Here is a 62,992-nt window from a genome sequence, read left to right on the forward strand (position 1 = left end):
AATGAGAACAACATTTTTATTTTATTCATAAAGCTTATCAAACTCATAAACTAGAATACAGGAAGAAATTATTCCCTATCTATTGGTTTAGAGAAACTATAGTTATTACTTACTGTCCACTCTACATGCTAAGTATTATTTTAACATAAACAGTTAACGGCTTCTTGGAAATGTCACAAAGTTATTCTTTCTCTCTAGTTTCAGAGAAGGTACTAAGGAGACTGCAGAGAAAGTAGATACCATCTGAAGTGAATGAACGGCTGCATATATGCTCTCCTTTAAGGTATTATTAGAGAGATTAATTTCATCAGGCACTTTAGGGAATTAAAAGGACACTTTTGAGCACCTAGTGATATTAATGTTTGAGCTTTACATTGGTAGAGAAACTTATTACGCATAGATGATATAACTGTGCATGGTACATTAAGCAAAGAACTTGAAATATCAGCAGCTAAATTGTCAAGGAAAACAATCTACCAGAAGCAATGACTTTGAGCTACATCCACCCAACACACATTGCACTGTATGTGACTCAGGAGCAGGTGGACTCTGCTGCCACTGATAAATATAACATTTTAAACACAGGATAAATACTTTCTGCACCTTTCTAAAGCAAAAGAATTCTTCTCAGAAGCCAGCACTCTCTCAGATCATTACTGGCTCCTGGTGAGCAGTCCAGAGCATTTATACTCCAAGGGACTCCCACAGTCCCACAGAAGGCATGAACAGCTGGCTCAAGATTCTGGACAGCCTTCAAAATAAACCCTGAGTACAGTTCTTAGCCAGCAACAGTAAACAAGTGTAGGGGGAAGGGGTCAGAGAGGCAGCTTGGCGTGTGTACAGATCACTGCACAAGCCCAGGCACAATAAGCACCATTCATACCAAAACTCATAACACAACTCAACACAAGTTGATCTTCTGACACTGTTGTTTCCTCTGCCTTACTCATTCTTTTAATGCAAAACCAGACTTTAATAAGTTAGGTAGGGCTTTTTGGTGGTTTTTGCAATCATTTTGTATCACCAAGATAAACTACTCATTATTTTAAAGAGAAAGTTGTTTGAGACTATGGATGATGTGCATTGAAAACCCTTCTATTACCTCTTCAGCCATCTTCAACATTTCTACTTCAATATGCTGAAGATCAATAGAGAAAAAGCACCAGCGTGTGGAGAACACAAGAGCAGGCAAGTGTGGTGTCAGGGATACTCAATTTTCTCGTACCCACTGGTGATAACATGCTGGCTCCAAAACCTAATTGCGTGTGAGATCCAATAATCATTATATACAACAGTCTGAATTTATGGAACTATATTATTTACATCATTTTTAAAAATCTGAAATTATTTACCTGTCTTTTAGAATTATCTACACTTCAGGAAAATTCATACAAGCCAGTGGAAAAGAATTCCATCATGTACATCACAAATCAATAAGCTGAAGCATTGCTTGGCTGACTATGTGGCTGCTTTTAAGCTGCTGTAGTAGCTTATGAACAAGAATAGAGAATGGAATTTTGCTTGGTTTTTTTCCTTACTATGAGATATTGATGCATTTTTATGCCACTTGCATTGTCTTTGTGGGCTGTTCTTTCTGCTAGAGGTCTAATGGAAAAAAAACATTAAAATGAAGAGCTGCTAGCAATGAGCATATAACAGAATTCTATATCTAGTAATATAATTGAAATGTGGTATTATGAAGAAAAGGCTTAATAAAAAAATCTGTTTAGATCAATGTTTTGCAGTCGTGAATAAAAATTAGTTAAAAAAAAAGATGTATATATAGAATCGATGAAAAAAATTGCAGTTTAGAAATTACTATATGTAATCAATAACCTGTTCTTAAATCACCTTTAAATGTTCCTTGACCCTCTTAGAAAGTATGATGCAATAACTTCACAAGAAAGACACCTAAGTCCATGCGGTCCAACTGACTTCCATCCAGACTTCTAATGGAACATCAGGAACAGCTGCTTGATCAGTGAAAGCTCTTTCAAATTCAAAAGCCTTCTCTTGTGTCTGCTGTAGCCTAACACAGTTGCTGCCAGCTGTAGTTGATGGGGCAAGAAAACAACCAGTGAAAGACGGAGCTGCAAAGTCCTCCAGAAAAATGTGTGGAAGGAAGGAAAATGTGTCCCATGATGATGGAGCAACATTTAGATTTGCTTTTCACTCTGTGAGATTCAAGCACATTCATGTAAATGGTTGCAGAGCTTGGTCATAGAAATGTTTAGTCTGAAAAGAACTTCTGAAGCATCTCTCATGAATGTTACCCAGACTTCAGTTTTGTATCCTTTATTACACCAGGCATAAAAAAAAAGTAAAAGAATATTATGTACTACTCTTTATTCCATGTCTCCAGGAGAGGGATTAAACTGAATCTAATAACAATTTATTCATATGGCTCTCATCTGTTATATAATGTAAAAACATTTTATATAAATATGTGATCAATGTGTCCACCAAACAGGAAAGGACAGGAGGGTGAGTACATGAAGCAGGCATTCATATCACCAAAGCTGTCAGACAAGATAAGCAGAACAATCTCCTTACTACACATGAAGGATGACCAGCAAAGCCAAAACCGAGAAGTACTGTGACAACCCTTTGGGAAGGGAGAGGGCATTAGCATAAAAACATCACACACAGTCAAGGAAAATCAGAGAAGGAAGAAATGATCACCTTGGTCTCAGATACTAAGAACCACAAAGGATTTAATCAATAGTCCCAACTATATAGCATCATCTCTGTAGTATTGTATCCTCGGGATAATGTGTTATAAACCTACAGCTTTGTATAATTAGTAAAGTATAAGGATTAATCTTTGCCAAGAAATGTGTTGTTGATGAATTATTTTGGTAAGGGTAATCTTCTAAATACTCATTACAGCAATCTATAATTCCTTTTCCTTTATCCATATGTTCACCATCAACAGCATTACAATAAAGATGCATTAGGTGACCTATAGAATGCATTGGCTGGTCTCCTGCAAACCACTTCAGTGCACAACAAGCTGTCAGCATGTCTAGTCCCGCTAAATGCAACACAATCACTTATTTTAACAGGTGTAGCATTAAGAAGGTTTGATTATCATGGGAAGTTTTGACATCAGATCTTTAATCCTTAAATTTTTTTTTTTTAATAATCAGAAAAAAAAAATCACTAGGACCACAGAATTACAGTAGTGACATAGTAAACTCCCAAGATAGACCCACCTTCTCACAATAAAGACAAATTAACTCTGGCCAGTAGAGAAAGCAACTACAGGATATATTAATTTTTTTATTATGGATATCGCAAGTTACCATGATCTGTGAGATTATACTCCAATGCCTCTGAAGTCTCATACTGTAGAAGATTTATTCAAAAAGACAAGATAAGAATTAAGGAACACATTCCCAAAATTTATTAGCATGCTTTCTGCACAATCCCTTGGGAATACTTTTTCATCTTATATTATCTCTTGAAACTTAACTTTTGGAACAGTGTCTTTTTCTAAGTTGGGCCTATATTACAAAACTGATTTGAAGTCAAAGCAGGCCATGAACAGGCAAGAGCAAAAGTTAGGGTTGCAGCAGAGAGAAAACCACCAAGCCCTATACAAACCAGTCCACACAGATCACAGTCCTCCACAGAACCGGGAAGGAAAGTAAGCAGACTCCAGCTTGATGCACATATTTCATTTCTCACTTTTCAGACCTGCTGTCCGGGTGAGCTCAATGTAGGCACTCAAAGAGCTGGAGGACAGTGGCCAATAAGGCAGGAACAGAGAGAGTCATTAACTACAGGCTCAAATATTTTCAGTCTACAGTAGCTGCAAAATATCAAAATCATAACATTGTTATTTTGCCAGAGAGGTAAAACAGTAGTTGTGTTCTAAGAATTTAGGGCATAGAAAATTAAAGACATCATTTTTATTTCTATTTCTTGCTGCTTTGCTTTTTTTTGGAAATTCTGCCAGGACATTTCGGGTTGGTCTCTTTATACTACCTCAACTGGTCTATGTGGATTTCCAAAATCCAAGCTACAAATGAAGATGTATATTTTATTATCACATCTAACACTGGGAACTATGAATTAAGGAAAACGTGATGTGTTTATATTAGTCAGAATCACGTAATTCACAGGGGCAGACACAGTAGCCCAGGAGGACCAAAAAAAACTATATTCTCTGTAGACAGAACATGATAAAAATGTTGAACATTTCTCACATCCTTTCATAGCATTAGGCAGGGGTCTGACTATAATTTGAAAACTAAGCAGCAAACTCAATAAAAACTCCACTCATTCCTTCGTATTCCCCTGATACTGTAGTCAAACAGAGAGCCCTAACCCTGTAAGAAATCATATGGAATCATCAAACTTACTGTTGGCTGGCCATGAGAAACTGTTCCAATGATTGGATTTTAAATCCCTGATTCAGTGATTGTAAGTAATTTGTTTCACTGAAATGCTGAAGTTTACCAGTTTTCTGTTTCTGGGAAAATGGGATAAAAGGCACTCTAGGGTTCAGAAGCAAAGGTACTTTTACAGGATATTTTTCATCTGTCATCTTGACCATTTATTTAATTCCTTATCTGTCAGTGTCTGTTATTTTTTCTCTTACCTGTAGATTAAACTTACTAACACAGGACCAATGATGTGAAGTTTATGCTCCCCTGTATGGCACAATGCATGCAGGGCCCAAGAGCCAAGTTCCTAAACACTGCAATAACACCATGAAATACCACTGACAGTCATCAGTTGAGCTGTATCTCCCTGATGAACACACTGTATCAATGTAGCTTAGAATGAATGACAGAACAAGGTCAAACTGAAGATTACAGCCCACTTTCGATGTAATACTTTGTGCCTTGACTTAAAAGCAGTGTTGGGTTCTAGTATTTTAATGAAGCACAGCAACTACATACAATTTTTACTGAAAATTCATTCACAGCCAGAATACCCATACTGTAATTACATAGTTCTCCATCAAGAAAAGCATCTAGCCAGAATTACAAACATGCATCAAATATCCTACAGTCGGAAGAGGAGGGAGGAAAAAGAGAGCCCTTTCCTTTCTCTGTCGGCATATTAAAATGTAAAGCCTTTAGAGCCAGCTCAGTCTTTTCAATATGCATTTGGACAGTGCCCAGCACAAAGAGCTCAAGTTTCCAATTAAAGTGTCTATTCTCCCTCACAACAGGAATGAATAAGTATTGAATATATTCAACACACATTAATTCACCAAATAGCTTAGGGTGATACTTCCGTTTCCTAAAAGAAGAGGAGAGCTCGAAAGGAAGTCACTTGGGCTGTAAACAGAAGTTTATCATATTCCACTTCCTTCTGTGATGATTTTTCTTTTTATGGCTACCTGATTTATATAGCACCATACAAAGCTCAGCTGCCAAGCAGAAGGGAATCCGAGCAGCAGCAGAGGCTCCTCTCCCAGATTTTAACTCCATTCTCACTCTGGCCCGCAGTGTCCACGCCGCACATGTTTGCAGCAAGCAAACCGGCTTATAGATGAAATAAAGATAATCACAGCACTCAAGTTGGCACTCAGAAGACACTGGTTTCCCACATTCTGAGGGTGTGCCTTCCCAAAGAAACAGGAACAAACCACAGAAGCAGCACCTCTAATCCTTTTCTCACTCAAATTCTATGGTAGGAAGGAAGATACAGTTTATGCCAGTGTATCTAACATCTGAACTTTAAACTCACACCGGCACTAAGGCACCTCTAGCCTGGTCATCTGTATTTCTGTCAGATAATAAGAACAGATGGTGATATTTGATACAAACTAATCAGCTAACTTAGCAAAGAGTTGGGTATACATTTTCATAACAAGGCATCTGATGAGGCTTGATAAATAAAATTTCCCATGGGAACAGAATACTGGAAATACCATCCTTATAATAGAAAAATATAACTAATTCAATAAAGAGCAAGCAAAGGTAACCTTAATTATAGAAACCTCAGTGCTTACAATCTTTATTCTACTGGAATTACATTTTCAAAGTATAATTGCCAAAAGGTGACTTTCCCACAGCTAATAAATTCCAGCAGACAAATCAGTTGTGAATGTCCTGTTCTTTTCCTAGAGAATCCTTTTGCAGTAATACAATCATTATCAAATAAAGTAACTGGAACTAAAGCTGGTCAGGAAATTTTTATTAAGTGCTGTTCTTCAGAAAATACTAATTTTTATTATCATTAACATTGAGGGTTTTGGCAGAGAAGATTTGATTGATTTTCTTTCCCCCCAAAAAATCCCCAAGCTTGAAGTGTCCAATTTCTGTGACATTTTTCACAGAGAAGATTAAACCTTTCTTTTTTCATTATTTTGGCTGTCAGAATAGTGATCTAAAAATCTTCAGGTTAATAATAGAGAGCTTTGCTTGCGATTTTTCTTTTTTCATTTTAGAACTAAAATGTATTTCAGAGATTATTTTTACCCTTCCTTCTGAATGGATTTTTACTTAGAAAAATATTGGAGCTATTATAATGGCATCTCAGCTCTGCTGAGAATGAGCAAAAAAGTTTATTTAGCAGAACAGGATACAATAAAACTTGCTTTGTTTTGTCTGATGTCTTGCATATGAGACAATATCCATTACTGACCAAGAGTCAACAATGAGTTCAGCTATAAACTAAGTTAGCAGCTAACTCTGCACATCTCAGAAAGCTTAGCCTTTTTCTGTGCACTCTTTGAATGGGCTTTCTCAAATACACATTCTTGACTGTGCAATTCATATTTTAAGTGCCATTCATATTGTATTCCAGAGCAGCTTAGATTGTTCTTCCCACAGGATATTCAAGATCACAGGGTAAAATTGCTTTGGTGTCAATGCAAATTCATGGATTCTGGTGTTCCAGAGCTGAACACTTGTGCCACTGTCACTCTATTTGGTTCATTGCTCAGACTGTAGATGGATTTCACCTGAGAAAAACAGGATTTCACAATGCAAGAGCTCTTCCTCTCTGCAGACCACAAAAAGGCAACATGAAAACAATAACTGCACAACAGGAGCAACAGTTGATAGGCTCATTTGGTGTTTTGTCAGGTTTCCCTCTCTAGGATAAATGATTACTCATATCATGGAGTAACTGTCACCAGTATAGAATAAAAAAGTCATTCAGGCTGGAAGGAATTTATGGCTGTTTTTTAGGCCAATCTCCCACCCAAAGCAAGGGCAACAGAAATAACTGTGTCAGCAAAATATACATTTGTCTTAAAAGATACACAAACCTTGTAGGTTTCCCTGTTAACTTTTACCCTTTGAGGTTCTTTAAAACTTGGTATCTTTATTATTGATGACAATAAATGAACTAACCGCATCAGCAGAAAGGTCTTCCAAACAAAATTCTATTCTGTTTGGTAGTGTAGTGTGACACCTGTTTCTTTGGGCTCATGTACTAATTTCTCAGCAGGAAGGCAAGAAGCAGAGGTATGTTTATTTGAACAGCTGAAGAGCAATGCAAAGAGTTTATGCTGGGAAGACCATGACCTACAAGAATCCTCTCTATTGCCAGCTGTTTTTAAAACCTGTATCAATTTGAAACTCTATCACATATAACAAAGAACTAGGAATTTCTTACTTAGTGAAGTGAAAGATACAAAGTCTCTACCTGATGCTTCAAAGAGAAAGTATGAACAAAAGTTTCAAAAATATATTTTTCTTTTTGTCCCCGTGGATCTTATTCTTATCATCAATAAGCCCCACCAAAAAACCCCAGGTTTTTTAGCCTTCTTGACATCTTTCAGCTAGGGACCAAAGTCAGCACAAACAACAAGCTAGGAGGAGGTAAATGGGGTGTGGTCTCCAATTCACGGTGGACAGCCAGTGCCTACCCTTACATTTTGAATTCTTGGTCACAATGAAGTAGTGCTGAAGAAAAATCTTCATGTCCAGACTCTGTTTAAATAAAAAACACTCTTGGAAAAAGAAAAAAAAAAATTAGAAAATTCTACCATGGAGAATTGATGGCAAATTAAAGAAAGAACATTTATGAGTTGAAAAGGAGGAAAGAGTCCTCACTTTTCTGACAGAAGCATGGCAGAATTAATGACAGTATCTCATAAAACTCCTGTTATTAATATTATGTGTCACATTTCAAATATGAAACAACACAATGGACATAAGCAAGCACTAGATAGATTCCTTCAGTTGTGGGAAAAAGAAAAGTGTGGGAAAATACAGATGGGAGGGGTGATGAAACCAGTGCTGACCTCTGTTCAAAGTTCCCAAGAGTAAATACAAAGCAAACTGTAGCTTGCATTGTGGCAACCTTTTATGGTGCCCTACATTTGATTTGTGAACTCCGCTGTACTCAATAACAACAGCAGAAAAGAGTGAGGATATAATCCCTCTTCAATTCTTCAGTAACTCTAAGACAAAACCCACTTAAGTGTGAGCTATTTTATTTACCAGTGCAATGCCCAAGAGATTTTTTTCTGTTATTCTTTTTTTTCTCTCTTTTTTTTTTTCTTTCTTCTTTTTTTTTTTTTTCTTTCTCTTTTTTTCCTTCTTTGGTTGCTATTTTCAACAGAATATCAAAATGAACTAAACAAAGCTGAAAAAGAAAAGTTGTGTTCTTTTTCAGGAACAAAAAATGGGCCTCCATTATGCTGTTCCTCACAAGAGATGCATACAGTCTTCTGCCTATATGCTTTTTAATGTGTTAACAGTGTTTAAAAATTATTCTTCCTCATTTTGCATTCATTAGTGTTTCTCAAAGTACATATGCTGCTACCTTGGAAACCATTTCTCTCCTAAAAATAGTGCATTTTTTGTATTCTATTATTTTAGTTCTAAGAAAACTCACACAATAAACATTCTCAAACACTGAAAACATTAAGGCATCAAATTAAAAACCCATAGGCCCCGCCCTGCAAAGCCTGTCAGCTGTGTACAGAGACCTTCCAGGAGCATTGTTGGTGTTTTAAAACACTTGAATTGCTGCCAGGTGTGAAATCAATTTATTGCTGCAGGGTGAGATTTTCTAGAGAAAGGTCCAGCCCTCATGATGTTTACAGGCATTTAACACAACACAATACAAACTTAGAATGTGGCTAATGTAGATATGAGTAAGAAAGTTTTTCTAAGAATTCAGGGCATATAAACATGTATTTCAAAGAGAAATTACTACGTTCTTCCTAGAATTAGAAAAACAAGAAAATTCAGATTTCCTCACAGGCAGAAACAGGACTTCTACATTACCTTTCTTGAATCATAATAATTCACTACTGATCAAAACAAAGAGTTTGCAATCATTTACCACTTTAGACAGGTTTTTTTCTCCTCTAAAGCTGGAGAATAGACCCTTCCAAACCTTTTATTCATTAGATGTGAAAGACAACGCCTCCTCAGTCCCATCATCCTATTCCATTATGAAAAGTGGGGACTCAGCCATTCTCCTAGCACTGTCTGTGTGTTATGAGATACACTCCTCCTTCCGGGTCTGCATGCTAAAAGGTGAATGAATGAGCCAAGGATTTATAGAATCCACTAATCTTTCAGATTCTTCAGAGATTATCCACTAAATAAAACTGGATCTAGAGTTCTACTACTACTTTTTCCAAAACCTGCTCACAGTTAGCATTCCAAAATAGGGCAGTGATATTTGTCACTCCATTACAAAGCAAGGACAGAGCCTTTAAAAAGGATGCTGGCATCCTAAAAATACCAGTAAAACCAGGGATATTGTCTCAAGTGGACAAAGCATTGTTATTTCATTTCCTTTATCTTGGATAGATCATGGCTTAGATTTACCTCATGATGGTTCCCTAAAGAAATAAAGTTTCTCACAGAGATTTTTTCACAGCTCCTATTCTATGAGTTTCACTGCCAGACAATATGACCATTCCCAAGAATCTTTTTTACATCATTATTTTTGCATGTATTTGTGATCAAGGTACAAAACAAAAACCAGAATAGAACAATTGATTTCTTACCAGTGCCTTTTTTTATTTAAGCTTTTCAATAATTTTTGAGTCTACTCTTGACAAACAGTACAGTCCAACAAATCCCATATAAGAAGGACTTCCTTTATCGTCACAAAAAATAAGATCAACCAACCAACCAGAACACGCTTAGTTAAAACAGATCAGATTTAGACATTGCAAAGAACTCCAGCCCCCTCTTGTGACAAACGATCAGATGACAAACACAGATTCATAGTGTGATAATGCACAGTTTGAAGCTGTTTCCATCCCAAAAAAAATTCCTTTCGAAAGATGGTGAGGCTGGAAGGAAATAACTTGGCTTCCTGTAGTCACAATCCTCTCTGTCTTAATTTAGGTAAAAAAGTAACATTCAGATAAAATTGCATCAAGTAAGAACAAGAAGACTTTTTTTACCAATCAGCATGAATTCCTTCCGCCTCTGTCATGTAAGGGCTGTTAAGACTACTGGATATAAAAACGTAGTTTTGGCGTAACATCTTGTTCCATTGGTGCATAATGAACACAGCTTTCAGGATCACCATAACATTAGCATATGCCCTTTAATCAGAGCACTTTTAGTATAAATTCTTCATGAATATGATTTGCAAAAGTTCAAAGGACTAAGAAAGGCATAACATGTGGCAAAATGCCCAATAATTTTTGACCTGGTCTGACATATCTCTGTATATGCATCTGTCTAGATACATGTTCATAAAATTACTCGTAGACTTTGTATCTCAGAAATTACAGTTCAACAGTGAAGAGAATACCAGCCTGCACTACACTGACTGGCTCTACAAATGGAGCAATTCAGCACTGGTGTATTGGGAAACCAGAGAAGCCATTTTCACTGCTGTTAAAGGAAATTTGTCAGAGACCTATTTAGGGTATGAAAAAGCTAATAACTTTCAGGACTCAGGCAGGATCCCAAACACAGGGTAAATTATCATGGTTCAAAAGGATTAGGATGAACCTTCTGGTATATCATTTCTAATCCAGGATTTTACCCACAGGTAGGGAAAATACATTGTAGATGTTCTGCACATGTAGAAGAGGTTTGTCCCTGCTATGCAGACTTGAAGAAACTTTTGGGGTCCTGAACATGACCAGTGTTCAGAGCTGTGATAAGCTGACAACTCTGTATGGACATACTGGTCCAAGCTAAACCTTCTACTGAGCATAACTGGGAGAGTCCATTGCATCCAACATGCATAGCAACACTCAAAGTGCTAACCACTTTCTAACAATTTTCCAAATACAAATGGTCTGAACCACCCCCTCAAACATTGATGGTATTCCAAAATTATCAATATAACCCTTCATAATAAAGACACATCCATTAAGACAGAAAAGCCCTCTTAGTTACTTCCAAAATGTATAGTCAGGAAAGCGCAGTCATCAGATGTGTTTGAAAACCTTTTTCAGTTCAGAGCCTCTCAGTAGCTCCAGCTTGCATGTACATACAGTGCAGTTTCACTGGAGGCTACAGAGATCTGTATTAAGCAGCACAAAGCTTTGAAGAAAATTGCTAAGAATCAGTCTTCTAGAATATCAGAACTGGAATTGTTTAATGTCATTTCTATTTCCTTCAGATAGACAAGGATCAAAAGCTTCAGATTAATCAAGATGATCAGTTGTACATACAAACAGGCTACCTACTCACCTCAGACCTTATCAAAACTGAAGTACCAGATCTCAATAGTTCAACTCAAATTAGTCCATTGAGTGGCTTTGCTCAAAGATGGAGCAAATAGAAAAATTCAAAGATGGCAGAAGAAAAATAATATCAATCATATTTCTTGTAGAACCACAAGCATAATCCTCCAAGTACCTCTTCTGTGAGTGAGCCATCTGCTCTGAATAGGCAGTTTAAATGCCAATTCACTAAAATGTTTCCCTCAGCCTCATCTCTTGTTTCTCTAGTTTCACCATCTGTTTAATTCTGGTCATTTCCTCAGTGACACCTTTTATTTTTTACTCTATCAGCAAGCACAGGTTTTTCAGCACTTGGATTTTAGCTAACATGAAAGGATGCCAAGTACAACTTACAAATTGCTGCAGTGATGGATAACTCAGTTTGAAATCATCTAAAAATGTATTGTTTTAAGCCAAGTTTAAAGCAGATGTGTAATGACATGGCATACTCTCAGCTAAAACTCTAAGTGCCATTTAATTTTTCATTCAATACCCTTTCTTCAGTTCTGTAGCCTGCCCTTGCTTCTGCCTATAGCCATGCTTGTCACTAGTACAGGTACATACCTACTCATTATGCCTACACAGCCTTGAGCTCTGTAATGTCATGTGGTCACACATCTCTTTTCCAGCTGGCAGATATTTTATCTATTAATAAGCCACTTCCTCTCCCACTTCTTTTCCCCCAGCAAAATCCTGACAAACCTTTCTGATGTGTGTAAACCCAGACATTTATACATACACAAAGCCTGCAGTACTCATACAGACCTTATTATAAAATAATATGAAATCATTCAAGCACTTTCACTTTAAAGTAAAACAGAAGAGACAGGATTATAGCAGGATGTGAGTTTATATTCAGCCAGTCTATATTCACAGCAGCAACTCTATAGTAGAGCAGCAAGAGTTACTTGCCATGATGGTCTATTTTGGGATTGAAAGCTCAAGTACTATTGTTACCCTTATTCTCCACCTCAGAGCAGTGACTGAAAGTAGTGCTTAATGCCAGCAGTCTTTAGGGACAACCTCCGAGCCCAGCTGCTGCATCCCTTGTGTGAGATGAAAAGCTTTACCAGCAGTCTCTGAGTTTCTGTTGCTGTGAATACACCATTTCTTGCTCTTGGTGCCCCGTGCTAGATATACAGGCAGCTCAGGAATGTAGAAATTTGTGTTTGAGTCGTAACATGATCCTATTTACTCATCTATCAACACCTCCTCACCAGACTTTCACAGCTGCTTGCTGTTTCTATCCACACAGCACTCCAAAGTGGCAGGACACAGGCACTGGATGCGGGATCTATACTTCTGGTTTCTCATTTAAAGTAATCTAGTGATCTCAATAGAGGAGGCAAACCATTTTAAGGCCCTTCTGAAAGTATATTAAGCTCTTGGCATAGCCACTGGTTGTGTGAAAACAAAGATACAACAAGTAGAGAGATGGGACAAACTGCAGTAAGGCAGTGCTGCACTCACTGGCAGACCAAGTCATCAGACCAAAGACCCCATTCCTGATTCCCCTGAAGGCATGGACAAGCAGTCAACATAACTCTACTTCTGCAGTACTCTATTCCCACAGATATCTGTGTATGTTATTTATGGTGTGGCCTAGAAATTCCAGGTAGAGGCAGTACATCATAGCAGAGCTTGAAGTGGTCCTTAGAGACAGAAGCTGGAACTCAGTGTGCTGACCTGATTTGTTCTGTCCTGAGCAAAAGCCAGAGGATAGGAACTAATATAATGTATTGGGAAGACTTTCCTGAAGCAGTAAACAATGTACCGGAAGCAGAAGAGAAGCTGCAAATAGATCCAAATTTAGCACTAATGACTGTGGTTCCAAAATAAGTGCTGAAACATAAAGGTTCTATTAAATCACCTTTCACATTCCAAAATTATAGAGAGGTGGGAAACGCACTTTTCCCAACACTACACCCACAGTACTTCATTAGATGAGCTTGCTAATATATTGTGCATCATTTTATTCTTGATACACAACACACTATATGTTAAAATGAGGAAATCCAGAATGAATGTAAGGCACCTTCCATCCTGTTTGCTAATTGAGTGTGAGATTGTGTCTGACCAGATGAACTTTATGTTCGATTCTTTACCACTTAATCCCATTGCAGCTTTGCTCTTTACTAACCAAGCAATTATTCTTCTAACACAATGCAGCCCTGCCACTGGAGATGATCCCACCTGTAAAAGGTTTGAAATGGATACCTGTAGTTAGGTTATAATAATATAAAACCAATCAGCAATAGACAACCACCCTTCCTTGAACTGAAACATACCCAGCATACAGAATAGGATTGCTGGGTTATAGTACTATTGGCTCTATACTACCTTAGCAGAGCTCCCTCAGCTTTTAACCAACCTGACACTCTTCCTGCGTTTGTACTTTGCTGAACACAAGCAGGCTCACAGCTTCCTGTGTGATGGTGATAACATATGTCTGACTTTGTTGTTGTCAGCTGGAGTGAAGGGGAAGACAATGCCCTTTGAACCATGAAAAGCAGTATAAAGCTTATCAGATCCTCTCCAGATAGCACTGAAGGAAATGGGCTGGAAGAGTTTGCCCCACATAGGAAATATATATAAAAACCTGCCAGTACTAATCTTTTCGAAATGTCATTAAAACCATACTTTTGCAAATCCGAGTCCCTGCTAGACAATGTCATTTGTACAAAGTGAACTGAAGTAGAAGTGGAGAGGAAGAACTGTACGCCACACATTAACTTAAGTACATATCACACAGTAGTCTTCCCCTACATTTTACAGTGCCAAAATAAACAACTCTTAGTGATTATTTCTCTGGTCCTTTTCTGAAGTTGAGATTTAAAGGTCTTGTACCATATAAAACATTATGCACAACTTTTCCTACTAAACAGTTCATTTGGGGGGTTTGTTTATCTGCAAAGCCTTCTCGATGAACTGCAGCAAAGAAAGATCATGGAATGACCCCCACAAAAACCCTGCACATAATAAAAAATATATTTTCAGACTAGTGTTAGGGTAATGTCCTTATTGCCCTGCCAGATACTTTAGACAGTATTAGCATATAAAACTTTTAATAAGAATCATGCAGTTTTATATTGATAAAAACACCTATTTGATTTACCCTGTACTATACAATCACAAAAACAGTTAAATAGCACAAACACAAAAGTTGTAAAAGCGAAAAAATCACTTGGACTTTTTTTTTATATGATAGTTGAAAAAAATACAAACAAAATACTAATAACAAATGCAAGGTTGAAAAGATTATGAGCAGAGATTTGGGAAACTCAATTCTTCCTTTTGATGTGCTCACTTTGTGGTTATGGCAACACCAGTTAAAAAGCAATTTTTCAGTATCTTCACTGACATACTGGGGAACATTTCTAGTTATTACAACTGGAGAGGAATACAAGAGGGAAAAAAAAAGAAGTATAATCTCTATTCCTCAATTTAGGTAACTGAAAGAAAAAAACAACCAAATCTGCAGATGTCAGGTGAAGCATCAGCAACAGAAGTGCTTCACAATCTTTTCATTTAATTTGCTGTGGGTTTTTATTGCCCCTATAGCAGCATTATTACACAGTATATAATAAAACCTTGTGTTTCACACTCAGAAAACTCACCCCCTTAAACAATGGTTAAATCACTTAGAAGTCATGAAATAACACTGGAGATCATTCTGATGGTGTCAATATAAGAATGTAAGCAAGAGTAAATATTGTTCTCTGTATTATTTAAAAATCTGTTTTAAAATAACATCCAGGCACGTTTATTGGCAGGATTGAGCACACAACGTTCCATTGCAAATCTGCCCCAATTTATCAATGCTGTGCTCTGTTCCAGGTCTCTGTCACAATGCAAGCTTCATATATCCGGTAGAGAGGAAAAGGAGAAGTCAGTTTTTCTGATATCGGGTGTTCATTGGGTTTTTTTTCTTATATTTATCGCTTTTGAAATAATGTGGAACGAATGCAGCTGGCTGATGTCTGCCAGGAGGAACCTGTACCCATGTGGCTTTACTGAGAAACTACCATCCAGTTTCAGGAGCTCACAGCTCACTGAAGTCAGTCTTCTATTGGACAAATCCAAATCCCAAACTTAGGACCATGGCTTAGTGATTGTTAGAAAAGCACAAAGTAGCTGATCAGAAGTCTACTGTGTCACTGCCAATACATACAGAAAGCCCTGAAATCCCCCTCCTTGAAAGGGGGATAGGTTGATCAGACAAGGCAGGGAAGAGGAGAAAGGAAACACTCCTAAGAAAAAACTGAGGCACTGAACTATTTTGACCAAGGTCACTCAAGATGCCTATAAAAGAACCAGGATGATGAGCTTCTCCTTAGTCCTGGTCTACCAGGTTTTTTTTTTGGTCTTACTTCTTAAGTCTCACAATACCTAGGTTTTTTTACCACTAAGTTACTATCTCTGACAGGAGTTATATCTTCTATTTTCATTATTTGCAGGAGATTTCAGAAATATTGAGATTACATATATGTTTTTTACTTGCTCATATTTTATTTCATTTTGTTTACTATAGAGACCTTCTCAAAAAAACCCCAAGTGTTCACAGACCAATATATAAAGTAGCAAGGTAAAAAAGTCATCTTTCTGCTCTCTGACCCAATAAATCTTGACAAGATTACAAGAGAGGGGCAAAGTTCCCTTTTCTGTATTATTGCACATAGCTTAAATTCTGCAAATCAGAGACTTCCCAAGCATACAGAAAATAGAGATTTGACCTTCCACAGAGGTGGGAACTAAATTTTGTTTCTACTGTCTATTTCAAAATGAAATTCAGAACTGGGATCCCACAGTATTCAGAGGGCAAAATATTCCACTGTTACCTGGACACTTCATGGTAACAATTTAGAGAGATGAACACAGATAGCTGATGCCACCCAGCTGTACCTTTTACACAGCCAACAAACCCTAGGGGTTCAAGATGCTTTTGTGCAGTGACACTAAAGATTAAGCTATCATTGCCTTAAAACGCAATAAAACAAATTAAGAGGCACATGTCATCTAAAAAACATTAGGAAAAAACCTACAACAGTTATTACTTTTACACACAGTTATTTCCAAAGACCATTAGTCCAAATGGATCCTGAGACACAGCATGTGAGTGCCCATACCGGGAATATGCTATTCAAGCCTCTGCTGGCAAAAATCAGTACAGGCTGATCTGTTCTAATGGGAAATAAACCAGAGTAATTTCAAATTCTGTAATGTTATAAGGGACTGGGGTTAAGAACACTTGTACTCTGAGGCCAGTAAAGCCAGACAGAACAAAAAGTGAATAAATACCAGACTGGATCTAGAACAAGAATAGTTCAAGAGGCAAACAGTTCATAAGAGCAAATGGATACATCTTGTGTCATGTCATGGAATTTTGTAACTGCAAAAGGGAACTGTTTACATATAATAAACAAACAGAATAAAATTTCCTGTGTTATCACTAAAAGGGCTCCCTATACCATGACCTGGGAAAAATATGTCCAAAATATGCTCAATGCAGCTGTTAATCTGTAACATTTACTGCAATAGGTTATTTTCTGAAGCTCTTTCTCTGAAGAAGTTCAAAATAATCTGTAACTTAATCCTTTTAAAGTATTTGTGATTCCATGCTTCAAAAGTTTAGCAAGGTACAAGCATTGTCAGGTACCATTCTCAAACCTAGGATTAAGAATTGTATAAATCAAGATTTATTGTATAAATCAAAACAAGATCATGGATTGATCTTATCCACTCTTAGGATTCCTCTTCCCGCACAAAATTTCTGCATGGCCGTTAACTCTATAACATTTTATGCCTAGCAGGGAAAGAAAAGTGAAAAATAACTTTTTATTTATTAAAACATGATTCAGAAGAGATGACACCATGGTGAAGACAAGGAAGAGAACATGAACAAGCTCATCTGGGAGATTTTGCAAGAACTCTGTGATACCTAGCTAAAAATGACATCTTGAGGACTTTGCTTAAGAACGTAAAGCACCTAGGAATGTTGTCTACTGATCCTCTTCCAGCTCCCTTCCCTTTATCCTCATTCTGCTGGCAGGATTAGTTTAAAGATTATTTAAAATTATTTGAAAGAATTAACTCTGAGGGCTATTTGACACACAACTTATTTAGAAACAGCCCCTTCAATTGTTCCAGTTTGATGTGTCCACTTGAGTTGACTCAAGTCACAGCTGTGACCAGCTCACCTGAGTTGTTCCATGTTGTGGCTGTATCAAATCCCTGTGCAATTGGTGCCTTTCACATGACAGTTCTCTCTTACTCAGGCCCCTGTTTCTTTCATGAGCCAAGCATTCAAAAACCTCTATGTCTAACCTTGTTCTCACCTCTGCACTGATCTGGATTCTGCAGCTTGATCAGCTTTTCTTCAACAACACTTTTCCTTCACCAACACTTTTCCTTCACCATCTGACACAGGGAGGGTTTATTCATTTTGGTGTGGCACAGTGCCAGCTCCCAGAACCTCATCCCACCTCCTCTGGCAACCCCAAGCCCCTCTGCTGACCCTTCCTGCCTTTCTGGGAGCTCTGCTCCATCTCTGTCACGTTCCAGCTGGACTCAGCCACTTCTGAAACAAAAAGGCACTTCAGAGAAGCTGAGCACAGGACAAGAAGAATTTCTTACACCTTAAAAAAACATACATGTGATTTAAAGCTCCATTACCACATTATCATAGAATGGTTTGGGTCGGAAAGGACCTTAAAGCCCATCCAGTTCCAACCGCCTGCCATGGGCAGGGACACCTTCCACTATCCCAGGTTGCTCCAAGCCCCATCCAACCTGGCCTTGGACACTTCCAGAAATAGGGCAGCCACAGCTTCTCTGGGAAGCCTGTGCCAGGGCCTCACCACCCTCACAGGGAAGACCTTTTTCATGCTATAATATATTTAATATATAATTTCCATATTATTATAGATATAATAATATATTACACATACTATATATGTACTGTAACATATTATAATATAAAGTGTATATATATATACATATATACACACACACTATATCCAGTAAACACTACATCAATTACTCTTCTATTCCTAAAAGACTCGTAACTATCAACTGTTTGAAGAATTGTTACAAGTATTTAACAGAGAGGGTAAATAAACGCATTTTTGCAGGCTAGAGGGAGTGCAACAGTTCCCCCTAGCGACCACCGCACAGAACAGAAACCCCGCTGGTGAAGGTTTTCAGGGCTGTTCGGCCTTTTAAAAGCACGTAATAAAACACGGCTATTTCAAGAACGTTCCTCGCCGAGGAGCGGCGAGGGAAGAGGGCACAGCGGGGTGAGGCGGTTCCCCTTCTCTGCCCGGGAAGAACTGAGGCCGGGCCGCGGCATGGCGGTTGCCGTGACGACCGCCCGCTGAGGGGCCGCCCATGCCCGTGGGATCCCGCGTGTTCCCACCGGGAATGGTGGCTGTGTGCGCCCGTCACTGAATCAAGGCATCCACTGGGCTGCAAAACACCTGCGAGGTCATGGGGTCCAACCTGTGCCTAACCCCAGCGTCCCAACACTAATGGGGCGTCCTCTTCCCTTAAACGCCTTCGGGGCCGTGACGCCGCCACCTCCCTGGGCAGCCCGTCCCAATGTCTAATCACCCTTTCTGTGAAGAAATTCTTCCTAATGTCCAACCTAAACCTCCCCTAACACAGCTTAAGACTGTGTCCTCTCGTCCTGTCACTTGTTAACTGGGAGAAGAGTGTGACGTCCCGTCAAGGAGTTGTAGAGAGCGATAAAGTCTCTGGATAAACAGCCCCAACTCCCTCAGCTCTGGCTCCTCTTCACACTTGTGCTCCAGCCCCTGTACCAGCTTTGTGGCCCTTCTCTGGACTCGAGATGTTTATAGATCAGATATGCAAATGTTTATATATCAGATACATAAACACAGTGAGCAGGTGTGTTTAAGTCAGAGAAAAGACAACCCTGGTGTCAAAAACAGCCATGCAAGACCCACCTCACGCTTCACAAGAAACCCTCGTGGTTCCAACCTGAGCCCCGGGTGCACCCAGAATGGAGACACGAACCCCTGCAGGGACACGCAGCAGAAATCAATTACATTGTCTCCTACTGCCACTGCAGTTGTCCCGTTCTCTCCTCACTGTTGGGGATATATTACTTACCTCAAAATTCAACAGGATGAATTAAAACCCACCACATCAACAGCAAATTAGTGGGTTTGGCTAGGTTAGTTCTTTTGGCAGTCTGGAGAGCAGGATCAGGTCACTGAAGAAATCAGTGACAGGAATATAAGCTGGGGGTGGGACTAAGCTCTTGATTTAAATTTATTTTTAAAAACGGATTTAAATTTATTAAACAGAATTTGCTACAGTAAGATTACTCAGCTTCTCTCATCACACAATACTTTCTCTGTAGAACAGTTTAAGACTCCTATAAGGAAGAGAATGTCAGATGCATTGATCAGGGAGAACTTGATTATGTTTTTCCCATATGTCAGGAGGCATTATTAAGGAAAATGCTCTCCATCCCTTAGTGCAGGTTAGGCATAAAATTTGTTATCTGTCTTCCTGCACTTCTAATCATAGAATAAATTCTACAAGACCTCATAACATAGCTACTCCAATACACAAGGAAAAACACCCGGCAGTTGTTACAGCCCTTTTGCAATCTGGGAAATTGGACAATCTGAGGAGTTAAAATGTGGATGGAGAGGAAGGAGGAAAAGAAAAGGAAGACTATTTAGTATTGCAATGTGATTTTTCTTATTTGCTTCTGGAGAGATAACAGAAATTGGAATTCATTTTCTGTAGATACCTTTGTGGTAATGTTCCCATTAAAAACATAATCTTTGGGCAGACCACCAAGATGAACTGGAGAATGGCTCTGCAGTGAAGTGTCCACTTTACAGAGAAAAACGTGCACCTCTTATTCTCATTCTAATAGAATTTAGAAACTAAACAACTTGTGAATGCAACAGAGAAAACAAGACTGAACAGGCACCTTAGAAACCCTTGTAATAACTGCAGAGCATTTCCAGCATAGCAAAGCACTACAATAAATATTTTTAAACCAGTATTTTGAGAGTCTTTCAGTATATCTTATAGCTTGTCACTTATTTCTCTGCCTTATTGTAACTGATTATGATGCCTAAAACCACAAGCCAAACAATATTAAAATGATAAAAAGTGGTTACCTTCAATGAAGGTCCTTCAGCTGCAAGTATGGCAAAAAGCACAAAATACAGGACTCCAACAATTTTATAAGTTTAACAAATTAGCATAATTAACAGAAATTATCCAATTGGAGAAACAATTAAGTAACCACCCTTTTGGTTCAGCCCCCCACTGAAGCCACTCCCCCCCCCCCCAGCTTCTAACCCCACATTTATTATGTCTAGAATATCTGGAAAAAAATAAAATGTCCTTGGTTCACTACAGAGGTAAGACTAGGTAAGATTCCAGGAAGGTTAGCTTGCTGTTCTAAGATCTAAGAGAAAGGGTAAGAAAAGTATTAGTTAGTTAAGGAGCTATATAACTATATAATATTAGTCTAGAGAGCTACCAATACATGAAAAATGTATACAAAGCAAAAATCTTTTTGGCATCAGCTTCACCTAGAGAGTAGACAACATATGCTTTGATCCATGACAAACAAAGTTTGTCAAAGTTTGTTTGACAAGGTTTGATCCATGGCAAACAAAGCAAATGTTTTTAAACTTGCTTTTAGTGCAGTACATCTCCAAATGATTCTGTAGTATGCATTTGGGTTGTCCTTCTCCAAATAAATAATTTAGCTACTACTTTATCATAAAGGGTTAAAAGCTTATTAACCTAGCTCCTTATTCTGTTGATGTGCTTTTGGTTTTTTTCTGAGGTGTACCCAATATGCTGAATATCACCTATGGCATGACTCCTTCACTGGCTTTTGCTGTTCTCCACAGTTTTTATTTTTAGACAGGTATGAAACATTTTTTTTGTATCCTACTCAGATCTGTTTAATAATTTTAATTTCCCTTTTACAAATCACACTGGATTTGATTTATTCAGCTAAAAGCTAAGTACTTACAGAAAGATACTGAGAAAAGCAAAAATAGCACTATAAAATAAGAAAGCTTCATCATCCTTTGCCTGTGTACATTGCATCATGGCACCCTTACAAGGACAGCAGATGCAAATACATCCTACCTTACCCTACCTTTCCCATATCTTTATGTAGATAAGTCCTTGCAGCTGACAATGTGGTCCAAAATAAAGGGCCATAGGAACCAACATGAGCTGAGGAGATTACGGAGGTTCTTTGGACTCTGCTTGTACAGGGCATAAACCATCAGTGCCAGGATCTTCCCCAGTTAAACCTGACTGGACCTTATTAACTTCTCACTGTTATTATCCAGGGTACCGGTCACCTTCTGTACGAGGTGTACCTGGGACTATTACAGCCTGGGGAATTCTGTCAGCATGAACAAATTCACAGAGAGTCCCAGCCTTGGACTAGAGCACAGCAACTGCAAAATTAAGGCTCTGTGAAAATGAGTATGTGTGGTTCTACAGATAGCTGGCTCTTTCATACCATCCATGAGTTTAGATAACTGTAACAATCACAAATGCATATACTTATGTCTTGGAAGTTAATTTTGTTGCCATGTTGTCTCTAGATTTCCAGAAAGAGCAGCATTTCAAATTTGAGTTGTCTCACAAACAAGGAGATTGTCTCCAAGGTCCAGCTGAAGACCAGAAGTTTTTCTTCACAAGAAACAGAACAGAGAATGTGACTGTATTAGAACTGGCAACCTGAAGGAGGATAACATTCTTTTTTCATGAGAATTATGGTGATGACAGAAATACATTTAATGATATTTAGAAAAAAAGTGTTGTGAGATGTCCCTAAACAACATATGGCTTCAAAGAAGCTCAAATAAAAGTTCAGGCATTGGTAACTTTTTCGAATTTTTATTATAATGCATAAGCTGCAACATTTTACAAATCTTAGTTACATTTTCAGCAACAGATACACTGATACTGTAGTAAATACAGAGATGAAAAGACACCTCTGACAAAATATAAAAAGGTAGAAATACTTCAAACCAGGATGCCGAATATCAAGAATGTTTTACATAAACAATATCCATACTAGAGAGTTTTTGCAAATGGTTGCCAAAGTCATGAAGCATTTGTTGAATATAAAGCTCCATAATTCAAGGTGGTGAACACAGTCAGTGCCATGAGTTCACCTGCCTTGCAACATCCAGAGCCAAGCTTTGTATGAACAACATGCTCTAATGAGCACTAAAAACTGCATTTCTACACAATGACATGTAAAAATATTACTGTTCTAACATGGACTGAAGTGCAACAAGTGCTTCAAAGGAACTAAATTAATTACCTGGGGAATAAAGTACCAGGATGTTTTGGGGAGGGGGAATATAGGAATGTTCAGTAAGTCCTAAAACCGACAAAAAATTTCATTTGGTAAAACAGTTTTCAGGCTGAGAATGCTAGAACAAAAAGAAATGAGTTTTGCCCTGCCAGTCTTAAAAAAACCTGAAGCTTTTTTTTTTTTCAGAACACAATGCATACTGCTTTTAAAAAGAAAATTAAGCTCAGATTCAAGTCATTTAAACCACCTTTCATATAAATTCTTTAATGCGAATGTAGCTGCCTACTGTTAGAAGTGTGGCACACATTAGTACAAACTACTATAAAAGAATGCTCATTTAACTCCGTAGGCATAGTACTGTGTTTTCATTATACTGCTGAATTAAAAAAAAAAATTAAAAAACAATTAAAAACAATGCAGGTTATGCTCCAAATTGAGATGATAATTAGTTCTAGAAAATAAGAATTATGTACCCATCTCCATACACCTTCTGCTGCTACTGGCAAGCAAAGTTAGCAGCTGAAAAAAGGAGTTTTATCATTATAATAGTGTTTATATATAAACATATATTATTTCATTTTTGTAGTTAATATCCCAGTCAGTTTCATATTTGTCCAGTGACTTCAAGATGCTTGCACTTGATGTACGAAGTTGAATCAGATCCCGTATGTGCATTTTAAAAAGACACTACTGTTCAGATTGCTAAAGACATTTTCTTTTAATTTCTTTTCAAACATAAAATACAAAAAACAGGGTTTACAACAATTACCATCATCAGCAGCATGCAGGAGTCAGTATTCCAACATAAAGAACACTAGATCTGCCTTTTAAAATATTATAAAAGCTACATAATTGTATGAATTCAGGGGTTTTTTGGCTAACAGAAAAAAACCATAATGTGCTTTTCAGATAGTCAGGTGTCCCACTGATAAAATAAGTCTGATTAAAGAGAAAGGCACTTCAGCAGGCTAATTTATCTCCAGATTTTCCTAATGTAAAGTAATAGACAACAGACGTAGTGCACTGCCTTTTCATTTACACAGTGTTAGATCAGTAGCGTTGTGAAACTGTGCCATTTTTTTAACTAACAAGAAAAATTTATACTGGTGCCCATTCATTTCATCCTCTTTGGTACAAATTACTGCATAAAAACAAAGGAGACAACTAAACATTCCTACATCCTGGATTATTTTTGGCGCATCATCTCTAGCTTTATGTTGGCAAATAATGTCCCTAATCAACATAATAATTTTTACTTTCAGGTTTCTAATACCAGAGTTCTTCTATTTTCTGACCATACTATAAAGATTTTTTTCTTTTAATCAGATGTGATTTTTAAGTGATTCCCCCACCTTTTTTTTTAATTCTAAAATATCTAGCATTTGGTAACAATCTAAAAATTACTGTCAATGAGCTTGCACTTAAAACTATATGTACATAAATAAAGGATTTTCTTGCAAAAGCTGACAGCTCAAGAAGTGCCTTGTGAAAAACTGAGACATAAGTCTTGCAAACATTTGTGTTCTTCAAAAAGAATTGATTCCACCAAAGCACAAATACATACCAGTTTGCAAATTAGCATCAGAAAGAAGCTGTATCCTTTCCAATTTTCCCTACTCATTCCCCTCTCCTTAGAAGGGGCTCACAGACATGGCCCACTTCTTATTCTCAAGGTAAGCAACCTCCAGATTCAAAGAAGCCAAAACCTCTGAAGGTTTCCCCAGCCTTTCCAAGAGCTTTATGCCACAAATCCATGGTAATTATTGTATAGGCCCAATTCTGGCACCAGCATTTTAACAGTCTGTTAATGCCACAAAGAGTCAACAGAAATCTTAAAAAAGAAATTCAGTGATTCCTATAAATTCATATGTTGAAATCATACAGAGAAATACAGAAAACCATTAGTTTGACTACCAAAACAAATTTCACTGTGACATTCTGTCTTCTCCACATGTTAAACATCATGTAGAATTTTTTGTGGAATTAAAATTCTTAGAGCTCAGCATAGTCAAACTCCTTTTTTTAATGATCTAAAACCAAAAAGAATTCTAATCACTAGTAGGCAATACAGGTTTTTCCAGTGCATAAATTCCAACATACAGCTAGAATGTGAAGACTGAGATAATATATTCTGAAATATTCTGTGTGAATATAAATCATAATCATTTTAGAGTTGGATTTCTAATCCTTTTTCTTTGACAACCAGATACATACTCTGTCAGAGAACGAGAACAATGGAGTGCCAAACTTGGTTCCTTTGAAACAAGGTAAATAAAGCCATTTACAGTAGGCTGTATTTTTTAATGATACAAGTAAGTTTGAGAAATTAGGTCTTTTTGGTACATACAATGAAAAATGCATTAAAAAATCTGAAATATTATTGTAGGTGAACAAAATTTCAAGTAAAGACATATGAATTTAATATGAACTCCTCAAAACCATTAGCTTGTCAGGGATTTTCTATTATGTTCAACAGAATGTATAATAATCTCTTTTTGAAAAGGGAGCCATCAGAACCAATGCAACTCTGCAAACAGGGCAATATTGAACCTTAAGAGCAGCTTTCAGAAGAAATGTGCATACATAAATTGACTCCTACTAATGTAAATAATAAAGCAAAGGATGCAATTATCAATATCTGGGGCTAAGAAGTCATATAAAAAAATCCAGTAGAACTGCACATAAAAAAAAAGTATTGTGAAAATGTATTTGGTGTTGGACAACAAAATTCCTGTTACCTAAAAAGAGAACCAAAGGTATGCTAATATGACAAGCCATCTTCACATCTGAAATAGATGAATCATAATTAAACCTCTTTTAGGTTCTATAGGCCAATTTAATTACAGACTTATTTGCACACCGTAGTGGTTTGACCCTGGCTGGATGCCAGGCACCCACCAAAGCCACTCTACCAATCCCTTGGACAAAGTGGACAGAGGAGAGAAAATATAATGAAAAGTTCATTAATTGAGATAAGGACTGGGAGAGATCACTCACTGAATACCGTCACAGGCAAAACAGACTTACTCAGCTTGGGGATATTAACTGAATTTATTACTGATAAAATCAGAGCAGGATAATGAGAAGTAAAATAAATCTTAGAAACACCTTCCCCCCACCCCTCCCTCTTTCCCAGCTCTACTTCCTCCCTGCAGTGACACAGGGAGACAGGAATGGGTCCGTTCATCACCCGTGGTTTCTGCCGCTGCTCAGGGACAGAAGTCCTTCCCCTGCTCCAGTGCAGGGTCCCTCCCACAGGAGGCTGCTCTCCATGAACTTCTCCAACTTGAATCCTTCTCACGGGCAACAGTTCTCCACAAACTGTGCCAACGTGGCTCACTCTTCCACAGAGTGCAGTCCTTCAGGCACGGCCTGCCTCCAGCACGAGTCCCCCACAGGGCCACAAGTCCTACCAGGAAACCTGCTCCAGGGTGTGCTGCTCTCTCTGCATGTCCACAGGTCCTGCCAGGAGCCCACTGAAGCACAGATTTCCTGTAGGTTCACAGCCTCCTTCATGCATCCTCCACAGGCTGCAGGTGGATATCTGCACGCCATGGGTTGCAGGGGGACAGCTGCTTCACCATGTGTATTAAGTTTGAGTGGCCAGGTTTTGGTAGTGGGGGGGTCTACATGGGTGGCTTCTGTGAGAAGCTGCCAGAAGCTTCCCCTATGCTAGCAGCTCCAGGACAGAGCCGCTGCTGACCAAGGCTGGGCCAATCAGAAATGATGGTAACACCTCTGTGATAACAGATTTGAGAAGGAAAAAAGTTACTGTGCAGATGTAATTGTGGCCAGAGAAGAGTGGGGTGAGAATATGTGAGAGGAACAACTCTGCAAGACACCAAGGTTGGTGGAGAAGGAGGGGGAGGAGGTGCTCCAGGTGCCGGAGCCGAGATTCCCATCTGTGATGGTGATGCCCATGGATATTGGGTGTGACTGAGCTGGAGTTCATTTCCCATAGCAGCCTTCCCAGCACTGTGCTTTCCACTGGGAGCTGGAAAGGTGTTGATAACACACCAGTATTTTGGCTACTGCTGGGCAGGGCTGGCACAGCATCAGTGCTGACTCTCAACATTGCCTGCCAATCAGCAGGCTGGGGGTGGGCAAGATCCTGGCAGGGGACATAGCCAGGCCAGCTGACCCAAATTAACCAAAGGGATATTCCATACCATATGATGTCAGCTCAGATATAAAAGCTAAGGAAAGGAGGAGGAAGTAGGGGCATTTGTTATTTACAAGGTTTGCCATCTGGAGCAACCACTACACGTGTTGAAGCAGCCCAGGAAGTGGCCACACATTGCTCGCTGATGAGAAGGAGAGACTATTTTTTTTCCTCTTTGTGCACACGCAAACTTTTGCTTTTGCTTTAGCAAACTACCTTATCTCAATCTAGGAGTTGTTTTCCAACTAGGAGTTATTTTCTGTCCCCCTGTCCAGCTGGGAAAGGGGAGTGACAGAGAGGCTTGATGGGCACCCAGCATCCAGCCAAGGTCAACCCACCACACACACACTTATCTCGAACTCAATTTGCACTTTCATACTTGTGAACTCAATAGGAACACTTCATTCATGAAGCAACTGCTCACCAGAATTTGGACTGATGCATTGCTAGTACCATCGTGGTTACCTTACATATTCTTCTAGAAACAGCACCAGACAACTGACAATCCCAACACAACAGACATATTTCACAGTAATATTTCCTGAGTAAATATTCCCAGAAGCCCAGCTGCATAGGATACTTCCCAACTCTTGAGTGTACTACAGGGCAGACAACCAAGCACTGTTCACACCACAATTCAAATATAGGCATTGTATGTTTGGGTCTTGGTACAGAACCTTAACCAAGCTCTAAGGGAAATATTTATAAAGCCTTTTTAGGATGATTTATAATCAAACTGCCAAAGCCAAAATGCTGGAACTTATTTCACCGGGGAAACAGCCTCAAAGCCACAGAAATACATTCTGTATACTGTATGAAGCACATTAAGAGATGCATCCATTTTTCTGTTAGCCAAAGTTGAAATGATCACTTTGACAAGATGAACATTAAAATTAAAGAATATTTTGATGGCCTTTCCTTCCTCTATACATATCTTAGTTACAATTCATGCATTCATGACTTTTGGTAAATTTAACTCTAAGATGAGTCATAAGTAGTATTTATATTGCATTATAGACCAAATTTTGCAATCTTCTGTCTCATGCTCGTAACCCTCCCCCCAACTTTTAAAGCCTGCTTAACTCCTCTGCAAACCTAGATAAAAGCAGCTCAGGCTGGAAAAATGTAGGCACATAAACCTCAAATGATCTCCCATTGTTTTAAACATAAAATAAAAAGCAACAGTGCCGAGCTTTCCTGCTCAAGAAACTATTTCCAAGGTATAATTTGTCTAATCTTACACACTTCATCATGGGCCAAACTCTTGCTTATAAATATGCAGAAATTCAAGGCTATATTGTGGAGCACAATTGGCCCAACAGCATGCAGAAGAGAAGATGTTCACTGACAAAGAAGCCAAAACAAGACACTGGGATCAGGAGTAGCTGCAGCTTCAAATGCTACCAGAACCAGTCCTTTTCTGCTGGACGTAGATACTTCACAACTGATGTCAGTCTTCAACTTCCATGGGCCATAACAAAGCAGATTCAAACAAAGCAGATGGGCAACATCTTAAGATAGCGGGGACCGTGAACTGCAGTGGCCACAGAGCTTGTACACTTCCCCCTTCCCCCACTGTTGTATGGAATTGCACATGGATGGCCACACAGGGAGGGCAGTAATGCTATAGAGCTCCGCTGATAAATCCAACAGAGCTCATCTGCTGGTGTTGTGGGACCAACGGATGAAACATTTCACATTGTACAAAGAAGTAGTAACAGATCCCTAGAAAAGTTCACATATAAAATGCTGTACAGAATGGTCACGTTGATTAGGAACAAGGCTGAGGAATGGCTTTAACTAGGCTACCATCACATTAGCAACAAGTACAAAAATATTAAAACATGTGCCTACATTTCTCACTGTGCATTCCCAAAGGTGTGTCCAAGAATGACAGGCTAATTAAAATGTGGGCCTTCCCCATACTGCCAATAAAATCAGGAACTGGAAAAGTTTACAAGTAGCATTTCCCTGTTTTCAATTTGCATGGAATATCAATTGCCCAGCTGAAGTTTAGTATCTCAATCTGTACGTTAAAAAAAGGAAACTTTTTATACTAGAAAACAACTTTTCCCTTGTAAACCCAACACTGCAGAATTACAGAAGCAGCCAAGAGGTCAACAACCAGCAGGGAGAGCAAAAGCACAAAGCACATTGTGTTTTAATTTATAGGAATAAGGGGCCTCTCCTCTCTTTTCTTCCAGATATTGGTTTTGCTATCTCTTTTCATTAGAGGTGGTCTATCCCTTTTTTTAGCAGAAGGGATACCAGACTCATGACTTCCTGGTAGAGATTTTTTTCTTAGACCTTCCTCATCATGCTGTTCTATGACTGGCCCATTCCCTCCTTCCATAATGTGCCTCACAGCCTGGTCCTCTGGAGTGCAAACAGTGGTCCCACTTTCACTGCTACTCAGATCCAGATCTTCCAAGTAAAGAATCTTAGAATGTGGCATACTTTTAATGAAAGTTTTCTCTCTCTCCAGTTTCCTGCTAGGATGATGCTCATTCATGTCCACACCAGAGTCCAGACTAGTATCATTACTCTCTGTTTTTTTGCCCTTTTTCAGATCTATGAAGGAATGCCTCACTTGAGCAATTGGTTTTCCATCCAGGGACACAAACCATGCTCGAGGATGTGGAGATGGTTTTCCTTTAGAGAGTTCCAGCAATGTTTGTTCCGAAATACCTTGAAGTTCAGATGAAAATGGAGTCATTACAACTGCTTCATTCAATGTCCCAGGAACAGAGACAGATTCCAGTAAGCTGTTGGTGTACCGGCTCCAGTTGGATGTTTGGGAAGGTAAGCCCTCTTCACCACCCAGGGTACTGTTTTCATCTCTGCAGGCAGAAGGCTGGGGATGAGAGTGCACTGGCATTTTGGGGAGTGTTTGCATGTAATTGTCGCGATTCATGGGTTCCATCATGGGGCCATACACCAGCTGCCCTTTCCTTGGCAAAGTTGCTGATTTAGCAGGATGCAGTTGTTCTGGGGAGTGGAAAAGGTCTGAGGTTTGAAGAATAGCAATAGGCTGATTGTAAATATGCATTAGATGTTCTGGGATGTGGGAAAGCCCATATATCTCCTCTTTCAGTGAAAGGTATCTGTTTTGGTCTGGAATGTCCCTAGGAGCCTGGGAAATAGCACTGTTACTGTGCTTTGGCTGCTGTAAAAGCCTCACTCCAGCATTAGGCTCCACTGAATGGGCTGAATTTCTTGCCTGACCAGTCTGACAGGATGACTGGTAAGAAGCATCCTCTGTGTAGATTTTAAAATTGTCTTGTGATTTTCCGTCTTCTGTGTCTATGGACAGCCTTCTTTGAGGGCTGTATGAAGAAATCTTCGGTGTATATAACTGTGACTTATCCTCCAACTTTAAAGACCCTTTCACAGCATTGATGTGATTTATGTGAGTTGTTGACGTTGTCTGATCTTTTTTTATGACCTCCAGCTTAGTTGTGTTTTTTTCCTTCTTCTGTGTGCGACGACATTTATCCCTATGCAAAAGAGAAGTAAGGTGACTGCAGAGCATACTACAAAATACTGGACTGTTGACTAGCAAAGCTGAAGGTTAGACTTTGGTTAAGAAGTCATAGTGTAATGAGATATCACAAACTTAAAATGAAATTCTGTAACTGTAATTTCTTAAAAAATTTTAGGCTATCCATTATAGTTTAGCTAAGGAAACAAGTCTTAACCTGAAAAGGCTATTTTATCAACCTCAAACTCTACTCATAATGAGCCCACTGAAACTTCTTTTTGCTTACCTGCAGTAACAAAGAAGAACAGCAAAAAATCCAATGATAATGACAAGAGTTCCTCCCAGTATGGCCGTAAGGAACACTGTGTGATAGGCTGTTATGTCCTTGGAAACAGCACTAATAATGGATTCTAGATTGTCAAACAAAACCAGACAAGCATTAGTTCTTAAAACCAAATGATTCCACTTGATGTGCAGAGCTAATAAACTGAACGGTACTTTTTCAGTGATTTTGTGTTCCAATGGCATTATGTTCATCCTTCCCTTTTCACCTTGCTATTTCAGCAAACTAGAAAATATACAAACAGGTTACAATATAATGACAGGTTCATCTCAAGTACTAAAGCCTTACCATGACATCTACCTCATTCCAGACAAATTATATTTGCATTAATTGTCCAAACTAACTTAGAAAAGTGGTCTACATTTTCTACTTAGCACTCTGTCAGAGAGTCCTACCTGGTTTTGGAATCAGACATACTGTTTCTCTGATAGATTCCTTCATATGAATTTACAAAACATGCAAGAAAATCACTGTAAGGACTCAAACAAAAGTTATCCAAGTGAAGAATCTGCATGTCACTTCTCCCTTCCTGCTATTAAATAAAGAAATCAAACTGACAGCCTTACGTGGGGCATTCAGCAATTGCTTGGCCAGTTGTTGCCATACCTCTCGTTCCAGGCAGTGGAGCTGCTATCCAGTAGCCCAAGTGTTGAGCAGTGTATGTCCATACTAACTGACCATCCACTTCCTTGACCATTCCTAGCCCACGGTTTACCCAAGCACCTGGGGGGAAAAAAAGGACAAACATTGCACATGCCATGCAAGATTCTTCTATACCTCAAACCATCAGCAATTATGCTATTACCAAAAATACACAAGGTCATAAGAAAACTGAAACTTCTGACTTAGCCATTGTTTATTACACAGCTTTAGCTAAACAGGCAAACTTCCTCTCCTGACAATTTCATTGCAAATATCCCTCTGTGGCTGTTTACTTTGAAACAAAGCATCAACATTACTTACCAGAAGTAAAATTAATATGACTTATTTTCTATTAATAAATGTCTTTTACATATATGCACATAGATATGCACACAAATAATTTGAGAAAGCCTATTATATGACCTTAAGCATGCATGAAGGCCAAGACTAAAAAATGAGGGAGCAGGTTAACTGATGCATGTGAACACAAGTTTACCATCAGCTAGCAGAACTTAGTGGGAAAACATTTTAATCTTATTAAGCTGCAATAGGATAAACAATGTTTGTCTTGAATGTTTCTCTCCTTCTCCCTGCCCCAAGGCTGTAACAGTTCACTTAGCCCAAGGAAGTGCTATTGTTAGGACACACTATCTGTTTGGCAACACATGGGACAGGTATTATGGTATGCCCGCTTCTACAATTAATAAAGCATCCATTAGAAGAGGGAGAATTATACTTAATTCACTTAAACACATTTATTGTGGGCCATCTGTGAAATTCTAAGGACAGAAAACATCCTCCTGTAACCAACCTTACATATTCAACCTGCAAATACTGAGAGGTAGAGACAACCACCAGCTTTTTTTAAACTCCAGTAATCGAAGTATGAAAACAGTATAGCTCATGTAAGATGGAGCTTATATGAATTTCAGTTCTATTTTCTTCCAGGACCCTTCTTTCAGCAAAGCAAAAGTAAATATCTCCCAGCCAGGAGGTAAAGATGAGGATGGATGCCTGCCACAGATGCTCACATGCACAGGCACACACAGAGAAAATATCACTTAGCAGTAAAACATGCGGCTTTCTCCTGGTGCTTGTGATGGCTGGCAGAGGGGAAGGGCAGCAGCAACCACCTAGAGCTCTGAAAGTGTTTTCTCAGCCACCTGAGAAACGTTGCCCAGAGTCAGGAGTAATACCAGCAAGCATTGTATAAAAGGCAAAAATAATTTCTAGGTGTCCAGAAGTTCTATCTTAACTGAACAAATCCATAAGAAGCTATACACTGTTTGCTGTCCTTTTCTGTAAATTACATCTTCCCCCAATATACTCCATAGAAAATACTAGGTATTAAGAAAAAATATTAAAATGTGATTAATGAGTAAGCCCATTTTCTCTATGCTTTACTGCCATTCAAGCAGAAGGATATAATTCTCAATTTAATGTTGAATGCAAGCTTTCTGGTTTTTGTAATTCTATTAAAATCCACAAAGCACTTTTAGCACTAATGCAGCAAAATATTTAGTGAGAAGGAAGACATACTCAATACAGATCAACAAATTCTGCATTTACAGCAGCTGGAGTACAATTACCAAAGCTCATTTTCCAGGAACAGTCTCAGTACTACTACACTTGGAGTAACCCCAGGGAACACTGCACAGGCAGACCTGTGAAAGCAGTTTCTATCTTTTTCCTGGTGCATATGGGTCAGCCCACACAGACCTGTTCCCTTGCCACTTCCAATACTGACATGGGAGCTCTGATTACCATCATAACACATTACCCAAGGACTTTAGAGTTAAAAATTGTGTCAGTGTCTTGCTGGGGACATCCCGCATGCAACATCTTGGATGCCAGAGCCTCATTACTGAGTGCAGCAGGAGCTATGCATTCAGCTCAGATGAGGGCCTGCTGCTCCTTATGGATGCTCTGGAATGCTTGCTGCAGAGATGAGGTGTTCAGCTGCCCTCAGTCACCAGAACCTTGACTACAGCATGCCTTGCAATTACTCAGTTACCTTGGGAAAAAGTCATTTTTCACGTGTTGGATCAAAGGTAAAAAATAAAAGAAACATATTTAAGAATAAACATCCAGAAAGTGAATACAGTTGCAAATTTTTACTGTAAGAAAGGAAGAAATGGGAGAAAAAGTTCAAGTTAAGTTATGCCCCAAAAGTTTCTGTCCTTTTTTGCCATCCTCCTTGCCCTCTCCTCAGCAAGCAGCAGTGAAGGCTCCATGTGAACAGTACACCTCAGAGAGTATCCATTACAAACAATTTGCCTTTCTGGAATCTCTGTCAAAGTACATCCCATTGGAGAGGAAAAAAACAACTGGTTTTACTGGGTTTTGGATCAGCATGCCATGATCCTGGCTCCTGTTTTACTCCCAAGGCCAACATGCCTACGTAGGAATGCTGAGAAGGACCCTCAACACCCACATAACAAACACCTTACACTGGTTTATATTCTGACCTGATCCTGTGCTGCTCCAGTTCTGTCAACTCGTTGTTTTAACAACAGTGTTGACTTAGCTTTGTTTAGGGAGTTAAAGCAGCTCAGCACAGGATGAGCACAGGAGCTGGCAAAAGTGGCTGTGGCAGTAAGAAATTTAAACCCTGGGTGATATTTTGCCACCTCAGACTAAAACCCTTTATTTGATGAAAAATGCCATCTCTTCCCACCAGTTACCCCTCTAAAGTATTCTAGGTGTATAGACAGACTTAATCTTCTATGCCAAAACTTATCCTATTTACTTTTTTCCCCACAAGACAGCCTAGCCAAATTTTATTAGCATGTTCTTAATTCAAATCCATGTTCTTCAGTTGTTCTCCATTAAGATGATCAGTTTCTTGAACACATAAACAACACTTTGTTAGAGCTGGTGTCCCTCTCCTGTACTTCCAACAGCTGGACAAAAGCTTTTTGCCTTGATAAGGAGCAGCACATGCCCTCCTAACTCACTTGCATATTTCAAGCTGAAGTGTGATGGCAACCATAAGGTACAATGTAGGACAATCAGGACATTAATGCACCCACACCTAATACAGGTCATCTAAATGGGTTATGTGGATGTAGCTCATTACTCACTCCTGACTAAAATTAGACATGAAGGGATGACAAAAGCTTTAGAATGACTAATCCCCAGCCTCCTCTTTGCATTTTGGAAGAACAATGTTGTTCCCTTGAATAACTCTTATTTCCCCTTCATTTCACTTTCTGAATTGTTTTTGTTAACTGAAGCAACATCTATTCCAGTTCTAGCATCAAAGGATGAGCTTTAGAGCTACAGTCTAGGAAACAAAGCATCCAAACCTTCAGTTCTGGTTTGCTTTCTTATAAGAAGGAATTCACAAAATTACTAGGCTTGAAATTTAACATCATCTAAAATATATGTTCTGTGAATACTCAACCTCCCACGAAAATAAAAATCCAGCACATTAAAAAAGCAGGCAAGAGGAATGCTAATGAATTTTACCAAAGCTTTTTGAACTAACAATTCAAGGTAGTCCCTTAAGAAAATTGACCATCTATTGACCATCACTTCTTAGAATAGTGCCATCACTGTTCCATGACCTGCAGTGCCGTGTGCCCGAAACTACAGGCATGTGCTGGAAGGCAGAATAACAAATAACTTAACCCACTTACCAATTTTCATATCGAATGTCCAGGCAGGTACAGCATCTCCTGATTTTACAGTAGTTGTGGGAAGAGGAAGTGTAACCTGAATAGGACCATTTACATTCAGTTCTTTCCCAGCCAAAAGAACATTTACACATATGGCAGCAAGAGGAGTTAATTCCATGCTTTTGAAACCTGAAAACAAGAAATCTCTTGTAATTCTCCATTCATAGTTTATTTTAAAAGAAACAAATTAAGAATTAAGCTACTAAAGGCAAGTCCTCATCTACATCCAGCTACACAGTCAGCTGTTATCAATTTGGTCAAATAAAAATCAACATTACTTTTCTTCTGAACTTTTAACAACCTATGATTAAAACAAAACACAGTCATTTCTATACTAATGCTGTAAGAGAAACAGATTTGCAACATCCAGGTTCTATGCCGACTGTAGAATTAACGATGAGGCAAAACTTGTCTTGGGACGGGGGAAGGAGGGTTTTTCCCCTCAGATAATGAGGTTGCAAAACACCTGATGTGTTTTGCACTGATGTGAAATACAGATCATACAAGAATTTTGGTATAATCACAATGTACATAACATTGAATCAAACTGAAGGCATATGGAACTCCTCCTGTAAGGATTAATTTCCTAATTTGGCAGCCAGAATTAACTGAATAGGTAATCATGAGGCTTGTCAAAGCACTCAGAGGAAATGTTGCATTTACAAAGCAGCCTGAAAGTATCTTTCCTTTGTTTCCCTTTCAGCAGTTTGCAAATGCTCCAGAATGCCCAATATGACAAGATGGTGAGAGAAGCTGAAACAGAATTAGTAAGCAGCAGAATAATGTTAAATCTATGCAGGCTGTTAGAAGCTGGTTGTGAGAGAACTGGCACATCAGATATCAATTAGCTTCCACCTGCCCTAAAACGAAGCCTATTCCTTTAGGGGTATATGAATAATTTAAAACACATGCCAGACAAATTGAAGGGAAAACTCAAAGAGGATAAACACTGCTTAGTCTCCTATGCTTCTTCCCTTCTGCCTTCCATTTAAAGAGATGAAATACTGGTAACAAAAGATTTTAAAATATCTATGTCAAAATATCAGTATATATGATGCCTTTGATGGAATGAAAATTAAAGAATAGAGTATAACGAGTTTAAATAAGCCATGGAGTGCCCTCTTCATGCACTACAATGAATTTCAGAGCCTCATGACTTCAGATCCACTAGGAATAGAAAGAAAAGAACAAAAGAAAGATGGAACTGCACACAGTACAACCTACCAGAGGTTACTGCACTTAGGCAAATTAAAAAACTATCTGATAGAATGACAAATACTAAAAAATCCAGTGGTATAAGAGCAGAGTTATGACTCATGAAACCACTTAGTGCTTCTCCAGCGAAACAGATGAACAAAAAACATTATTACAACTGTGCGCCGTATACACAGGGACCACTTGGTCCCAAACTTGCCCAGACTGACTGACTGTGAGCCAAGCAAGAGGTTCCACACAATCTTTGTGCTGGGTGCAACACCCTAGAACCAATCACTCCAGTGAAAATGCAGAATCCCCACAGCTGAAGTCAATGGCTGCTGTTACACTGATTTCTTTAGGTTCACCTAGTTTACAGTTTGGCTATAATTGCATTTTTAAGGTGTTTACTAAACCAATTTCAGTCTCATGAAATCCTGAACATATATATATATATATGTGAAAGCAGACTCTGAAGGAGTATTTCAGTGCACCAAGATACGTTCTCATACTACACGGACCAACATAGAGTAACACTGATTACTCACCTGATGTGTTTATAGCTTACTCCTATGGAACAAAGCTTTGTGATTTAATATAATGGAAACAGGTTCAAGCCCTCTTAAATTAAGCATATGTTTTTCTGAAACACTGTGCACTCATATGCATTTTAATATTATAATCTTTTTTTATAGGAATTCTTAACCAACATACTCACATACCTGATTTATTTAGAATAATTCCTGTTGTATAGAGAAAGCTGTCCACTTTCAAAAATTGCTCTGGCACTGTCAGATAGGCTGTAACATTTGCAATATGATTCGTTGGAAGCTTTATTAAAGATTTTGGAAACTGAACACTCAGTTGAGATTTGGCATCTGTAAAAGAGTAATATTTTGTCTTAGCCACAGTAAAACACACAAACAGTGTTTTTACTACTCTTCAGAAATCCACTTAGCATAACAACCTGTTTTCACCCGCTTTCTCCATGATTTATGTATTTCCAGTCTAGCACTTGTCACAGCCCCTCATACAGCTACGTAATTAACAGAAAATCTGGCTTTGAGTGGATAGGTATTACATGAGAATAAGATGATGCTTAATTTTTTTCCATGTGTGTACAGATGGCTATCACAAAGTGTTTAATTACAGTCTGCATACACAGAACTTACCAGACAGTTTTCCAGTAATTAAGACAGTATCTTCAAACAGCCATATATTAGCTTGACTTTGTGGGAATAATGAGAGCGTCACAGACGAGTATACTGTGGAAAATGGTAATATCTGTTACACCGTGCAACCAAAAAAAATCCTCCAAGGTCTCCAAATCCAAAGAAATATTGAACAGAGTACTTAATAAACCAGAGAGTACATGAAGACTAAATAAGTTACTCCTGTTATCCAGAGCAGCAATTTTAGTGTTTAGGCAGAAAGACCTCTGTTGAATGTTTGCTACTGTTTTATACCTTCTATGGATAAACAGTGACTAGAATTCTTAAAAGTCTCTTTTTTTAAAAAAAATCATGTACCTTTTTAAGAGCATGCAGTAGTTAAACAAGAAAACCTGTGAGGAAACACTGCTTAAGGGGAGCTGTAACAACAGGTTATACCTGTCATAGAGGACAAAAAGCATTGGCACTCCAGGAATCACTCAGGTCAACAGGATTTTTGTCAGAACACATTAACAGCTCTTTGCTAAATCTAGGCAAAAAAATTTCTAAGAATTCACTGTGTGTCACAACATAACCTACTTAGATTTAGAAAGGGCTATTTTAGAGTAATCAGAATTTTGACAAGTTTAACAGACCGTTCACCCTTAGATCTGCATTGACAGGCATCACCTCCCTTGACTGACTTCACTGAGTCATGTTCAGCTGACAGCAACTACCCAGACAGCTTGGGAGAGAAATTTAATTACTGCCAGATACAGTTTAGTAATAGGACTGTAAGATGCTTACGTACTTGGCATTCTTGTAGTCTTCCAAGGCAAAGGTGTCAGCAGGTAGCCATCCTTGTATGAGACAATAGTTAAGCTTAATCCTAATTTGTAGGGGACTTTTATTAACACTGCTCCATTGTTCCCAGTAAGAGTAGAATTTGTCAAGGTGTAGTTCACAAACACCTCCACCACCGCTTGTCGCAGGTACTGATGACTGATGATGTCATTTACTTGAACTTTTAGCGTAAAAACAGATCCTATTGACAAAAAGAAAAACAGGAAGTCATGATAATACATCACAACTAAGGACCATAAACTTGTAAAGAAGTCCTGGAGTTCAGGTCTTTGTTATTCATCCATTGCACAGTGGATCTCTATCTCTAGCCAAAGGCAGGGGTAACCATGCAATTATATACCCCAGAGAAGAGGGAAACAAAAAACCTTAAGACAGGGCACAAAGGTGTCAAAAAGTGTTTATCAAACTCAACAAACATAGTAACTAACCAGTTAAAAAAAAAACAAAAACAAAACAAAAAAAAACCAAACAAAAACCCAAAAAGCCCCCAAAAAACCCCAAAACAAAACCCAGTCAAAACCAAATTACAAAGTAATCTTCCCCTTTTTGTTTAAGCTTGAAGAACGCATCTGTGATGACGTGAGATTTAATATGCTCTGCAATATCACACTGATAATACAGATGGTCTTGTTATCCAAGTGTAACCCTTGGCTTGGGACACACATTTCAAGATGCACCTTGAGTTTGTAAAAGCAGAGAACCTGATGTCTACAGACAGAGGGACAACACATTTATATTTACATGTGTAATGTTATTATAAAGCAACCAAATGCATCCAGACACTGTTTTAAACTACTATCTCCCACCAGACTTACACCGGGCTACTTTTCAGTTCCGACATTGCAACTTCTAAACAGTATCTCTCTACTGCCAATTAGAAGATCTGATAGTCCGTACCATACCCAGTGCCTTGCAGAGATCATAATTACAGTGACTAAAAAGTATGTTGAAAATAATAAATCCACTTGAACAGCAGTCTCAAGGTGCTCTGAACCACATTCAATTTCTCTTCCACCCTGATGGTAAATAAATTATTAGGGAGTCTTTTCACAGTATGTGAAAAGGGACAGAATTCCACATTATTTCAAGAATAAAATTAATTTATTGTTAGAAATTAAAATATCTATGGATCACTGTTAAAAATATTTTAAATAACAAATTTTCCAGGATTTTGGTTACAGATATACTACTATTCAATACCACTGCACTACTTTGTATCCTAATACTTTCAAATACATTCATCACGAATATGCATTTCTATTTAGGTCAAATGTCAAGTTAAGTTATTTGAAATGTATCTACCTAAAATCATACTTCAATTTCATTATGCTATCCCCACTATAATTGAGATTGACATTGCACCAAGAGATTACTGCCACTGACCTTGATTTAAATGAATAGGTCTTGAGGAGCCAAGTGCAATCCATCAAAAAAATCCAGTGTGTAGTGGAGATGCCCAAGTTGGGCCTCTCTGAAATAAGTATTTATTTAGATCTATTATATGCACGGAGCATATCGTATATTCATGCAAAAAATGACCTGCACACAACAAAAGCTACACTGGCCTCAATTTATTACTGTTTACCACATACACAGCAAAAATTTACCAGCTGTGCCAGACTGATTCTCTGCAGTGTTATACAAAAATCTACATCTCCTTGAGCAAATTAATACATATTTTCAGAAAAATAAAAAAAGACCCAGTGTACTCAAACGTATTTAACAGAATTAAACAGAAAATGCACAATAATCTTGGAACAATGTCATCTGGGTGGGGTTTTTTTTCCTTATGTAAGATATTTTGAGAATAAAATTTCTTTAAATTGCTGTGCTAGAGGAGTTTTAAATCACATAATGATTGGGGGAAAAAATTATGTCATGTCAGCAAATTATGGGCTCCAAACAGCTCCTCCAGGCATTGATCCAGTTACACAGATACTAGCATCATTCCAGTGGCTGCCAAAACTTGAAAAACAGGTCATTTGCCCCTGGCCAATGACTAGTTAAAAGGCTACAGAGGAGAGGAAACAGGCTGTGTACAATATTATTATCCAGAAGTCATTTGGAAGTCAGGAGTATATAATGAAATGGTATTTAAAAGTACGAAATTCAGCAGTCAAAAATTCAAGCTCATGCCAGTAAGAAGCAATACCAGAAATGCCTGTTATAAACTGGTATTTTAACAGCTGGAATCAAGTCAGGAGAAAAAGAGCCGAGTTTTAACAGCTGAAATAAGTCATAAAAAATTAAAACCTAAAATGTACTCAGAAAGAGACATTCTTTCAATCATTCCATACTTTCAATGAGTATTTTCCATTTCCTGCTGACAAAAAGCCTAACAAGAAAATACAGGAGTGAGGGCAAATGCCACAGCTCTCCTCCAGCTGTTGGTAAATTCAAAGGTTGTTCTGTGCAAAACTATTTCTTCCTCTCATCTCCTTCAGTCACAGCCATATTAAACCCCACTTTCTTAGAATCTTTGGGTTCCCAAAAAAAAAAAAAAAAAGACTGTAAAACTGTAGAAAACTGTGCTATTTTCACTCTCTCATGGTGAACTGACAAATATCATTGGCTGTTTTTAGCCATGCTGAACTTTGATTACTTCCTTCTCCTATGGGTATAGAAATTGCCACAGCATTTCCCAAAAGTGATACTCTGCCTGAAGGGGTGTTGAGGAGATGCAGACGCGAGGCTGGAAATGCGGATTGAAATCCCAGGGGGGTTGCTGAGACAAAGCTCTCCAGTGGCAGCTTTGGAAGAGTCCCCACCTATGTGACTGTCACACATAGGCAGCAGCTACTCCAGAGAGGAGTGCTCACCTCACAGCCCTGAATATCCAGACACAGATTAAAGGAGACTCAACCCCTGGCTCTCAGTGCCTTTGGCCTTTCTTTTGCGCTAAAACAAGTCTTCCTGGCAAGAAGAAGTCTCCTGCTCGGCAGGGAGTCATGCCCTGCCTGCACTTGGATTTGGTGATATCAACTAGAATATACCCTGCCAACAAGTCACTTGCAACTCTGGTGCAATGGTTTTGGAGAGACTTTTTTAAAAAATTAACCTTTCCACTCCTCAACAGTAACAGAACAGAAGACATGAGGACACATCATTATGCCTCTATCCAAATGCTTGTGAAATAATAACGTGTTAAAAATCCAAGTGAAAAAAAGCCAGAATCCAACAGTAACAACAATTTTTTACTCACACAGCCATGTTCACCATAGTTTTGGAGACCAGTTGTTGCAGCCCAGTTAAGAGCACAACAATCCCATGGCCCTGGAGCTCAGAGTTTGTAGTTCTGGTCCTACAGCACTGATCTATATCTTTCCAAGCTTGACATCCCACGACCAGCTCCCTCCTCAAACCAACCCCCCCACAAGCCTCACATCCATTTATTGTGCAAATTTATCACAGATTTAATGGCATTCAGTTATTAACAATGTCATAGTAACATCCAAGACATCTAATTTGCAAAGAAAATATTGTCTTTCTTTTCCTTTTTATAAATATCTTGATTTACAAGTCTTTAAGGACACTTTTAAGTCTCAACTATGATCGAAACTGCAGTAGGATATTTTAATCACAATAAAATATACTGAAAAAAAATTCACATGAAAAAAATGAATGGTTGGTTAACTTTTTAACAAAAGCAAAGCTGCAAACTTAAACAATGGATGAACCTTGTGCTTTTTTCTGGTCAATGACACATGCCAAACACAAGTGGGTCAGCTGTATCTCAGTATTAAACAGATTTGACAGAACTCCCACAATTAGAAGAAAGAACTCAGTCCTTGCTAATTTGATTTGTGCTGCCTCGGAGGAAGGGATTCCTCTCTTGGCAGGTCCACTGGAAATGCCAGCTCCCACAGCATTAAAATGTTTCGGATAAACCTTCATAGAAACACAGCAGTTATTCAGACGAAGGGGAACAAGGCCTTCTACCATATTTAGCTCCTTCAGAAATGTCCTGGTCAGTAAAATGACGCCTCATTTCTTTGAGAAACATCTAATGCCTGAATTAGAAGAATTTGGCTTCACATCACTGGCCTAACTCAGAAATCGTATCACAGAATTAAGCCAAAGAACGGCTTGGAATTGCAAGCTGGGTACAAATGTACCAGTGCAAAAAATCTCAGTTATGGTCCATGTAATTTGTTCTTAATTCTGACCTGCAGATAAGCATGTCATCTGGTTACCATTATTGTGAGATTTAATTACCATGGTCAAGGCCGGGCCCTTACAGGCACCAATATATGCCAAACTACACATATCATTAACTGATACGGTGGTGAAAACACACACACAGGGCACTGCCCAGGAAGAATTCCTACACATTCTGCAACCCAGTCCTAAGTTCCTTTCCCTATTTATCACCAAATTCCTATAGCCAAAGAGGTTCTGTACCTGGAAGGAGGCAGTTACTCATCTCAAACACACAGACAACTACCCAGTTAAGCAATTACCTTATGGGATGAACAGTAACTACAATTCAATCATTCATTAGTTCCGTCTTTCCGAGGGGACTCCTCTCACCCTTGCCCAGAGATGTTTAAACCCATGCCAGAAAAGGCACACACTGATAAGAGTTTTATGGCAACTGCCTACACCAGGCTCCCTGCTACCCAGCCAGAGAAAACCTGGGCTGTGCCATTTTCTTCGTCTTAGCTGACTGAACAACCCTTTTCCCATCTTTTACATTCATGAAGCACCGTATTTTTTGGCTTAACACAATTAGGGATATGAAAGGTGCACTGATGTGTAAAGAAAAAATGTGTAATAAAAATATGGGGTTTTACTACACATCCAGTATTGCAATGGATATTGCCATGGGGGTGGAAATCAATGAAACATATAATCTAGACAGCCAACACACATCTGGCTTCAGTAAAAAAAGGTCATATAAAAGCCATCCTCCTGCCCACAAACACCAATCGTTACTTCTCAGAATTTCCTTAGAACTACAGTAATAGCAGTGACAAACTACAAAAGCATCGATTGAAAAAGTAAAAGCCTACTGCACCTTCAGTTCATTAAAAATCCACATACATGAAGGGGAGTTGTGGCAGCACCAGAGGGCTATGGGGTGATTTAGTGCTGGACCAAGCCCCCTCCCCACAGCTCACCATCCATCTGTGAGTACCTTTGTTCTGGAGCAAGATACAAAGCACTGACACAGGACTGAATTTTCTGCCTTGCACAGTGCATTAAAATGACATAATAGGTGACCCCTAAACTCCTATAACAGTTTTATGGGTGTACTGTGAGAGTTATTGTCAGGCACTGGGGTGAGCTCTCTGGCTGGTTTTCAATTATGCTTCTCATAGCTATCAAATAACCTGCAAATCTAATTAATAACCTCTACAACCAAATGTGGGCTTCATTTGTTATCTATCAGTGTTCTTTTATCCTGTCATACTCCACACAGTAATTTATAGACCCTAGTACCAATGGGCATATACATGCATAAAGATCTTTCTAACTCTACACAAATCATTCTATCTATTCCAAATTGGTATCAGGATATCTCATTTAGAAACTAATTACATGATTCTTTATAAGGATGTTTTATATGCTGCTCCTCTGATTTAAAACAATAGCAGAAACTAAATAGGAGAACATTATTTTTCCTCCCTAAAATGGAACAGGACTTCTGCTAAAATAAAAAATACACCACAAGTGTTTTGCCCTGTGAAATTTTAACTTTGTCTTTATAAATTAGTTGTAAGTACAATCTGCGTATTTTATTTTCAACAACCTATGACTGAACTGAGAAGCAAAGAAGCTCACCCTGTTCACAAAAGGTCTGAGAAAATTCAGCAATTACCTAACCAGCTGTAAAAATCAATTTCTCAAGAAAAGAGAACCTTAGATTTAGATAAGAACAACACACGCAACAAATATAATCATTCCACTTGGCTGCAAAAAGAAAATACTTGGAAGTTGACAACTACTGACAGTTTCACTCTCGCACTTAGCAGGAGGTTAAGTTTGCACCACCCCTCTCCAGAATCCCTCGGGGAGTTACAACTTTCCAGCCAGGGACCCAACACTAACCCCAAAATGAATGATAAAGAACAGGGGTACATAAGGACAGACACAGACTGCAGCAGTTGCTAAAAATTGCCTTATTTGGGTTGATCTTTAGGCAAAACGGCAGCATTATGGCTCTAAATTTAAAGCAAGTACAGGCTGCTCCTTGAAATGCCCTTTGGAGAAAAGATATTGATGTTTTACTGCTCCTTGTCAGGGGTGCTGGTCACCACGGTTCAGCTACAGACACTTACAGAAAACTGCTTTTAGACAATACAAAGATATTGTAAAAATTAAATAAACCGAAGCACAGAGCTAATCAGCATTTGCTGCAGTTGCATACGAACAGCCAATCCACATAATCTATACAGCACAGTTCTGTAGCTCTGCACTCCCTCAAAATATTTTAATGCAAAATCAAACATTAGGATGTATATTTAAAAGAAGAGCTTTGGCAAACATCTCTTCAGGGACACAGAACACATCACCAATTTCCAAGGACAAAGCAGCAAAACAGGGTCTGGGAAAGTAGGACACCACAGTATTCCCACTGCCCTATTTCTGGTCAACCAATTTCCACAGAAGGCATCAACAAAATCTCAATTATGAGGGAGCTAAGGCTAGATCCTGGGGGGACCAAGCAGTGCCTGTTTCAGTCATTTACAGGAGGCAGTTTAACCCAGTCTAGTCAGATCTAGGTGTCTCCACCAAGCTGGTGCTTCACAGTCAAGAAAAACTGTAACAGATTAGAAATTTTAAAAAATTTAACACACTGTTACCTAAGCTTTGTCACACATCAGAAGCTCAAGTGAGCTTTTGCTGGAAAAAGAACAATTATAGTCTGACTGAGAGCTTTTCAAACAGATTCTTTTACATTTGCTTCAAATAATGCTTTATTTCAGTTACAGAGAAACACTTCCTTATTTCACCAGCATGGCTGTGATAGGCACAGACCACAGTGCCAGAACTGTCAAGCATCTGTACATGGGTTAAGAGGAAATGGAAATTATTTACTAGAAGCTCATTCATGTCAATATATGCATCATTTCAGCACACACTACAGTATTGAGGTGGCACTTCCTCCCACCTTACTGGGAAAATTAAAAATAGAGCCTAAGAACACATTTCACATGCTACTCTGACTCCTCAGTGCCACATCAAGGAGGGGCTGCATCTCTTGAAACAACTGGATATGTCTGCTAAGAGCTGAACAAACTAACAATGCAGGAAGAGATGTAAACCCAACAATGTGCTGTCATCTCAAAAAAAATACATCTGATTTCTACACATTCATCATGTTCTGAAAACTCCCTTTCCCACTTCCTATTTCCCCTTGCCTTCTATATTGTCCTCTTTCCTTCACAGAGCTCTGCTCAGTCTCCTTCCTCCCACAATTCAATCCATCCTGGAGTAATCTCTGTGATGATGAGTCCCTGTAAGATTTTAGCCAGTGAGAGCACTGATCATGGAAAAAGACCAATACTTTTCTAAAGACGAGGGTTTTTGCAAGCCTCACATTAAAAAGAGTGGTGAATGTATTACATGAAATTAAATGCATTGAATCGAACCCATCAGGATGAGCACTTTAAAGGGACACTTCTAATCTAGTAGACTAAAAAACTGCCAGGGATTTGCCTCTGGGAAATTAGCATGATCCAGAGAAAACTTCAAGATTCTAAATAAATTAGTAGGTCAAAGACTAACTATTAATTTAGTTCAAAACAGAGCCCAAATGTAGTTTCATATTATAATAAAACTGTCTCAGACAGTATGGAGAAGCTGTCTGTCTACTGACACACTGGAGCAAGTGTTACGTGTTACACTAATAAGAACAAAGCATTTTTAACTTCTAGAAGGGATTTTGATAGGAAACAAAAGTAAATAAATAAAGAAAAAACCCCAACACACTAAAGAAATAGAATACTTACCTCAGTCATACCTTGTCCATTTTTTCCCAGCAAAAGTATTCATGGACTTGGCACCACTTTTTACATAGAATTAACACTGCATTTTACTGATGCTTTCAGAAAAAAGATTATTAGTTGCATTTATTTACTGACAACAATTTCATTTCACTTCAGCAGAATAATTATTTTCTTTCACTTTAACAGAATAATTATTTACCTTTTAAACCAACATACTTCACAGGTTTATATTTTTTATGGATGTGTGTGCATATGTAAATACAAATCTTAAGCAAACAAGAGGAAAAGGAGGTTTGTTTTTTGAAGAAAGATAAAGAAAACTGCAAAACATTCTTAATAGAAATCCTATCCTCAAATATTTGTTGAAAAATATTAATTTATGCCTCATTAGTACGTAGGCACTGAAAGAATTTCCAAAGTAGTCAATAAGCATTATGTCAGTGTAAACCAATGAACTGCTCTCCCCACAACTTTTGGAATCAGTTCCTCCAAATTCAGAAGCAACTTAAAGGAACGATGAAATTTAATCAGGACTAAATGTGGCCAATATGCAACTCTAGCAAACTTGAGCTGCCACATTTTGATGTGATATTTGCCCAGTATAAGGTAATTTTTCACACATGAGAAAGACTTTAGACACTCCTGGTACTTCCCAACAGACATTAAATTCCCATCCATCTCATTCCATGACACACTTGTACAGGTACTAATTGCAGCACTACCTTGACTTCATATTAAAAAAAAAAAAAAAAATGACAAAACCCCACCACATTTCAAAAAAAAAAAAAAAAAAAGCAAATTTTTAATGCTTGCAATTATTTTAATAGGTTTGGATTACTTTATAGTCTGGATGGCCACAGTATCCAAAATCTGTACTATTGCATAGGCAAATTATCAGCTTTTTCAACCGAAGATCTGTTGTATATAAGAGAGGATGGATCTGATGAGTTATTTGAATGAATAAATAAACAAAAATAACTCTTTCCTACAACCAACAGCTGTGTTCTACCATTAGAAGTGGTTACACTTCCACCCAAGATCTCAGACCAGATGCATAAACTGCATAAGCATGACAATCATTCCACAAATGTTGATAGGAACCAAATATTGATGAAATTAAGGTCCTGCAAAATCAATAAAATAAACCAGATGATCATAGGCTGTATCCCTAATGATTACTGCTGCATAATCAATGAACACCTTCCTGGAATGATCCTGCTTGTAAGAACTGCAGCAGAATGTCATCAGTCTAATCCATAAAGCTGCTAACGACTCAGTCTCCTATCCAGTGGGAACACACTCCCAAGCACTTTGAAGTGCTCCTGGGAAGATATAGAAAATAGAAAGAAAATTCCCCGTTCTATATTTTTATGGGCTACCTAAGCGAGAGCCATGAAATTCATACAGGAAAGCAGCCATGAAGGTTAGATGGGATTTTTTTTCCTGTATTCCTTTAAACACTGCATGGCATACATATGTCATTTAAAAAATTCACTGGAATAATATTAAGTGCATAGCATATACTGCTGCAGGGTGCTCATTTGGTAAGGAGCTGCAAGATGTTTTTTTCACCATTAGATGCTTTCTTCACAAATTAAAATCAGACTGCTTCATCACCCTAGAAAGAACATGAGAACTCGCAGGACACAATAAACCTATGAGAATCACAATTACCATAGCAACTTTGCATTTTGATTTGCTGCTATTTTGTTGAATCAGCCACCCTGGTTCTCAGAGCTGTGGTTACTATGGAACACTGAAGCAGAAATTCACCTTCCTGGGGCAAGGGAGATAGGCAGCAGACAAGATGAAACGCTGCAGTCTGCAGAGCTTCATTATTTAGGAGTCATTTAAATATCGTCTTCTGTAATTTGAGATAAGTGAGATAAATTATTAATATTACAAGAATAAAATCTTAAATAAAACTAATCTTTCAAATTAAGATAAATTTGCAAGTGAAAGAGATTAAAATGAGCAACTAAATGCTAGCAAGAGCTCTTGAAACGTACAAAATAAAACAGCTTTGCCCAGACATTTAAGAGGCCATTATAAGGCTATTTTTTTCATTTCAGTTTACTTACTGGCTAATACTAAGCCTGTAATGCTGCTCTTTCATTTTTTTTTTAAATCACTGCCAGTATCATTTTACCTTGCATTAGAGTTCACAGAATGAAAATATTAAAAATTGACACTTTGTTACAGAATATTGGAGGAAAAAGGTAGGAAGGGAAATATTAAAATCTTCATAATACTCTATTTTAAATATGCTATCTTAAACCCCACACTATATTACACACCTTCAAGAAAAACAGGGAAGTGCCTATTAGAGGATAAGCCAAAAACATGCATTTCCCACTCAGGGACTTTACAATTAAACCTCCATCATTTAAACAGCAAAAATAAATCAGTCAGCAGCAGCATCTTGACAAAATGAGACCATTTCTTATAGACAAATCTAACGATTTGTCAAACCTGCCCTCTAACAGTCAATACACTTGGACAGAAAGAATATTCCAGTATCCTTGCAGCATGAATCATCTCATTTTTTTTATCTTAATGGGTCAGGTACAGGATTTGTCTTGTGAAATTCCTAGTGGTGGCTTGTGACTGGAATAAGCTGAAAAAAACCTGTGCAATTTCCTTGATTTGACAACCCCGTAATTTGACAGAAGGAGGAAATAAAACCACAGGAAAACAAAGCAGCACCTGTTCAAACATGACATTTAATGCTGTGAAACCCTAAGACAGATATGCATCCACAGACTCCATGGCATAATGCACCCCACAAAGCAGAAATTCAAACATCAGGGCATGTTACTCACTAATTGCAAAGGACAACTACTGTTCCATTCAGAGATATTTTTCAATAACACACTGGTCACTACTCCTGTCTGGAAATACTTTTCTTCCCCTAAAGCTGCAAAATCTCATACTACTCCTTCAAGAAAGACATTGCTGGAACATTACAAATATCTACCTTTAACCTGCAGGAAAAGATTCTCTAATCCCTTGGAGGAAGGCCACGGTATAAAGGCATATATGGAGAAAATCGAATTTAAAGTTTGCAGGACAACATTTCCTAAGGGTACCTCTGTACATGTGGAATGGGAATTTTTTATTACAAGAATTAGGAAATCCATATTGCAGCAACAAAACAAGAGTACCCAACAAGCTACAGTCTCTTTCATATAGAAATTTTTATTAAAGTTGAGTTTCATAAAGTGAATTATCAAAAATCACAAAATAACAATGAATACAACATCAGGTACTAGAAAAATTACTGCAGATTCCTACTTATTTTAAGTCTTATTCCTCAGAGTTTAAAAAAGTTTCAAAAAAGAGGAAGTTCTGTCAAAGCAGATCACAGGCTAAAGCAAAACAATGGAGTCAAGACTGCACCACAATAATGTAACTGCTCTGCACCCATGGATGCCATCCAGGTAAGTGTCAGTGCTGAGCACATTAATGATTCAGCCACTGCTGCTCAGAATCATTACTGCCTGGCTACAGCTCCTCACTGGATGAAGTGCTCCAGGAGCCAGCTGAAGCCCCAGCTGTGTTGTCTCCAGCACAAACAAGTTCTCCCTTCTCAGCAACTGGCCCAAGTCCTGTATGGAGTAATTGGAAAACAACTTAGCACCATGGAAACCTTTCTAGGATGATGGAAACGGTTTTATTGACACCAAGGCTAAAAATGGAGCAGTAAACACTTTCTTCTTCCCCCCAAATACTCAAGATTCATTCAGCACCTCTGAGATTGTGCCAGCTGGACTGGGGGGAAACAAATGCACTTAAGTATTGCTGGGACAATCTGCTCCATGGAACGCTGAAGAATCCAGCAAACTTGTTGAGGGACAGGTTTTCTCTACAGTGCTTAAGAAGAAACACCCAACAAAAACACAAAAGGGGGGAAAGGAACCTGACAACTAATTAAGAGGCAAACAGGCATGACAGATTCTTTTGCCCAATGCTGCACCCTAGCTATGCAGGATCTCACAAATGTTTTGCTGGGTCTCTATTCTGCTGAATTTAATTAGAGGATTTTCCCAACATCAGTGGTCTGTAATCCAAAGAAAATCTCTACTGCAGCCCAGTGAGAGTAAGTTTTCTCCTTTGCTCCCAGAAACAATGGAATAAGCTCCTGTGATATTTATCACAAGCCACAATTCATGTTATTAACAGCTTTTATTGTTCCAAAATCTACTGAAATTCTGCATTTACCCAACATAAAACCACTCATTGCTCCTGTTCAGTCACTTAATGAAATGCTTCAAAACAGAGGAAAAATGTTTTCCACAATTACATGAAAAACTTTTTATAATTCCATTAGATTCTATAATAGGTGGAGAGGGCAAGCATGTCCTTCTTCATCCCAGCAAAATGGCCAATATTTTCAAATATCTTGACACCACTGACCTTCTCTCCAGTTTAGCTCACATTAGCACATACAAATCATCAACCAGATTTGCTACTTCACAGAAAATAACTTCCATGAGAATGTTCCTATTGGTTTCCTTTGGAAGCCTTGCCCATGGAGAGTCATTAATAATAACAGATTTGGTGTCTTGCCAAGTTTCATAACCATGCTACACACTGCTATCTATCTCAGCAGACTGAGCCAACTGTATGCATATTTATGAAACAGCCCCAAATCTGCAGCAGAGGGTGTAACTCCACTTTGTTCCAATCTGCATGCATTAGGGGAAAGCACATGAAAGACCTGAGCCTTGTTTAACCTCGCAAAGGAAAGGCTTTGGGGGCCCTACACAACAGCCTTCCCACACCCAGGTGTTTACCAGGGATAAAGGGCCAAGTGCTCTGTCGAAATGCAGGGCAGGGTAATGAAGGGCAACAGCCACCAACTGCAGGGAAGGATCTGACTGGACCTGAGGGATTTTCTTTTCTCTCTAAGGATAAACAATCATTGGAATAGGTTGCCCAGAGACGTTCCCCAATCTTGAAGCCTTTCATGGCCTGGCAGGAAAGAGCTCCCGGGTCTGAATTCAGAGCCAACCCTGCTTTAAGAATGCCTCTGATGGCCCCTCCAGCCTGAACACCCACCCGATTCCAGATCCTCAGTTACTCTCAAGTCACAGAAAATAAAACCAACAAGTATCATCTTCACTTGACTGGTTTATTTCAGCTGCTAATCTTAATACATTTAGCAAATCTGTCTGAAAGTTTTGCCAGGAGTACACCATCCTATGATAATCTGGGGCTCACAACCTGATGCAAATTCCATGCTTCATTATGGAAATAGGGTGAAAAGATATACTTCATCTTGCATGGCCTTACTCAATAACACTTGCAGTAAATGAAAACAGTAATACCAATGATTCTGAAACTAAAATCAGTTTGAGTAATGAAAGGGTTGCTCAGATCTGAAACTAAAATAACCTACAACACAAACCCTGAAAGCTACATGCACACTCCAGTGGGAAAGTTCAAGCGTTGAATACAGGTAAAAGATTCATGAGAAATAAAAAAAATAAAAATAAGTGAAATACAAGAAAACATTTCAGAAGAAGCAGATGAACTATTAGGAACCACACTGAAACACATGAACAAAAACACCCAAACAAACAAAACCCACCTAAATTCAGCTCTTTCCTCCAAAATAAGCTGCATCATAATGATGATATCTGATATCATCATAATAATGATATCTGCCTATAACCACACTGTGTTTAGTAAAAGCATCCAAGCCAACACTCAGAGGCACAGGCTGAAGCCCTCATTAATCGAATGAAACTCCACACACCTGAGAGCACTTTTGGGGTGCAGTGGTCACATCAATAATGGCTTTCAACCACAGTGTGCAGGGGACATGTTGAAGTGGCTCTGAGATTCTCTCTGTTCTTCTGCTTCATGACCTCCTAATGCACACAGCTCAATATGTGCCTCACACTCACACCTACAAGCACTGCATCATGTTCAACACACACAAAAACCCCCAACATTCCCCACCACAGCTGTCATGCAGCTTAACTTGCTATAGCTGCCAGTGGTCCAGGTAAGACCCACACCAAAACCACAAGATTTTTCAAAATGGGACAGGGAATATCAGAAGGTAGAGGGACAAAATTTTTTTTTGCTCTTTAACCCACCACAAGCCATAATTTATTTCATGTGATCTCAATGAGAGGCTACCTCGTGCCTCTTCCCTCGGTAGAACTGCAGTTTCTCAGGTACCTGGCACTATCAACACTAAATGTGGAATGCCAGAGAAAGGGTCATGTGGGAAGTCCAGCAGGAGGAACTGACCCTGTAACCCATCTCCTTCAATAGTCTCATTTCCACATTGTGACAATTGTGCCCTGAAGTCTGATTTCTTTCAGACAGCAGAGACTCTCTATGAGTCCATGTGATGAAGCATTATCAGGGAAGATAAAGAAGGACAAGAAACTGAGGGGAAAGAATAAGGGTTCATGTCTGCCCTTGGTGAGACTTAGGGGGCTTATGCACACACAGACAGGCAAGAACATCACCCCCAGGCCTGCCCACCCCAGCAGGGCACACAGGGTGGCTTCCAGGAGCTACACCAGACAACGCCACACATCACCAGGATGATGCCATGCAAGTGTCATGAGCTGCAGACCTGTCACTATGGTGTTTACAAGAATGCACACAATGTGCTTACAGTCAGAGGGCACGCAGAGTAATTTCCAAATTTAGGGCAGCTGCTCAACCTGAGACACGAGGGGGCTTTTTCCACATCCTCTACAAACTACTGACAGCTGCTTGTGAAGTTCACAGCATATGATTTTTTACTGGACAGAACTGCTGGTGCCATACATTTGCCCTGCATTCTGCCTGAGAAGCTGTGTTAAGGTACGTGGTGCTTTGGAGGGTCCTCCACACACAGGACCATCCTTGTTGATGCTGCTCTAGTCACAAGAACCTGTTCACACTACAGTTCATGTGTGCTCTCTCATATGGAAGATCTAAGAGTCATCCCTTCCTGACCCAAATCCCCCCAAAATGACAGGGCAGCAAACTGCACAAAGATTGCCCTCCGTACAGCGTGTGTCTGTGGTAGCTGTGAAAGGGAGATGTGGTGGGGATGCACCAGCACGTGCTCTGTGCTGCAGGCTCAGAGTTTGGAAAGACTGCCCCTTCCCAGGAACCCAGCTCTGCTCCTGAATGGATCTGGAATGCCTATTCCAACTGAGTACATCTTGAGTAAAATCTGCCCTACTGAACACTGGGCTTAAGGACCTCTGCAAGACGAATTCATTCTCTTCAACTTTCTAACCCCGAATTCCCTAGCACAGGTTCTCTCAGCAAATATACTTCCCTACTGCTGATTGTGAAGCTGAGCACACTCACATCCTCCCCTCAAACGTGTGCTAGCAGGGAAAGTGTTCTCAAACCTCGTGTATTCTGCTACAACTAGTGCCAGAGAAGCAAAGCAAGAAATGTAACAGCTGCTTTGCAGCCTGTTGAATACAACTTCCTGAGGCCATGTGTGGAAGGTGGAGGCTAGGAGTACGCAGGAGCTGTGCTGGGACACACCCCTGGCAAACCAGGATTAGGCAGGAGGAACTAGACCTGCTGGTTTCAACCTACTAAGCACAGAAGAGTTATTTGAGAGTACACTAGCTCTGATGGTTCAAGGGAAATTGTTGATCACAGAACCTGGGTGCTCCTACAGCACCCCAGATGCAAAAATCTATGAATTAGGGATGAGACACAGCATCAGGAGTAATAAAGAGGACACATTTACTCTGTCACATTGTGCCTCAAGTCCCTATTCATTACAGAAGGATACAGTGATATAAAAATATGCAACTTTCAAGACAACAAAGTAACCTGTGCTGTTTTGCTAAGTCTGACACACCAAGAATTAAGTTTATTTTGAATAAACTTTCCTCTCAGATCTTTGCCTGTGTCTTCAAAGACTTCATCTACTGAGCTAGTTCACAGAGAAAGCATGCTACAGATCCCCAGTGACCCAGATAGCAGCTGCATTCCAAATTCTCAACCTGCCTTTTTCTCAGCCTGATAGTAATTCTGTGAATGTTTTTGCATAGCAATTGGCCTTTGATGGTGTACTTTCTGCCAACAGACTGACAAGAAGCAAACTTTAGCAAAACAAATAAGAACTGCAAAAACTACCACCTTGCAATAGGTGTCAGTTCCTGCCATCATTTATCCCTTGTTTCCTGCCACTTCTGACCATGTAACCATGGGCCCTGATTCCATGGATGCTAAAACACATTGTCTCTCTCAGTTCTTTATAATGAAAGCTACCATCAAGACAAGTTTCTTGAAATCTAGCTTTCTGAAGTATAGAGCATGATGCTGTATAAAGTATTACAGGCTTCAATAAAAGCAAGCTTTCAGCTCAGGAGAGATCTCGTACTCTTCAGAACTCCTCAGTACGTTTATGCAGATTCTCTTCCTGAAATAAAAACACAGCACATATTTTTTTCATGTGTGCTTTACCACGACAAACCCCAAACTCCACTTTTTCCTTTATTAGCAACTGAGTGACCTATATCCTGGAGCAGGTGCATCTATGAATATTTCTTTTTTCCTTATTCATTCCCATTTCAAACTGCGGATGCTTTATCCCCTCTCAGTGTCCTAATGCCCTTGCTGATATTTTGTTGCATTACTAAGTCTTAGAACAGCTCAGACTCTTAAGAACATCATCTCCAATAAATCAGGACAAGTCTAAGTCTTGCATTCTTTCTCACCTAGCTGAGAAGCCATTATTATAAATACCAAAGGCTGGGAATCCTGGCAAAAATGAACAGCAAATCAAAAGCCATTTTCTGAGCTTATTTCTATAGGTGGAGTTAGCTGCTTGCACTAAACCTTTTGTCTGGGGTGTGCATGTAACACTTCTAACTTGAAAAGAAACTTTTTCCCTGACACCAGTTACATTCCAGCATCTACAGGAAAAGAGGGTTGTGCTGCTGCTTGTACAAAATAAATAATGCCAGCTCTGATCAGAAGTCTCTACTCAGACAGCCCTGGCTTCTTGAGCAGGAACTGTATCCTACATAATCACTGAGCCATGAAAATGACTGAATTCCCTTCCTTACTGGAATGCTAAAGAATCTCCCACACAGCTTTTAATTCCTCACTCATTTTCTTGGGGTATCTGACTGCAACAAAAGCTCCAAAACAAAACCGGATTTAATCCTGCCATACTAATCCCCAATCCAGTGACTTTGGAGACAGTAAACCATAAAGATTGTTCCATCAAGTGACAAAAAAGCCAGTCACACTACACCTTGGGTTTTTTTAAGTGCATTATTATGTATTGTTGCTCAAATTCAAACCCAGATAAACATAATGAGATAACCAAATGCTAGTCTAAATACCTAAGTATCAACTACGCACAAAATTACAAGTCATTAGGAAAAATATTCTACGGCAAAAAACATGGAACACCACAATTAAAAAAGCAGTAAGTCCACACATCGTTGTTTTGGAGAAATATTTCTCTTTCAGTACCTCAAATAAAAAGGAAGCATGAGAAAGTTTTCTCCTTTTTGAATGGTCAGGAAGAATAAGACAACATACAAAAGAGTTTAGAAAAGTCTGAACTGGAAACGACTTGTCTACAACACGGCTTCACATTAGGCAGCCACTCATCATCACATGCAGGCAGACAGTACTGAGAAATGGGCTCAGAACCAAATTCCACAAGCAGCATCCAGGCAGTGTACTTGTCTCCAGCAGGTAAAAAAAGTAATCTCTAATTTTATTCTGGGTTTGTCAACAATCACGTATTTATGTCATCTGTCTCTACAAACAGGGGTTTGTGTATTAACAAATAAATGCACACAGCAATTCCAACTCCCCCCTCTCCTTTGTTCAGCACTACTGTTAGCTGCTACAGCTTTTGAATTTCACCCTACAGAACCAAGCTAATCTCCCCATCTCATGCAAAGCCATCTGCCTAAAAAAAGGAAATATACCAAAGCAAAATAAACTCCTTTTTCCTTGAATTCTGGATTGCGGGGCAGATTGGTCATGGTCTACAAAAAAAACATGGCAAGGTTTTTCTTGTTCATGCTGGGATTACAAAAGGTACAGGGACTACCCACACTTGAAAAAAACACCTATTTTAAAACATGTTTCAAGTCTAATTTAACATCTCAACATGGTAAAAAACCTCCAACGTGAAGATGCTGTATGTCACCCCACGTAAAGTGACAGCTTCCACTGACACAGCTGCTTTTTCTGCAAAGCATGTTGTTCATTCAGTACATGTCAGATCTGCCACAGAGCTGATGCAAATAACTATCACTTATTCAATTAGTGGTCTCTGCTCTATTTATAGCACAATATCTGCATTATAAAGAGAAAACAATGCCCCACATCAAGATATCCCAAGTCTCATGAGAATTAAAGAACATAACCCTCAGCTCCCATAAAGAACGCACCTCAATAAAGATAAAGAAAAGGGAAAATGGAAAAGAAAACCAGATTTGCCTGGATCTGAGCCAGGACTGAATAATTCACTGAATTCTGGCCTCAAGCCCGCTGACCTCAATGATGAATATCTGAAGCTCCCAGCGGCTTCTCTTCAATTGCTACTGCACACCAGAGCCCAGATTTCTGCCACACAGAAAATGCAAAAAATCACTGTGAATAAGAAAGAACCAAGGCAGGTTCTCCACTCCAGCAATCACCACCCTAACCAGAGAGGGCTGTCTCTCTCTCTCTCTCCAATTTTTTAATTTTCTTTTTTAATTTCAAAGAATGCCTGTATCTGTTAGATGAGACGAGTCAGAATAACTCCATGAACTGGGTGCCTCTTGTATGTGTTCTCTGCCTTGTTAAAGAATTCACTTATTTCTCTTGCCAGTGGTAAGTTTGCTGTTGTTCCTAGGGGAAAAGAAAGAGATGAACAAAAAACCCTTCTCAGTCACGATGTGCCACTACCTTCTCACCACTGCACTTCCATGTCACCACAGAGTGTGCACCCCAGACACTACACACAGCTGTGCTGACTTCAGCATCTCTCCTCAGACAGCACAATAATTACACTGGCAGAAGTCAGTTAATCCAGGAGGGAATTGATCTGTAAAACGGTATAATGAGCTTCGACAGAACAGGGCCATCGATACAGGAACAAACGTCAAGTGACAGCAGGTTGTGAACTCCAGCCCCAGCTCTGCACCCTCCCTCGCCAGGGAGGATAAGCCTCCTTTGCTGTAGCAGCACTGGGATCACAAACACACTGCACAAACCTAAATTCAGCCAGACTCCTCCTCACTTGCAGAAGCCGCTGCTTGCCTGGCAGTTCCCAGCGCAGGACCTGCAGCTGCAGGAGCGGCCTCTCCAGAGCATTGCCCCGAGGGATTGCTCTGCTGCCAGTCTTCTGCTGGAAAGGCAGCAGCCATTTATCCTGCCTACCTGTCAGCTGTAAACCATCAAATGATAATTTAACATAAAAAGACATTAGTATCCATTAAATATACATCTGGAGTCACACTCTCCTTTTAAAAAATGTCAAAAATTTCAATAAAGCAAAAATTACTTACATGCTTTACTGAAATACCATGCAGAAAAACAAAGGTGCTTAATAGCTTCTTCAGAATAAGTAAAGTTTCAGAGCAGTAATTAGCTTATCTTTTTCAAAGTCCACCATTGGTTTTTTTCAGTTTTTATAGACGAAAAAATTAATCAAGATCATTTAGAAATCCAGCCAACAAGTGAAATAAATCTTTAACTGTATTTAAGCATAACGTAAACAAATGCTGACAACCAACTCAAATGATAATTTTTAACATTCAGAAATTGCTACTGATTACGAAAGCTGTGGACTAGAAGACACTTTCCGGACTCTCATACCTCAGAACCCATGATGCCAAATGCGCAAATAAAAGAAAGCAGCAAGAACTGGGCACGTGAGTCTGCAACAACAACAGCGAGCCAACAGAACAGGCATCAAAATGTTAGATACCAACAAAGACCTTGGCCAGGGCTGAAGGAGATAAGGTAACAGAGCTTCTTGAAAAGAAATCAATACCTGAAACCAAAGAGGATCATTGAATTAGAAAAACTGTCTTTTTTTTTTTTGCCACTCAATTTTTAATGAGCAAAATGTTCACTGCCCAAGTCAGAAATGCTGCCAATGCCTTTTAAGTGGTGTTTGATGGTGATTAATGGTATATTCTACTAAAAGTATGATAAGAAACAAACTAATGAAAAATCATCAGTGAAAATGGAAAACAAGGACCAAGATGTTCATCAAATGTCTTTCTTCAAAACGCTAGCTACAGTTTTAATGTTTGGAAAATAATGAAAAACACAAACACAAACCCCCACAAAGAAGACCTAAAGAGCAAACTGGGGCATTTTAAGAGTGTATAAGGAAAAATTTAAGACTCTGTTCGTATTCTACCAAATCTAGTTACTTGTTCTATACCTTGAAGTTGCAAGCAAATACTGTAATTTAATATCTTTGCTTTCCTAATTAACAAATATACTTCAGCAGCTTTGTAAATTGGCTTCAATTCAGGAAAATATTAACCATCTGCCTAAAACTAAGCACATTTTATACCTTCCTGAAGTCAACTGGAAACAGAAGCATGCCTATATGCTAAAAATGAAACATATGCTCCAGTGATATGCCAAAAAGGAGCCTTGGTGTTAAAAGGTCTTAAATAATTCATGTTTGAAACCATCTTGAAATTCTTTGGTGAAAGGCAGTATGTCAAGAAAAATACTGATGCTGGGTTTATCGTCGTTTGAGCCACTAAACTTCAGACTATACACATATTTTTTTTAAACGAGATGACAGTACAGACACCTTATCATTTTCTCTGGTTCTGCAAAGAGGTAGCCTCAAATATTTGACTGCAAAACTAAGGCCTGAAGTTGAAATAAGCACATTATTTTCGTGGTCTTGGATAAGCAATGTATCATCCATTCTGCAGAGGGGATGCAAAAACTAACGAGCTCATCAGCCCCATCACGCATTTGACAGGCTCAAGATGCTCGCACACGAATCAGCTGGTTTATTTTTAAAGTGATACAAATATACACAGAAATAAATACATGTCTATGACATATATATTTATATTCCATGGACGCTCGGCTATCTCCCTGTGGAGATTCCTGCCAGCCAACAGGAATCCCTGGAGCCCCACTACCCAAGGCCGCGCTCCGGGCGCCCGACGGCGCACCCCCGTGCAGGTCAGTGCCCGCTCCCCGGGGCGCTCCCGGCCATCCCGGCCACATCCCGGCGCGGCCGCGCACACACCCGCGGATTCCAAACATGGATCCCGCTCCAGCCAAACCACAGCCGCTCATTTTCGAATCCGGGACCGCTGCCCGCACGGCGCAAACGCCGGGGTTCCCCGGGCGAGCAGAGCCCGGGGGAGAGCGGAGCCATCCCGCAGGGGAGGTGGGTGCAGGGGAGGGGTCGGTACCTGGTGCCGCGGCGGGGGCGCCCCCGGGCAGCGCCGCTCGCTGCTGCTGCGGGCGGGTGGCGGCGGCGGCGGCGGGGGGCGGCCGCCCCAGCATCAGCATCACCAGCAGCGGCAGCAGCGCGGCCGCCAGCCCCGGGAGCAGCGCGGAGAGGCGCTCGCAGGTGCCCGGCATGGCGAGCAGCCCGAGGGCAGCGGAGGCATATTGCGGGAGGCAGGCGCAGCGCTCCGCACCCGCGGCCCCGGCGGCGGCTCTGCGGCGGCAGCGCCCGCCCGCCCACGGACGTGCCGGGGCGGGGCTGGGGCGGGGCGGGGCTGGGGCGGGGCGGGGCGGGGCTGGGGCGGGGCGGGGCGGGACCACCTCTCGGAGGTGCTGGGGGACGTCGTCCCTGCGAGGCGGCAGCGCTGGCGTTGCGCCCGGCGCTTGTCGCCGGCAGTGCTGGAGTGCGTTCCGGGGCGCGTTCCGGGGCCGCGCTGCCCGGCGTAACCCCAACATCGCCCTCGCTCTGACGCTGGCAGCCACGGAATCACCGAATCACATTCATAGAACCACGGAATCGATTGGGCTGGAAAAGACCTCCGAGGTCGTCGGGTCCGACCTGGGACCCAACACCACCTTGTCAACTAGACCATGACACTGAGTGCCACGTCCCGTCTTTCCTGAAACACCTGCAGGGACGGTGACTCCACGATCTCCCTGAGCAGCCCGTTCCAATGTCTAATCATCCTTTCTGTGAGAGAAACTTTGCCTAAGATCCAACCTAAACCTCCCCTGGCACAGCTTAAGACTGTGTCCTCTCGTCCTGTCACCGATTCCTTGGGAGCAGAGTCCTCCCCCCTCCGGGCTCCTGGCTGCACCCTCCTGTCAGGGGGTTGTAGAGAGCGATAAGGTCTCCCCTGAGCCTCCTTTTCTCCAGAATAAACACGCCCAGGTCCCTCAGCTGCTCCTCACCTCACTTGTGCTCCAGCCCCTTTCCCAGCTCTGTTGCCCTTCTCTGGACTCACGTTCACACATGTACATGCATTCCAATTTTACTTATGTGCATCCTTAAGTCTAAAAAATACGTTCAGGACAGCTAAAAATTTTTATTCTCTATATTGTTTATCAGTTGTTTGATATCAGGAACTGCCAATAGGAGTAAACATGTACATAAGGCAGAGAGATGCCAGTGTGTAGAATCGAAGCTTTAGGAGATACTAATGCTGTTTTGAAGACTGTCACAGTGACTGGAGCACAGGCCTGGTGAGGAGGGGCTGAGGGAGCTGGATGTTCAGACACAGCCCAGGCGGAGATAATGGAAAAACCACTGCAGTTGTTCACAGCAGATAAGGCTGAAAAAAAACCCAAAACCTGAGGAAAAGCAGCACATCTGGACAAATCAAACTGACCCAGAGCAGGCAGCCGCCTGCATGGCTGAGAGCTGAGCACACAATGGGGTCACCTCACAGGGATCTCACACTGGGGTGCATGAGCGTGCCCATGCTGTGATTTGAGTGAGGCCAACATCCCATTCACTGTAAGAACTTACAGAACAGGATAATATTAAATTTTCAGTGTATGTTGAAATAGTGAATAGAAACTTCTTTGAAAAGTACAAAACTGCTTGAATTGCCTTTTAATAAAACAAAGATAACCAAATAAAAGATTTATTTTAGACACTATAACATACCAGGCCAAATCCTGTAGTTTTCAGATCACAGAAAATTTCTTCATTGAAGCAGAAACAGAGGAATAGAGTTACAAACTATAGTGGGATGTAAATTTCCCCATTCTGAAATAAAGAGCTGAGAGGTTACTGTGCATATTTTCAACATATCTCTTATAAAATCTGAAGAAAATCTAATATATTTTTCCTTATGCCTTAGTGCCATTCTATACAGTACAATGTAATTAATTCACTGCCATTAACAATGACTTGAAATAGATTTGGGATTGACACAGAAAATACAATTTGCCTTTATTGCAGTTGCTGATAGTTCATTGGCACCATTTTGGAACAGTCACTCCTCGCAGGGTAATGCTGCAGTGGGAAATGCACATCCTCCTCAGCAGGTACTTCTCAACCTTTCACAGAACCACAATAAAGCTTTCCTTTATTGTCAATCTCTTTTTTCATCAGCACCAAAAAAATCTTTGCCATGAAAACCTGATTTCATTTGACAGGATCTTGCTTGAAAGAAAGCAAAGGAACACAAGAGCCATACAAATAAACCAATCATTTATTTGATGTGAAACTCCTCCAGCAGCTCATAAAGAAAACAAATTCTCTTTTTAGTTCAGCAGACATGCTCAGTGCCTATTTGCTTAATTAACATCCTCTCACCCAGCTTCCTATTTCAACCTTTTATGTGGGCACTGCAAAGGAAAAGCGGCTGTTCCTGCACAGCTGCTCTTAGGGCTGAATTCATTCTGGATTCCCTGCAACTGTGTGTGGTCTCAGGTGGAAGAAAGGGGCCTACAGAAAACTTGCTACTGCTGTGAGCTTCCTTCGTTCATGGATTTGTCTGGTGACTGACAAATTTGAGAAAAGCATTGAGAAAGGGTGGATCACACATTCATTTCCAAATGTTTGTAGGCATGAGCTTTTAACAGGATATAAATTATTTGGAGATGAATAGTTGAACCAACTCGGCAGATGGAACATTTTAAATTAATGCTGATGATGTGAGTATGCACAATTATTTATTTATAAAGTTCTGGGGGAAAAAAATCCCCAAGATTCAATGTGTGATAAAAGCTCTCTTGAAAATGCCTCCAAAAGGGGAATCACACATGTGGAAATTAATTGTCTGTACTACATTTAGAGAAATTACTAAGAAAAATTAAGAGTACATAATAACATTAATTTCAGCAAAAATATAATCACAGTCAGGATTATGTCTTCTTAAACAAATTTTCTTTGAAGAGATAGAAGCTGGTAGTAACTAATTTCAACTACATGAGTCTACATGAGTGCTTCCTTGAGGAATTGTGTCCAGCAGTACCTCCTGCAGTCTCTAAAGGTTGCTACACACTCTTCAAACTAAAACCAAATTACAACCATTGTCATTAACCACTGAACATGGCATCCGCTGTTGTGGCAGGGCTGAAAATGTGTGCACAAATGACACAGAAATGTCAATCTATATGGATTCTGCAAAACTCTCTCAAAAGCA

The 62,992-nt window shown here is 39.5% G+C and overlaps 1 protein-coding gene across 1 annotated transcript; it reads right to left on the reverse strand.

The window, feature by feature from the left end:
• Positions 1-27,348: 27,348 nt before the first annotated feature.
• Positions 27,349-60,347, reverse strand: FAM171B (family with sequence similarity 171 member B). Its single transcript, XM_042040737.1, has 8 exons — positions 59,840-60,347; positions 38,435-38,668; positions 37,645-37,737; positions 37,195-37,350; positions 35,240-35,407; positions 31,563-31,679; positions 30,900-31,023; positions 27,349-30,629 (listed from the first exon to the last, which is right to left on the reverse strand). Exons 1-8 carry the CDS (start codon positions 60,330-60,332, stop codon positions 29,294-29,296), a joined length of 2,721 nt encoding a protein of 906 aa, XP_041896671.1. The 5' UTR covers positions 60,333-60,347; the 3' UTR covers positions 27,349-29,293.
• Positions 60,348-62,992: the final 2,645 nt, after the last annotated feature.

Source organism: Corvus kubaryi, unplaced genomic scaffold, assembly GCF_017639235.1.
Source record: "Corvus kubaryi isolate FWS band 111438036 unplaced genomic scaffold, C.kubaryi_AGA036_p1.0 37396, whole genome shotgun sequence".
Taxonomy (NCBI): domain Eukaryota; kingdom Metazoa; phylum Chordata; class Aves; order Passeriformes; family Corvidae; genus Corvus; species Corvus kubaryi.

Bases quoted from the DNA above. Each gene is read 5' to 3' on its own strand.
- FAM171B (XM_042040737.1), bottom strand. From the start codon at position 60,332: ATGTTGGGGTTACGCCGGGCAGCGCGGCCCCGGAACGCGCCCCGGAAC. The intron at 37,738-38,434 runs GTACGTAAGCAT...CATTTTCCACAG, and splicing joins GAAGACTACAAGAATGCCAA to TATACTCGTCTGTGACGCTC. The intron at 30,630-30,899 runs GTAAGCAAAAAG...TCTTTTGCATAG, and splicing joins GTTCTTCTTTGTTACTGCAG to GGATAAATGTCGTCGCACAC.